Source organism: Theropithecus gelada, chromosome 3 (assembly GCF_003255815.1).
Source record: "Theropithecus gelada isolate Dixy chromosome 3, Tgel_1.0, whole genome shotgun sequence".
Classification (NCBI taxonomy): domain Eukaryota; kingdom Metazoa; phylum Chordata; class Mammalia; order Primates; family Cercopithecidae; genus Theropithecus; species Theropithecus gelada.
In genome coordinates, this window is record NC_037670.1 from 124,047,457 (window position 1) to 124,119,545 (window position 72,089).

The 72,089-nt window shown below is 36.5% G+C and overlaps 1 pseudogene; it reads left to right on the plus strand.

The window, feature by feature from the left end:
* Window positions 1–11,958: 11,958 nt before the first annotated feature.
* LOC112621118 lies at window positions 11,959–12,579 on the plus strand (annotated as a pseudogene).
* Window positions 12,580–72,089: the final 59,510 nt, after the last annotated feature.

Genomic DNA, 72,089 nt, shown 5'->3' on the forward strand with positions numbered 1-72,089 from the left:
GGTGGGGCCTGAGAGTCTGTATTTCTGACAAGCTCCCAGGAGTTGTAGATACTGCTGATTCAGGGAATGCATTTGAATAAGAAGACTCTAGAAGACAAACCAAAATGCTAATAATTTGGAATGTTTTATGAATGTACCAAAAACATACAGATTTTGATAAGTACCCTTGGTAATATATATTGATGTGCTCTTAGGGGTAAGCAGTGGGCCCAGCATTGCCCAGGAATGTAGGACCATCAAAATGAGGCTTTCTGCTTTAAAAACTGAGAGTATACCCAAATTATTACAAACCAGTAAGTTAATCATTTTATGTGCATTATCATCAGGTATTTAGGTATGTACAACTGTGTTAACATAAGCGATACATTTATGGATTATCTAGGTTTCTTGACTGTGAACACTAAACTCAGTTTGCATACCATGTTTGTGAAAATATTTTTAAACATGGAAAGTAGTCAAGAATTCAAGAACAATAACATTAATGTCCAATGTGTATGTACTCTTGTATGGTTGCAAATTATTTATTACTATAAATATTTGTTACTTTCCACTTGGTTTAATTATTGGATACTTAACAGAAATTTTCTATTATGTAACAGTTTAAAAATAACTTGTTATATTTTTCTCTTTTTAAAGAAAAACAATGTAGTATGAAATGAAAAATTATAAAATATCATGAATGTAATGTTTTATTATCAATTAATATGTTGAATGAAGTATATAAGGTCTGTCAGCCCACATACTGCTTCTTCCAGCTCCCAACAAACATCAAAATGCCTTGATAGTACCCTGCTATTTTAAGAAAATGGGCACTTAGAAAACTCAGTTCTTCTATTTCTATGGTAATCAGAATGCTCAATTTCTATTTGATTTTTAAGTTAAAGCAGTCTCATTTGCATACATACAATAAAAGTTTTTAAGTGTGGCTAGAATCATTCCCATGATTCTATATATTTCATCTTAATATTCTTGAAACTGACATTGTGCTATAATTTGCAAAACTAAAATCCATTAAGAAATAATCATTGGTAGAAAAAGTAAAAACCAAGAAGACAGATACCACATTTAATGCAACTTTATTTTTTCACAGTAACCCAATGGTCAGGAAGAAAAGCATCACAAAGTAGTTTAGCATAATGGTAGGATTGATTAACTTGCTAGAAATAGAGTTTTTATCCAAGTTTGGATTGGCTCATACCAATTACTGTATGATTTCACTTGGAAATGGAACCAGCTACAAGCAGCTATGTGCCTAAGCTGAATACATAAATTGTACCTGTGCCATTACTCTCTCTTTTTGTCTAGAATACACTTATATACATAGTAAAAGCAAGGATAAATAGAAACAGCAATACTTATAAAAATACTTTTTCAATTCTTCCTGGAATGTTTGTGTTTTACAAATGTCTCTATACATTTTTTTTCTTTTATTGTAAACAAGAGTCTTATTCTGTGTGTCTCTTAGTATTCTAGCAAACATTTGTGCCATGTTCAATTATGAATGCATTCCTTTAATTGAGAGGATTGAATAAATTATATGCTTAGCTGATGAAAGCACTTTCTTTTCTAAATAAGCAGTTTGATATAAAATACTTCAGTAAGTAAGTGATCTGTATTTTACTGAATTTAGAAATTTATATCAGGAACTTTTATCTACAGGAGCTACTCACTTCTTGTACTAATTTTTTTCTGGAATAAGACAGTGTGACCAGATGAAGTCAAATATAATTTCCATGCAGCTTTTTCTTACACTCTGAAGAGCAAGCACTTAGGCAAATAAAAGCAAAATTGTGCCTCAAAAAGCCACATCCTCAATGGATGTCTTTTAGAGGAAGCACTATTTTTTTTTCCAACCAAAACAGGATACTTACAGCCTTCAGAGATAAAATAGCAGAACCTACCAGTCTCTCAGCATCTGAAACCACAGTCTGTACCTGTCATTTATTGTTTTGTAAATGAACTAAAAATAAAAGATGGATGGGCTGTGTGAAATCCATAAATTCTGTTAATGGCCTACTAAGAAGCCATGTTTTAGGACACTTGATGTTACTCAATGATTCTATTTCCACGTTGTTTTAAAGAGAGCTCTCAAAGCACTTCCTTATTTTGTCATTTTATTCCTACTTTGACTTCAAGGTAAAATAATGATTTTAGCTTATGTAGTTGCTTTCTATAAATGCACTCAGCACATGATTTTGCCTTCTAATTCCACAGAAAGTCAAGAGTTCTCAATTTACTGTCCCTCCTCACTTAATTCCATGAAAACAAAGCTGCATCCACATCAGTTATTTCTTTCTAGTCTCAGGGGCTGTGCTTATGTCCAAAGCTAATGCTAACCGATATTGTTCTCTGGATATTTGTACACCCTCCTACTCAAGAAAATCCCTCTACCAATTCTCTCTCTCCCCTCTTCCTTTTCTGTCTATCAGCTCTCTCTTTATTGCTATCGCTCCACCTCCTTATCTCATCTCTATCTTTCCTTTTGTCCTATATTTTCAACTTCCTCAGCTCCACTGGCTCTTTCAGACCCTTTCTTTTCTGAGTGTAAGCACTCTTAGTCACTTTTGTTCTGAAAGTATTATAACTGCCCCTGTTTCCTTCCTTTTGAAACAAAACTTCTTGAAAGAGTAGAGCACTCTACATTTCCTCACTTCCAATGCAATCGTGAGTCTGCTGCTATTTGGCCTCTCACAGTATTTAAGACACCGAAGATGACATTAACTCCCTCCACATAAAACAGTCTCTAGGTAATATTTAACTTGGATTATGTGGCATTTACTAGACAGTTGAGTATTTCCTTCTTAAACTTTCTTTTTTTGGCTTTCTTTTTTGTTTCCTACATTTCTTTCTTTCACTAGTCTTGAAACAAAAATATTTAAGTAAAATTAGTAGCAGAGCTGAACAAATTCTTAGACATAAAAGAAAAATGAATGCCAATCTGATTTAGAAAAAAAAACCATCGAACTGCCCAGATCCTAAAATTATATATGAAAAGCAGTCATTAGCTACACTTCCAATTAGTTAAATACATAAAACTATAATTTTATTTTCAATTATCACCATAGGAAGAACTGTTTTATTCTACTCACATGTCATTGGGTGGAAAATATTGCTAGTACTGCTTGAGCTGAACAGGCCAAGAGAAACCACTGAACAGGGAGAGGCAGCCAAACTTTTACAACATTGGTAATGATTATAGGGAAGAGGTGCTAGACTCTGAATTGTCTCAGTTTTCTGTTTCTCAAAAAAGAAAGGTTTAAAAGGAACTAATCTGAGACATTTTTTTAAAAAAGCAAGTTAGTATTTCTGCTCCTGCTAAATTCTACCTCCAAGTTTAATGAGGAAGAGTGCATTTGTTGCCCAAGACTGCCTTAACAAAGTACAAAAACCAGGTAACTTATAATGATGGGAAGTTATTTTCTCACAGTTCTTGGGGACAGGAGCCTGAAATCAAGACGGCAGCAGGGCCATGTTTCCTCTGAGGCTCTAGGGCAGGATGCTTCCTTATCTCTTCCAGCTTCTGGTGATTGCCGGCAATCTTCGGTGTTCCTAGGCTTGTAGACATATCACTCCAACATCTGCCTCTGTCTTCACATTTCTTCCATTTCTCCTGTGTGTGTATCTATCTATGTGTTCCAGTACCCCTCCTCTTTGCCACCTTCCTCTTCCTCTTCCTTTTCGTCTCGCTCTGCCACATAGGCTCTGGAGTGCAGTGGCCTGATACAACTTACTGCAGCCTCAATCTCCTGGGCTGAAGCAGTCCTCCTGTCTTAGCCTCCTGAGTAGCTGAGACTACAGATGCATGCCACCATGCCCAGGCCTGGCTGATTTTTTTTTTTTTCTAGTAGAGACAAGGTCTCCCTATGTTGCTCAGGCTAGTCTCAAACTCCTGGGCTCAAGTGGCCTACCTGCCTTGGCCTCCCAAAGGGATGACAGGCATGAGCCACTGTGCCTGGCCTACCCTCTTTTTATAAAGGCACCAGTCCTATTAGATTTAGAGATCACTGTACTCCAGTATGACCTCATTTTAAGTTGATTACCTCTGCAATTTCCAAATAAGGCCATATTCATGGGTTCTGAGGAGACATTTATTATATGGGGATACTATTTAACCCAGTAAGTACATTTTTTTTAAATGACTGATCACACATTATTTTTCTTCCTCTGCAAACCTCACTAAAACAATATTAAAACCATAAAGTAATAAAAAAGAGCTACCATAACAAATAAAAAACCAAAGATACCCATTGGAAACTGACAATACAGGAAATAGTTTTTAACATTTGAAAATAATCTAATATTCTCAATGAGATATTACAAGAGTAGGATGCTATGGAAAGGAAAAGAAGAGAATAAAACTATGATAGAAATAAATAACATTATAAAAGGACTGAAAGATAAAGCCAGGGACCAAAAGTTAACACACACACACACACACACACACACAGATGCAGACACACAAAAATGTGAAAATAGTAAACATAGAAAAGAAAGAGGAAAAATTCATGAGGTTCAGCAACTATTTTATACAAAATATATAGAGAAAAGAAAAAAACAAAATAGGTTAACTATCAAGAACTATATAAAACAGTTTTTAGAAAGACATAAATCTCCAAATTGAAGGTGTCCAGCACAAGTGGCCCATAAAAAAATAAAGGAAGACCTCACAAATCACATAAAATGTGACATTTCAAAATAGTATCAAGAAGAAAAAGCTTCTAGAGAAAATAACAAAGGTCACCTACAAGAGACAGAAAATCAGAATTGTATTAGCCTTCTCAAAAGCTATAATGAATGATAGAAGACCTTGGAGCCATGTCTTCAAAATTATTGATGAAAATGATATTTGATGAATAATTTTATAGTCAGCCAAATTATCAATCAAGGATGAGAATAAATTAAAGTCATTTTTAGAAATACACAAATATATGTCAGTTACTGATTCATGGGAAGCTATTAGAGGATATACCTGAACAAATAAGGAAGTAAATTAAGAAAGACAGAGGTAGTATTCAGCAAAAAATGATCAATCTAGAAAAATGTCAGTAAAATTTTAAGGATGACAATAAAAGGAAATACCAGGACAATTGCTGTGCGACTTTCCTGGAGAGCAACCTGTCCACAGTGGATCAGGAGAATGGAGAGCTCCAGTCAAGTATTCTTGATAGAGACAATTTTCTAAACCTGATAAAGGGCATCTACAAATATCCCACAGTCAACATCATGCAAAATAACAAGAAAGGATGTCTGCTCTCACCACTTTTAGGCAGTATTGCACTAGAGATTCAAGCCATGGCAAGTCGACAAGAAAAAGAAAAGCATCCACACTGGAAAGGAAGAAGTAAAACTAGTTCTTTTTGAAGATGACGTGATGTTGTGTATGTATAGTAAATCGTAAGAAACACACTAAAAACTATTACACATTTATGAGAGCAAATAATAAACAAGGTTGTAGTATACAATATTAATATAAAAATATCTATTTTATTTCTATATACTAGCAATTAACCACCTGCAAATGAAGTTGAGAAAATAATTCCACTTATTCTAGTATCAAAAAAATACAATTCTTAGAAATAAATAATAGAAGTACTAAATGTATACTTTGAAAACTATGAAATATAGTTGAAAGAAATTTTTAAAAGCCTAAACTTATAGGTTGCAAGGTTTACTTATTGTTTGGATTATTGGATTATGTCTTGTTTGGATATATAATAAAGATGACAATGAACGTTTGTTATTCATTATTATTTATTAAGATAGCAATTATTTATTAAGATAGCAGTATTGTTAAGATAGCAGTACTTTCCAAACTTATCTACAGAATCAATGCAATTCTTAACAGAATAACAACAAACGTTTTGCAGAAATTGACAAGCTTATTCTAAATTACATATGAAATTGCAAGAAACCCAGAATAGCCAAAATAATTTTAAAAATGAAGAGCAGAGTAAGCGGATCCACATTTTCCAATTTCGAAACCCGCTGCAAAGCAATGGTAATTAAACAGTGTGCTGGCACAAGAATAGACATATACACTAATGGAATATAATTGAGAGACCAGAAATAAACCTATATATCCATGGTCAATAAGTTTTGACAAGAGTGCCAAGACCATTCAATGGGGAAAAATATTCTTTTCAACAAATGGCGCTGGGACAACTAGATGGTCATAGGCAAAAGAATGAAGTTGGATATTCACTTCATACCATATGCAAAAATAAATTCAAGATATTATATATCAAAGGCTAAAATGTAAAAGTCTAAACTCTTAGAAGAAAACAAAACAGTAAGTCTCGTGACCTTGGATTTTTCAATATGACACCAAAAGTATGAGCAACAAAAGAAAAAATTGCAAACTGGACTTCAGTAAGCTTTGTGCTTCAAGGGATACTATCAAGAATTTAAAAAAACAAACCACAGAATGGGAGAAAATATATGCAAATTATATACATGATAAGGGACTTTTATCTAGAATATTTAAAACACTCTTACAACTTAATAATAAAAAACAAATAAACCAACTAAGAAATGGCCAAAGTACCTGAATATACACTTCTCCAAGGAAGACATACAAACAGCCAATAAACAAATGAAAAGATGCTCAACCGCATTAGCCATCAGAAAAATGCAAATCAAAACCACAGGAAGATGCCATTTCACACCCACTAGGATGACTACGTTTCAAAAGTCAGATAATAACAAGTGTTGGTAAGAGTGTACAGGAATTGGAACCCTCATACATTGCTGATGGGCATGTAAAATTGTCCAGTCACATTAGAAAACTGTCTGGCATTTCCTCTAATAATTAAACAGAAATACCAGTAATTCCATTTCTAGGTATATATGCAAGAGAAGTGAAAACATGTCTACATAAAAAGTTATACATAAATTTTTATTTGTTTGTTTCAGACAAGGACTCACTCTGTCATGCAGGCTGGAGTGCAGTGGTACGATTTTGACTCACTGAAGCCTGGGTGACAGAATGAGTTCCTGTCTCAAAAAGGTGGGCTCAAGCAGTCTTCCCACCTTAGCTTCTAGAGTAGCTGGGACTACAGGTGCACACCACCACACCCCATGATTTCTTTTAATTTTTGGTAGAGTTGTGTTTTTAATATGTTATCCGGGCTGGTCTAGGACTCCTGGGCTCAAGCGATCTTCCTGCCTCAGCCTCCCAAAGTGCTGGGGTTTCAGGCATAAGCCACCATGCCCACCCTTGTACATGAATGTTTATAGCAGCATTATTCACAGTAGCCAAAATGTCTGTCAGTGGATGAAAGGATACATAAAATGTGGTATGCTTATAAAATGAAATATCGTTTGGCTATAAAAATAAATGAAGTATGACACATGCTACAACTTGGATTAACCTTGAAAACATTGTGCTAAGTGAAAGAAGCTAGTCCAAAAGTCCACATAAAAACAAATTCTATTTATATGAAAGTCCCAAATAGGAAAAGCTATGGAGACAGAAAATAGTATAGTGTTTACTTAGGGTTGGGTGCCAGATGATAGGGGTTTACAGTGGTGACAGCTAAAGGATATGGGGTTTCTTTTTGAGGTGACGAAAATGCTCTAAAATTGACTGTGGTGATGGTTGTGCAGATATGTGAATATACTAAACACCATTAAAGTGTACATTTAAAATGGATCAGCTCTATGGCATGTGAATTATATTTTTTAAAAACTTTTTCTAAATGATGGTTTATGAATTCTGAGCCTAGATCATGGAAGATACCATGCTTCTGCCTTACTATTTCTTAGAATGCTCCCTCGAGGGAAGCCAGGCACCATATTGTGAACATGCTTAAGCAACGCATGGAGAGGCTCCTGTGGGAAGGAACTGAGGCCACTCGCCAACAACGTGCCCCGAATGAGTGAGACAATTTGGGAAAATATCCTCAAGCCCCTGTCAAGACTTCAGATAACTTGCAACCTTAGCCAACATCTCGACTGGCACCTCATGAGAGATTCCAAGCGAGAACCACCAAACCAAGCTGCCTCTGAATTCTCAACCCCCAGAGTTCATTGTTATTCTAAGTAACTAAGCTTTGGAGTCATTCGTTCAGCAGCAATAGACAATGAATACAGTGCATTAGAAAGAAAGAATAATCAAAGTGTAGTACTTTGGAGGGAAGGAAGATTATTTGTGTGAACATATTTAATCTTTATCCCTACTCTGCAGAGCCTCTGGGGTACCATTTACATAACATGTAATGTAAGAAAGCACTAACACTTGGTTTAACTAAAATTTATGGGCCAGGTGCGGTAGCTCACACCAGTAATTCCAGCACTTTGGGAGGCCAAGGCGGGCAGATCACTTGAGGTCAGGAGTTTGAGCCCTAGCCTGGCCAACATGGTGAAACCCTGTCTCTACTAAAAATACAAAAATTAGCTGGGCATAGTGGTGCACGTCTGTAATCCCAGCTTCTCGGGAGACTGAGGCAGGAAAATCACTCGATCCCTAGGAGGTGGAGACTGCAGTGAGGCGAGACTGCACCACTGCACTCCATCCTGGGCGAGAGAGTCTCTGTCAAAAACAAATAAATAAATAAAATTCACAGTACATCTATGTTAATTATGGGGGCAGGAGAAATAGACAGTTATGAAAGAGCTAAATTCTAATTTTCCATGATGTGAAATCGATAGGTAATATCTAAAATTGGTAGCTTATAAAATAGCTGTGTAAGTATATTCTTTATAAATACAAAGCTATAAATTTCATAGTTCATAATTTGTGGAGTCAGGGCCTGCAAGATGGAGAATATTGTAGTGAACTACTGATGTACATTGTAAGTCTTGGCGCTATCTTTATAATATGTCCATAAATTATTTTTATGAAGAATAAATATAATTTCAAAAATTCAGAATATAATAATAGCACACAAAAGTTTAAAAAATTAAAATTGGAAATATAATTTATTTTCTGGAATTTCTAATATATACCATACACTGTGCTCAGCATTATCATACATTTGTTAAAAGATAATTTTCTGCAAAACACAAAATCATGACTCATATAGATATAAAAATGAACCCATGCTAAATAATTTATTTGCCTTATATGATATGAAGTTAACAGGTAGATGTTATAACTAGTTCAGGAAAAAAGAGCGAAATAGCAAAAATTATTATGGAATAAAGGAACGTGGAGATGAATTGCAAATGGAGACAAAACTAATTTTCCACAGAGGGGAGGAACTCAATTAAATCACTACCAGATAGTGCAGAATTTACTTATTTGTCAGCTACCTATAACTAAAAAGAGTTGCAAAATACCTGAAAGATAATGAACAGGGCTAGAATCTAATATCCCAGGAAGGTCTCCTGTAAAAGATGCTTAGTTTTCCACTGTAGCGTAAAACAATTATTTAGTACAACATGTAAACAAACTTTGTGAAGTAGGTGTTCCTTCTTTGTAGAAGAAAATGAAGCTTAAAAATTGATTGCATAACTTGTTTATATTCCCACAGTTAGCAAAGGCCTAATAAGGAACATAAATTGTGTGTATATGTGTGATACTGATAACTGTGATTTCTTTTCAATTTCAAAGGATGATTTTATCAGGTTCGTCTGTGCCTTTCTTTTTTTTTTTTTTTCTTTTTCAAAGCTGATACTGTCAGTTTACTTCCTGGGATCCAGTCAAAGTAAAACAATTTTGTTTCTCAGGGTTTTTACCTGCAGTGAACATGGCCATATCTCTCTAGTTATTTCTTAGAAGGAGAGATAATTTCAAAACAGCTAGGGAAGGAATGTGGACATCTGTCAGGCCTTGAAGTGACTATGAAAGGGCATAACAAAGATTCCTCCTTCCTCCTAAAGCAATAGCCTCCCTCTTTATATATATTTTCTTCTCTTGTATAATTACCACAGCCTCATTCACATTTTTCCTCTTTTATATTTTATCTCCCGCTCCCCCCACCATTTCTGTAAATTTTGTCTCATCCCTGGTGTTTTTCCTCATTAGTCTGATTCTGCCATCCTAGCTCTGGTCTGAACCTGGCTGGACTTTGCTAACTTTGGGTGCACATTTGCTGTAATTAGCTTAGACAAGGGAGGCAAGGAGCAGAGGAACGGTGCTGAATCTCCTCGCTTTTGCTCAATTTAGTTACTATAATATTTTAAACTATGAGGCAATACCTGTGACATCCAGCAGGGTCAAACTGCATCCCTTCCAGCCCATACCCTTCCCAGGAGGCCACAAACACTCCACCATCTTCGCGTGCTGCAGGGGCTGTTCGGATAACCCCAATACTTCCAGTAAGATAGACTCTAAAACAAAAGTAACTATCAAACAAACAAGCATAGAGGATGCTTTTAAAAGGACACCAATGAATCTTTAAAAGAAAGGGAAGGGAAGGGTACAGGTGGTCAAACTGCTCTTGAGGTTTGCATGTTCAGTCATTCTACAGAATTATTGTGTATCAATTATATGCCAAAGTCATAATTTTATGAGGTTACTGAGAGATTATTAAAATCTTGAGAAATTATTTCACATGAATCACCAGAGACTAATATAATAAAATATGAAGGTTTTAATTGGCACTTTCTGGAAATATCATCTCCTTCAATCCAGGTCACAGCTGGAGGAGGTAGACACTTGGCATAGCCAAGGAGCAAACTAGTCTGATGGGAGGAATTAATCATGGGACAACACATAACACAGCCAGATCACCTTCACATTCTAGTTTGCACTAAGAAAACTGTTGAACACTCACATTTTAAGAGGGCTCATCAGGAATTTTTATATTATTCAGATAAAAGACAAATATTTAGACAGGTTTGGAATAGACCCTCACTTTGTCAAGATTATATTGTTTGTATGTAATATATAGAATCAATCACGGTAAGGAGGAGAGTGATTTCAGGAAATAATGTAATCAAACTATTATATCCTAATTCAGGGGGTTATTTCTGTTAGGGAAACTGCCTGAGTAGTATAAAGAAACAATGAAAGGATCTATTCACTGTTTCTTTTTATAGACTCTGTGAAATCAGTACCTTTGTGCTATGACAATATTACCTTGAATACTTAAAAATATCAAATTAGTTGTTTAATAATCAGATGAAAGCTTATTAGTCAATGTTAGCTTTAGAAAGCCTTTAGTTACTTCAAGAGATACTGAAAGGACATCTTTGACTGCAGTGTTGGTGTGGTAAGCAGCTTCTAAGATGACTGTCAATGATCCACACCTCCTGATATTTATGCTATTTTGCAATCACTTTGAGTGTGGGAACTTAGTGGCGAACTTCTAATGAATAAAAGATGGTATGTCACTTAAATGAGATTATAAAAGACTGTGACTTCTACCTTGGGTGTCCACTCTCTCTCTTTCATATCGCTCACTCTCAGGCCAGCAACCTAACATATTATAAGCCATCTTACAGAGAATCCTACATGGTGAGTAATTGAAGTCTCTAAACAACAGCCAGAGAGAAATGCAAACTTGCAAACAACATGTGAATGAACCTTAAAATGGATCTGATTCCAGTTGAGTGTTGAGATGACTACAGCCCCGGCTGACAGTTTAGCCACAACCCTCTAAGAAAACTAGAACCAAAATTATCCAGCTAGGCCACTCTGGATTCCAGGTTCTCAGAAACTGTGAGATAATTATAAATGTTTGTTATTTCTATGCTGCGAGATTTTGAGATATGTTATACAGCAATATAAAACTAATAGAATATCCTGTGTTACAACAGTATATTATCTTGAGTATCTAAAAAATTAATCAGACGATAGCTTATTAGACATCATTTGTCTAATAAAATGATGATAACTTGTTAGTCAACATTAGTTGCTTTAATCATGGTGGTTGGATTTGGAAAGCCATTAGTCTATTCAAAGGAATACTTTATAAATATTTAGATAGTAGCGTTAGTTGAAAAGTATAGGAGTACACTTTCTCTTCCATGCACTGGCAAAGTTCCTGTGTTGCCAGGGGCCACCATCCTGCTCCTTGTTATTGGTACTGTAAGAAACAGCCATACCCAATGTCTCGTTTCCACCGAGGTGTTCCTGATGCCAAGATCCATATCTTTGGGTCGAAAGAAGGCAAAAGTGGATGAGTTCCCACTCTGTGGCCACATGGTGTCTGATGAATATGAGCTGCTGTCTTCGGAAGCCCTGGAGACTGTCCGTATTTGTGCCAATAAGTACATGGTGAAAAGCTGTGGCAGAGATGGCTTTCACATCTGAGTGCAGCTCCATCCCGTCCATGTCATCTGCATCAACAAGATGTAGCCCTGTGCTGGGGCTGAAAGACTCCAGACGGGTATGTGAGGGGCCTTTGGAAAACCCCAGGGTACTGTGGCCAGGGTCCACATTGGTCAAGTCATCAGTTCATCCGCACCAAGCTTCAGAACAAGGACCACGTAATTGAAGCCTTAGGCAGGGCCGAGTTCAAGTTCCCTAGATGGCAGAAGATCCATATCTCCAAGAAGTGGGGCTTCACCAAGTTTAATGCTGACAAATTTGAAGACAAAGTGGCTGAGAAGCACTTCATCCCTGATGGTTGTGGGGCCAAGTAAGTTCCCAATCACAGCCCCTTGGACAACTGGCAGGTTCTGCACTCATGAAGGCTTTTGGCAGCACTGTCTCCTTGGGCCATGCCAATCTGACTTACGCTTACTAATAAATTCTGTTTACTGGCCAAAAAAGAAAAAAAAAGAAAGAAAGAAAAATAAAGAAAAGAATAAATACTCATCTATTACAACTTGCCACCAAACTTCCATAAGTGCTGAAAAAAATGTTGTATCTCTGCCTGACACTAAAGGATTGTGTTAATGAGTTTGCTTACGTTCATTTTGGAAAATAAGTAAAATCATCCTTTAAAATGGAGCGTATTTAAAAGAAAAGGGTCTTCTGTATGTATTTTAATATCAGTGGGTTGGTTACTTCTTTGTAGTTTTGATGTGGACTCGTTTAAATTTAATTTGAGATCAATGCCAGTTGATGGATTAAAGACAGCTGCTTTCAAGAAATTTTCTCATGCTACCTTATGGGTGGTGCCATTCCTAAATTTCTGTAAGCAATCATGTTTCTTTTTCTAAGAAAGTATTTTGGGCCCAAGTAATATGCCACAGTTTAAATATGCTTATACAGCCCTCTTATTATATACAGTCAAACCACTTAAGCTTTCAGTTCAAAATCACTGTCTCCAGATCAATGATGGCTCAAGTTTAACAGCCAAAAATTTACATTGATGATGATAAATTTTGGGCTTTATAACTTATTTCAAATACCGTATTACTTTCATTTGGCTGTGAGTTTAATCCCAGAGACAAATAAATTTGCTCATTTTAGAACTATGATATAGCAACATCCCAATTCAAGATGTGATTTTTTGAAAAAGGAATATAAGTTAGAGTTCCATTATATCATTTAATAAATTTTTCACAAAACAGTGGCACCTAGTGGTCTATACAAATCCTTCTCCCAACTGTTTGTAATTTGTCTTTACTCTTTAGTTTGAATCTGGCATTAATTGGCTACAGCTGGTTCAATTGCTCGTTAGATTCACTAGGATCTCTTGCTTTACAGATTCAAATTTTTGCCATATTAAGTTAATCTTTTATTTTTTATTTGTGTACTTAGCCTAATGCCAACAGCACTATTCTTACTATTTTGATGTCATTCTACCAGAAATCTTTGTATGTAGTTAGGGCTAATGAGTTACTGCCACTAAAATAGATGAATTACTTTAAAACATCAAACAAGAGACTACCTTAAAACAACAGTCTATAAAAAGAGATTCACTTGGCCGGGTAAGGTGGCTCACGCCTGTAATCCCAGCACCTTTTTTAGGCTGAGGCAGGTGGATCACCTGAGGTCTGGAGTTCGAGACCAGCTGACCAACACGGTGAAACCCCATCTCTACTAAAAATACAAAAAATTAACCAGGCATGGTGGCAGCTCCCAGCTACTTGGGAGGCTAAGGTAGGAGAATCTCTTGAACCGGGGAGGCGGAGGTTGCAGTGAGCTGAGATCACGCCATTGCACTCCAGCCTGGGCAAAAAGAGCAAAATTCCATTTCAAAAAAAAAGAGATTCACTTTTGGAAGTAATAAAATTTGCCTTTTTTGTTTCTATAACAGAACTGAATAGTGTAAGCTATTTTAGCACTGCTTATCACCACTTGGTACTATTAGTATATGAATATTCTTTAAACCCACAGCCTAATAAACCTGTCTATAAACCTGACCACAATGTATTCATGTTGAGAACTTCCTGAATTCTGCTCACTAGAAGAAAGATGTTGATATTATCTTTACTTTTATTTACTATGACCAAGTACGGCATGCACCAGTTTGGTTTAGGAAAAGCAAATAAAATATTGTCTTTCATATATTAAGAAGTTATTAGTAATAATTAAATATATTTTCCTATCAAATTGATACCCTTATAAAAATTTATCTGCATGATCTAGCCAATACAAGACACTGTAAGACTGCTTTCAAAATTTGTTTGAGAATATTTCGTTCCCTCATGAACATTATATGTGAAACTCAGCTCTATTACTGTACTCTAAAAATTATTTTAAATAAATCTGATGGAAACGAACTCAGAAGGCTATTGAATGGCAATTATTAATTTAAACAAATTTATATTCACACCTAGTTCCACAATTGCTGTGTAAAACAAGGAGGAGTTCTGTAATATTCTCTTTCTTAATATGAAGGCTGGTTATACTTTATACAAATTTATTGAGCTATATAACTTATTTGTATATGTATATTGTACATAATATGTATATTATATGTAAATAAAATTTACATTAAATGACTGATGGAGGTGAAAATGGAGAATTTTCTAAAGAAAGTTCTTCATATTATAAGCACTATATCAAACCTTTGGGCCTAATGGATGATATTTATTGAACTAATGGTATTACAATCACTTAAAAAACATATCAAAATTTTTCCTGTCGGTATAATTTAAATAGATATTAATATTTATTTTTGTACTTTTCTTAAAAGAGCTCAATTATTTGTACGTAAAATAAATTGTACACTTTTTAATATTGATCATCTATTTCAGAATTTAGAATTACTCATTTAGTTAATACCAGATTGTGTCCAAAGTTGGGGTTTTAAATATCTTAGGTAGACTCATTTATTCTTGAGGTAGCTTTAAAACAAGTAACATTACCATTCAGTAGTAGCCTGCCATAAAATTTAGTGCCAAAGTAAGTTTTCCTTTTTTTTTTTTTTTGAGACGCGGGCTTGCTCCGTCGCCCAGGCTGGAGTGCAGTGGTGCGATCTTGGCTCACTGCAAGCTCCGCCTCCTGAGTTCACGCCCTTCTCCCGCCTCAGCCTCCCAAGTAGCTGAGACTACAGGCGCCCGCCACCGTGCCCGGCTAATTTTTTGTATTTTTAGTAGAGACGGGGTTTCACCGTGTTAGCCAGGATGGTCTCGATCTGCTGACCTCGTGATCCGCCGACCTCGTGATCCGCCCTTCTCGGCCTCCTAAAGTGCTGGGGTTACAGGCATGAGCCACCGCGCCCGGCCAAGTTTTCTAACAACAATATTTTATTTGTAAATCTGTGTAGACTTCACAGCTAATTCACATACAAATATTATTCTAGTCAGCTGGGTCCAAAAATAATAAAAATGAAAATGGTAAAAAATCCTTGCTGCAGGAGTTCAAACTGAAACTTTATGAGGAAAAATATTATTTTATGATTAGATATTAAAAAGTCATGAAATTTGCCTTAGTCATCAACATTCTAAACATCAAAGAGATTGAAAAGTAAGGTTAGAATAAAATGTAATATCAGGTTATTTCTAATTTGAGAAATAATTTAGGAAATGAGTGAGAAACACTAACTGTGAATATTCATAAAACAATGAACTGATAGTCCCAAATGCCTATGTATTTTCAAGCTATTCCACAATTGTAAGCAACATATAAGTTGATATTCATTTTTAAAAATAACAGTTATCAGATAGTATTGATTTTCTTTTCTTTTCTTTTTTTTTGAGATAGGGTCTCAGTCTGTCACCTGCGCTGGAGTGTAGTGAGGTTATCACGGCTCACTGCAGTCTTGACCTCCTGGACTCAAGTAACCCTTCCATCTTGTCTGGAGTACACAGTGTACTCTAGAGTACTGGGGCTACAGATGTGCACCTCCATGCCCAGATAATTTTTAAACAACTTTTTGTAGAGGTGTGGTCTCCCTATGTTGTCCAGATTGATCTCGAACTCCTGGCCTCAAACAAACCTCCTGCCTGGGCCTCCCAGACTGCTGGGTTATGGGTGTGAGTCACTGAGCCTGGCCAGACAGTACTTCTAAATTACTGTTTTCTTCTTCTAATTAAAAAGTTACTTGAAAGTATTGAAACATAGATGTGAGTTCTTGCTGAGAGGAGAAATAAATTCCATTGGTGTTGAGGAGGCATTAACTATTAAATCTGCTGATGGAGTTATATGGGGGTTTGTCAAACACCATCCACATGTCTCCTCAGAGCTTCCTGGACTTGCCTACCTTTCAGACCCTCTATTACTGTCCCCACCACAGCTACCACTGCAGAATTTGGGATCTCACTTCACCAGAGGCTGCCATAGGGACCAGGACACAACAAAGAGGTGCAGGCCAGGGCAAATTTTGACCAATAGGTGGTAAGAGACACAAAAGAGACAGCAGATAAATTTTCTATTTTTCCTGCCAATGGACTGTTTCATTACGCAAGTTTTCCAGACATGTCATTTTAAGGCTTGTCAGATAGTGATAGATAATATATCCCCTTGCATTTTTTTTCAATCTTCTTTGCCTCACTTTCTTTATCTCTCACTTTTAGTGCCCTAGGATTATACTTTCAATTAATTAGCATATTAATATATAGGCTTCCCTCCACCTAAAGAACCAAAATTAAGACAGGGATTCAAGCTAATAAGGAAAATTAAATACTACTAATCTAATCCATAGATGTAAAAAATCTTTAATAATGAAATGACAGGGTTTTGCCGTGTTGCCCAGGCTGATCTCAAACTCCTGGGCTCAGGTGATCCTCCCACCTCGGCCTCCCAAAGTGCTGGGATTACAAGTGTGAGCCACCACACCTGGCAGGTCACTGGTTTTAACTAGGGTTATAATTAGTTAGCACAGGTTAATTTTTAACTACATCTACATTGTAACCTCCACTTTCTGCTAATACACCTTCCTAGAGTTGCCATTTATTGAGATAGGAAGACTGTGGACAATAGTTTTGTGTTGGTAATGGTGGTGGAGAGTTATTAGTAGTTCAGCTTTGGATACTTAAACTTGAGGTGACTATTGGTATTGGGCATCCAAGTAGAGATATAAATAAGGCAGTTGTTTATATGAGTCTGAATTTTGGAGAGAGGATCAGCATGAATGTATTAATGCAGGGACCCTCAGCATATAGATGGGATGTTATACTATACTATGAGATTAGATGAAATCCCATAAAGACTGAATATTGACATGGGGAGAATATCTTGAAGGACAAAGTCCTAGAAGGTTTCCATATTTAGAGATCAGGTAATGAAGATAAAACATCAAGGAGACTGAGAAAGTGTCCAGAGGGAGAGAAAAACCCAGAGAATGGTATATTTTAAATGTCAAGAGAAAAAAATAATATTTCAAGGGGGAGAAAGTCAGTTAATGGGTTCAATAATGTTGACAGGTCAGTGAAAATAAAATGGACTAAGAATACAGGCTGGATAGTGCAGTGTAAAGTATGATGGTGAATTTAATAGAAGCGTATTTTGTGAAAAATCGATTAGAAGATTTAAGAGCATATGGGAGTAGGGGAAGTGGGTACAGACACAATACATTCAAGGAATTTTGGTACACAGGGAAAGAAAGAAAGGAGATACAAGTAGGATTTCAAAATTTTCAAAAGCCATTCTAAAGGTAAAGGATAATTTGGGGGATGTTTACACTGGAAGTTGGGAGACTAGTTGAAGGTGTTGCTGATTCAACCGAGCAACAGTGAAGGGCCGCTCTAAGGTAGGGGCAATAGTAATGGAAAAGAAAAAATGGGGTTGAAGACCATGTAGAAAGAAGACAGAGAAAGTGATAATTTGGATGTGTGGTTAATGAAGACAGGCAGGGCAAATTAGTATTTTTTGAAAATCTACTATGGATTTCATGTTATGTGCTTTTATATATTATATAGACAAAATGGATGAAGTGAGAGCCTGCATATTTGCCACAGGGAGGAGCCCAAGCCAGAGCAGAGGTGCAATTACTTCTGTAATTGAGGGATGGGAGCATTCATGTGGTGGCAGATTACCATTCAATCTCCCCCCACAAATCTGTGAATTTAATACTGCTGCCCCACTGTATTTTTTTTTTTTTTTTTTTTTTGAGATGGAGTTTCATTCTTGTTGCCCAGACTGAAGGTGTAATGGCACAATCTCAGCTCACTGCAACCTCTGCCTCTGGGGTTCAAGAGATTCTCCTGACTCAGCCTCCCGCATAGCTGGGATTACAGGCATGCGTCACCACGCCCGGCTAATTTTCTATTTTTAGTAGAGATGGGGTTTCACCATGCTGGTCAGGCAGGTTTTGAACTGCTGACCTCAGATGATCTACCCACGTCGGCCTCCCAAAGTGCTGGGATTGCAGGCATGAGCCACCACACCCAGCTGCTGCCCTATTTTTATAGAAGAGGAACTTGAAGATCAAATAATGTGTTTTACATGCCAAAGAACACCAGTTAAGTAGTCCAAGAGCTGTGTTTAAGCCAGATTGTTTTGGCTTCAAAATACACAGTTTTCTCATTCTAGATAGAATTCCTTCAATAGAACTAAAGGAGCAATAGGACTACAGGATTTCTGGCTTGACCAGTTAGGTAGCTAGTGGGATCATTAACGAAAGTATGCAATATTGGGTGGAGGTAAAAGATGATGTGTGCAGTTTTGGGTATGACGGTTGTGAAAGACCTGTGATGTAAGCAATTAGATATGCACAGAAGCATTTGCACATGCCACTCCAGAGATCGAAAGATATCTCCTCTGATGTAGATACAGAGTCAGAGGCATTCATCTAATCTTCCAGTGAGAGGGAATAGAATTATAAGAGAGGAGGACTTACACAGAACTTTGGAGATTAACCATCTTTTAACAGAGGCAAAAGGGCTCACAGAGGAGACCAAGACTAATCGGATAGTTCAGTACACCATCAAAAGAAATGATTTTCACAGATGGTAATAGAGAAGAGAATTTCAAAAGGATCTAGTACTTAACAGGAAAACGCAGCAGTTTATTTAAAAATGTGCATTGAAACATTTTCCTTGATGTTGGAAATTAGGTCATCAGGGATCCTTGAGAGAAAAGCAGTTTGTTGGAAGGATGGAGGTAAAAAGGAGCATTGGAATTTATTAGGACTACTCTTTCAAAGAACTTGTCTGAGAAGGGAAGGGCATATAAAGAGGAATATAGAGTCATACACCATTTGGATTTTTAAAGATAGGTTAGCCTTAAATGTAATTTTATTTTTATGGTTATTTTTAAAAAATCAAGTGCTAATTATGTGTTAGTGTTCTTGCACTTTATACGAAGTGTTGTGTTTCCTTCTCACAAAACAATTTTTGAGGCATCCATGAGATAACTCTCCTTATTTTGAAGACAAGCCTAGTAAAGCACAGAAAGGTTAAAAACTTGCCCAAGATTAACTAGCTAGAGTTAGAGCCAGGATCAGACCCGGGAAGTCTGACTCAAGAGCCGTTGTATGTAACCATTGCCTCTTGAGTAAGAGTTAGGAGGGGTAGAGACGGAAAATCCTGGAGAAAGAAGACAAAATGAGTGGAGTGAGAGCCTGAGTGTCTGGAACAGGGAGGAGCTCGAGCCAGAGCAGAGGCGCAGTTACTTCTGCAGTTCAAAGAGGAGAGCATCAGCGTGGTGGCAGATGTTTCCAATGTAACTAGAAAACTATTTTTTTCTGCACACAAAATAGCTAATGTAAATATATAATTTTTCCTAACAGTTTAATTTTTTTCAAGTTTATTTACTTTGTAAGCCATTTTTTTTCTTTTGTAGAAAATTTACTAAATACTAAATACCTATACTAAATACTGGTAACTATCAGAGAGACTTTGCATTTTCTGTTCAATAGACCAGTCTGTTCATGCATATTAGTTATTGTAGCTTTATTTTACATTTGATTTATTTATAAAACAAATACTGAGCATCTACGCTGTGCTCGATGTGTTGTTTTGATATACATGATGAGTAAGATCAATAGACACATACATGCTCAGACCCCCACTTACAGTGTATTCCAGGGATCAGCAAACTTTTCTTTACAGGACTGTAGAGTAAACCCTTTAGGCTTTATGGAGCCATTCTGCTCTGCTGCAATCACTCAACTCTGCCACTGTAGCTAAAAGCAGTCAGACAATATGTAAATGAAGACTGTGGCTGTATTCTGACAAAAATTTATTTATAAAAACAGGCATGGCCTGCAGGCTGTAGCTTGCTGACCCCTGTTCTAGGCTGGCAATACAGTTATCTGGATGATGAACTGTCAAATAATAGTGAAAAAATATTTTGGAAGTGACAATGGAGATTTAAGAAACTTTACTTCTTTTTTTCTGACTGAACTCTAATTCCATGATGTTTGTGGTTAAGGTAGAGTAACAGACATCTTGGTTTGTCCCAGGCAGTTCAGGTTTATGCCTATGATCTCAGCCTTATGATAAACAGAACCACCCCACCACGCTTTTCACTCTTTGAAATTTTCCAGTTAGTATGATAAACTGTACAGTTGCCCTAAATTTAGGAGCTAAAAAAAAATCTTTCTCAATAGGAAAAAGAAGCAGATCTCAATTAAGGCAAAGCTATGGCAGGAAAATATAAAGGACATATAGGATTTTCTTTACTGAAGCAGGTTTTCCAGAGGCCATATTAGGAAAGGGTGGGAAGGGAGGAAAATTGGAATTTTTATTTATTTGGGTGCATTAAAAATGAAGGGGAAATAAAAGGGAGAATGGGAAGTAAAGAGAGTCTGGGAGAGGAATTAAAGCGATACACTGTTTTATTTGATCAATATTACATATGGAATATTAGTGATAGCTTGTTATGTCTCCTTTAAGAGAAGCCTAGCCGAGATTCTTGTTTTATACCTACTAGGAAGCAAGGCAAGTTTGTTCTTCAGGCAAAAGTTCACAGAGGAAATAATCTAATGAAAGAAGCTATTCTCAGAATATTTACATTCCTATTTTCTAAATGTAGTTGGTTTTCAGAAAACATCTAGAGATTGAGATAAGCATTCAAATTTAGAATGTTTATCCAAACCAGGTCTTTAAAGCTACACTCATTATATGTATTTCTTGTTGATTTGTAAGTCCAGTGTTTTCTCTCTACCTGCTGCCTCCTCTTTTCCTAGCAAGAGCAAATATCATCTCCTTGGTAAAGTTTTCCTGGTATTAGTCACTCTATCTTCTGTACTCCCCTATGACACTGAACTCACACATATACTTAGAAATAGATTTGCTATGAAGAAAATGATGCTTCAGTTTCAGGGTAAGCTCCTTTGGAGCCCTTGCCATGTGTTCATATGAGTATATGCTTTTGTGACTTTAGCAAATGTAAGAGTTTTTTAAAAACTGCCATTGGATAAGTCACATTGCTTCTCCTATTTAACACTCCCTAGTGCCTGTGGTCTGGGGGAGGCTACAAGCATTTCTGGGATCTAAGGCGATACACTGAGCATGGAATTAGGAGGTTGTGTTTACGTGCTTTAAGTCATTTCCAAGTGCAGTTGTGTTACTGCTGGCCTAGCAGTTCATGTAGAAATAGTTTCCAGGAGGACTCCTGCTAACTCCTCTGCTGGTTCACTCAGCTTTTTGAAACACCCAAGAAGTGCAAGTCAAAGGTTACGTGATGGTTTGCAGGTATCCTTTACGCAAATTTATACATATGAAAGAGAAAGAAGGAGGATGCAGGATTTGTCTTAGGGGTAGGGAGCTTCCTTAGCTGAGGTCACAGCCTTCTCTGGGAAGCCCGCATCGTGTGACTAAGGCAGGAGAGGTAGACGGCCAGCATGGGACTCTTCCATGGGCTACCACTGGCCTGGCAAAGGCAATGTTAGGACTGCTTGGCAATTCCACTCGTTCTGCAGCCCAGTTCTGCTTCCTCTCTTTCCCTTTCACAGTTATTACTCTCTAAGAAACATCTTATACTCCAGTCTCCTCCTCAGCATCTGCTTCTGGGTAATCTAATTTATGACAATGATCTTGGTTTGGCAAATTCTGTTAAAAATAATTTTCAGATAAAAGGTAAAATTATGATTCTCATGCAGATGTAATCATGAACAATATGTTAAATAAAGTGTTTATTTTACTCATGGTATTGGGAAACCAAGCAGATGTTAAAATTGATTTAAAATGAAAGTTAAAACAGCCAAAAGTAATATAGCTATTTAGACAAATTGCAACAACCTTTAGTGGCTATAAATGACTTCCCACAATTAAAAATTAAACATAATATTTACTCTAATATTTGCTTTATTATTCAAACATATGCTTTCTAATAGAAATATAAACCTAATCAGACTTATTTAAACAATTACATAGAAAAATATGATCAAATTTAGTATCCTTGAAATATAAGTACTGAATTACATATTGACTAAACTAAAAGCATGTGGAATATAGATAAATGCATGATAATTTAGAATAATATTGTCAACATGTTAAAAATGTATATAATTGTGTCTGACCAGATATTTCTTCGGGACACAATTCAATTTTCTCTTGCTATAGGATTACAAATTCACAAATGGGATAAGGTGTCTATTGAGTCATTTTCAAGTCCAATTAAAAAGGTATAAATTCTGTCATAATTAAAACTTTTAGAAAAACATGTCTCAAGTCTTCTGGAAATTTGTGGACTTTAATATTTTATAATATTATTGCTTGACTTTTCCAATTCAAATGTTTGAAGTGTGACAACAGATCTAAAATGATTGATGCAAGTAAGTTTAAATGATGTGTTTGATATTTTAAGGGAGCTATTTATTCCTCACAGTCGAGTGATGTGTATGGGTAGTTATTTGTACAAATTTTTCACATTGAATGGAAGAATAGAGTCCTTTGTATTCAAGAAGATATTTGGGAGCCTAGTCTAAAGATACAGAATTGCTCTAGGAAAACACAATAGAAAACAGGCTGTATTGTTCTTCCTTAAAGAGTACAAAAGACAATCAAACAAGTGAACTAAAGTATGGTAATTATTGAGAATGTTGATGATACCCTTAAGATTAAGCCACAGAAAATAAATGTTCCTCTGTGGGTAAGTTTTCTGAAAAATCTATTAAGGGAGGTGGCAAATTCCTGCTTTCCACCTTGCACAAAGCAATCCATTTGTGTAATCTACCAAATCATATTTCTTGATTTAGCTTATAGAGCATGGAAGGCACAATTGATTACTGAATAGATAACAAATAGATGTGACAAAAAGAAAAAAAAAGAAAGAGGAAACAGCTAAAATGAAGACAATAAAGATGCCATTTGCAGAAGAGCTCTGACTCGTCCAGATTTGAAGAAGCAGACACCTATGCATTCAATTTAGTTTACAAGGCAGCCTCCAACAACGAAGATGAATTAAAGACTCAGGGAACAAATGCCCTTGATGTTAATTCCTTTACAGTTATCATTCTCTGTAAAACTGCTTAGAGATTGGACAGATGAGACCTAATCTTTTTATTCATGTTTTTGTAATTTTAAAATCAATTGCTCTCTGCTGCTGCTCAGATACTGACAGCTAGATCCATATTTTAAATGATGAGAGTCTAGATTTTGGAAGAAATATAAGAAACAAAGCAAAAACCATTATTCTAGATTAATACTTTTTAAATCAGGAACTTTAATGGCCAAACAATCACATTAGAATTTATCATTATAGTTTTAGAATAGGGAATGACTTGCTAGCATGTGAAGTACCCTTGCGTTGACCTCAGATGATAAATCTTTTTTTTTTTTTTTTGAGACGAGTCTCACTCTATTGCCCTGACTGGGGTGCAGTGGCGCAATCTCGGCTCACTGTAGCCTCCACCTCCTGGTTTCAAGCGATCCTCTTCTCCTGAGTAGCTGGGACTACAGGCATGTGCCACCACGTCTGGCTGATTTTTAGATTTTTAAATTAGAGACAGGGTTTTGCCATGTTGGCCAGGCTGGTCTTGAACTCCTGACCTCAGGTGATCTGCCTGCCTTGGCCTCCCAAAGTGCTGGGATTATAGGCATGAGCCACCGCGCCTAGTCGCAGATGATAAGTTTTTGATGACTGACTCTATTATTGATGAAAATATTAAAAGGGTTTTGTACTGGGTTGTAAAATGTCATAATCCCACTCTTTAGATCAATAGAATAATGAATTTTAGTAATTATTTCACACAGGTACTGGAAACTCTCTTAAGTTCCTTCCTTAAAGAAAAAAAGCACATTATCTAAACCAGCTAGTTCATGCTGTCTACTAATTATGATTATTAACATGGTCCTTGCCTTAAGGATAAGTATATAATATGAGGACTAAGAAATTTATTAGGCTCATGCATATGCGTATTTACCACAAACACAGTGACGTGACCCATTTCAGGCAATGAATTCATAAAGGCATCTTATTTTTGGGATTCCCACCAGCCCTTTAAATTTATTGAGTGGCAATATGTCATCCCTTACTCATCCCTTACTCATGGATGCACACTTACACTGAACTATGACTTGATTTTTCTGGTTGTTTTTGGTAATCAAAATCCCTATGCACATTTACCCATCTCAATTCCAAAATTAAGCAAACTTCATTTTTAGTTTCTTCTCTTCCTTCCAGTGATTTCTTGTCTTGTCATCTTGCGGCTGCCTTTGCTCTCAATAACTCTGTCTTATTTAAGGAATAGATTTTTTAGCATTTCTTTTGTACTCGTGACTGTGCTAGGCCATGGGTGTTCAACAGTAAACCAGACACATGGTTCTTTCCTTCAAGGAGTTTGCAGTCTGCTCAGGGGAAAAACATAATAAACATTTCAAAACAAACTTACATAAATAATTGTCATGAAATAAGCAAATGAAAGAAACCTAAATAAATTATTGTCATGAAATATGCAAATGAAAGAAACATGTACAAATCTATGATTATTTTCCCTCAGGAACACCCAAAATCTGATGGTACCTCTGCAGATATTCCCATTCTAACCTTGTGGAAGAAGCAATGCTCCTTATTCCCCATGGTACAACTAAAATTAAGTTCGAAAGTTTAACCAAGTTTTACTGAAGGTCTGGGAATACTTGAATGTATGGGATAGAATGAGAAGCCCCTCCTGAAGTTTTAGAGCCCGCGGGACAAACCCTATTTGCAAAGTCCATACCTGTTGCTGGCACGCTTCAAGAGATGTAGGGTTCGTTTTCACCCATGTGAATCTGCAGTCATTTCTACACCTTACCATCTAGGCCCAACTGCTCTTGGACCAAGAGAGGAATAAACATTTTCCAGTCAGAGGCCAATGCCTTGGATGACTGAGTGTAAGTCTATCCTTTTTGTTCCAGGAAGTGTGCTCTCAACATTAAGAACTAATCAAGACACAATAGCTCACATCAAGCATCCAAAACCCAGATTATTCAGCCTTTAATAATACTATTCTTAGGACAAAAACCACTTACTCTGAGTAGCTTTTCTCCAAATCTAGTCCAATTCCTTGTTGGAAACTTCATTGTGTTATGAGCAGAAGAGGTCAGTTTTGTGTGTCCAACCTGTTATTGATTTAGACAAATACAGCCTTTCGGGAACTTCTTGGGCAAAAACACATAGATATCTCAAGAACAAATCATGATCTTCAGTTACAGATTGACCTAAATTCAAATTTTAGTACAAAAGATTTTCTCAATATTGGGAGCACATGCAATTTGAATTTATACGTGGATTCAAAGCATCTGATTTTAAACCAGCTTATCAACGATCAGGACTTGTAAGAACAATTTATAGGGAGTTGCTTTATCAGTTCTTGTCTACAGGGTATCATCAAAAGTTCACTTTTAAGGCCGGGCGCGGTGGCTCAAGCCTGTAATCCCAGCACTTTGGGAGGCCGAGACGGGCGGATCACGAGGTCAGGAGATCGAGACCATCCTGGCTAACATGGTGAAACCCCGTCTCTATTAAGAAATACAAAAAACTAGCCGGGCGAGGTGGCGGGCGTCTGTAGTCCCAGCTACTCAGGAGGCTGAGGCCGGAGAATGGCGTGAACCCGGGAGGCGGAGCTTGCAGTGAGCTGAGATCCGGCCACTGCACTCCAGCCTGGGTGACAGAGCGAGACTCCGTCTCAAAAAAAAAAAAAAAAAAAAAGTTCACTTTTAAGAAAAAAGTAAATAATTTCCTTAAAGATATTTAATTATCCTCCTAAAAGGGTAAAAACTGCTTATAAGTTCCTCAAATCATAATTTTTCCAGTTCAGATCCATCAAGTACCTGATTAACCGTATTTGACTCTAAGCACAACTGTGCCATGTAAGGCCTGAGTTCTTATCTTTTTACCTCTGTGCTCTAGCATCTAGTCAGTGACTGCCTGCCAACATTTAATAAAAGCCTGAATGAATTACCTATCAATTAAAGTTCAACCACTTAATAGTTTTATGACTGGGCCACTTATTTAACCAATCAAAGGCTCAGTCATGTCATCTCTAAGTTTGCAATGGGGTTATCGGGAGAATTAAAGGTCTAGCATGTCATTAGAGCTTGCTATTGTTATTATTGTTGTTTTTAATGAATTCTATGACTCTGATTAAAGGTAGATTCAGGAGCAGTGGGCTCCAATCAGGAAACAGAGAATCAAGCTGAGAAAAGGTCCAATGAATCAGTAAAATGATTTATTCATGTTGAAAAACCATAGACAGGAAACCACAGGCATAATGACAGGTTCTAAATGTGACTGGACTGAGGTAATCAGGAAACACTATTACAGCTAAAGACCTTCACACATATTCTCTTTGTTATGGAGTCTTAGATTTAAAAAAATTATTTATTACTATTGTCTAGCAATGGGTCCACCCTTTTATATTAGTAGGAAAAAGACATATTGGAGATGCTTTGAAAGGTGGCCTTATACAAATAGATTTTTACACTTGCAAACAAGCCCCAGATCCCGGGTCTGTTATTGTTTTTCACAATTTCAAACCAATTTTTCAGGCAAATTTTAATGAACATATGAAATGTCACCTATAGCAATATATTAGTGATAGACTGCTGTTTTGAAAAATACCTGCAGACAAGGAGAAGCTTTCTTTATGTCAAATGTATTACAGTTTTCTTCCTCTTACTACTTCATTTCAGTTTCCCCTGGAAAATGTCCTGGAAATGTATGGAATAAAAAATGGATGATTGGGTAATGGTTACCCAACAATGTTAATACACTTAATTCTACTAAATTGTATGCTTAACAAGAGTAGAAACGGTAAATATTATGTTACGTATAATTTAAAATACCACAATTTTTAAAAATGGATTACTGGGTATAACAGTAATAGATTCATGTATAAATATGATTGTGCTAAATAACAAAGCCCACATTTATTTTTATTTTTTAGAGACAGGATTAGGTAATGATGGGCAGAGAAGTGATAGAGGGCATCAACATCTCCCTTTTTTCTCTGTCTTTCCAACATCTCTCTTCTTTCTGTCTCCAGCCAGCTTCCATCAGCTACCCCTGTCTGCTCCACGGACTCCAACATCATAAACTTTGAACAGTTGGGGTCTTTTAAAAGAATTAATCTGAATCTTTTAACAGCTATATTTCTCTGGCTGGGATGAAGGAGTGAGGCTTTAAGTTATCCCTGTGAAGCTCGATGAAATTTTTGGTTAGTACATGGCCAAAAAATGAAAATATATTTAAATGCCAATATTTTTGCTCCTCGACAGCTGTAGAGACAGGGTTAGGGTTTGCTTTCTTTTATCTTTTAAGAGATTGGGTCTCATTATGTTGCCCAGGCTGGTCTCAAACTCCTGAGCTCAAGCCATCTTCCCGTCTCAGCATACAGAGTAGCTGGGACTGCAGGCACACACCCCCATACCCAGACTCGGTTTACAGTTCTGAATGTAAAGAAAAATTTGTGCTTCAGTGGAAAACTACAGATTATTAGGCCCTAGAGAATACCTCTTCATGTTATCTGATTCTGATTCTTTGGAAGCTATTTTACCACTGTGTTAAATGTAGATAACTGATAATAATGCAAAAAAATTATTGTCTACAGATATAAGAAATTTTTCCTTTCTGGAGAGACGTTTACTGCAATTTTCCCTCCCCTCCTTCTGGAAAAACAGTTTTGCACCCATCTGCACATTTACTTCAATATTCCTGATCTATAAATGCATCTGTTCATGATTTCTTGTTTGAACCAGTTATAATATCTGCCTGTTTTTAAAAATTGATTGAGTTAAATAACAATGAACAACTGTTTATTTTTATATCTGTGTGAGCATCATGATTTTACCATTGTGTGAAAATTATCTGTTAACAAGGACAAGAAAAGATGTTTATTTTCCTTTAAACATAAGGGAGAGAAAAAGAGTATGTTTATAAATTTGTCTTTTATCATATTTGAAATTATATTTTGTAATAAAGATTGTATTATTAACTGAAACATATATAAAAATGTTGAGTAGTTTTCTCAAATCCATATTGTTTTTGGAGCCCTATTTTAGTACAAAATTTATACTGTGGCTCATCTGTTAACTAAAATTCCAAAAGATTGTGCAAAAATGAACCATAGGTAGCATCTTACATTTTTTTCTACAGAAAAAATTTTCCACAGTAACTAAGGAAAAAAAAGTGTGGCACAGATTTTGACAAAAGCTCATTAAGTAAAATTTAAAGTATTTTCAATAAAATATGATTAGTAGATTTTAGTTCCAAATAAAATATGCTCCTTTTCTCATTTAAACATTTTATGGATGGTGCAAGTGTGTGTGTGCCCATGTGTGCAGACAGAGTGCGTGGGGAGACATTTTAAAAATCACTGCATTTCAAAAACACATGCTTTAGCTTCTACAGTGTCTTTAATGAGGACTTTTGAGATGGATTAAACATTTCCTTTTGACTGTAATGCTGCAAATATGAAAAAGAAATCATGTTATAACTGGATATGTCAGAGAGGGAAAAAAGTAGCAATAGGTGTTGCTATCAGAAATTTGTTTACCTGTGTACCTTGGAAAACATTCACTGGCTGGCTAAGATTTCTAAATATTGCTAAATATTTCTAGCAAATGTATGCTTTTAGCATGCTACATCAATGAAGAGATCTGGAGGCACTGGTTGAGACAGTAAATATTGACAATAATCTACAGTGAGTTTTATCATTAACTATGTCACTGGAAGGACCCTCATCAAACTCTTTCATTCTCCCAAGATATGTATATTAGTCAGTTCTCCAGAGAAAGACAGCCTATATATATATGTGTTATATATGTAACTCCTATATATATGTTTATGATTATATATCTCCTATATTCCATATATGTCCTATATATTCCACATATATATACTATATATTCCATATATATATATGGAATTGACTCTTGCTATTATGAAGGCTGAGAAGTCCCAAGATTTGCCGTTGGCAAGCTAGAGACCCAGTAGAGTTGATGGTGTAGTTCTTATTTGAAGGCTGGCAGGCTCAAGGCTCCAGAAGAGCCGATGTTTCAGTTTGAGTCCAGAGGCAGAAAAGAACTGATGTTCCAACTCATCACAGGCAGACAAAAGAATCAAGCCTTTATGTTCTCTGTGGTCCATCAATTGACTGGATGAAGCCCGCCCGCATAGTAAAGGGGAGGTCAATCCCCTTTACTCAGTTTACTGATCCAAATGTTAATCTCATCCAGAAATACCCTCACAGACACATCCAGAAATAATGTTAGAACAAATGTATGGGCACTGCATGGCCTAGTCAAGTTGATACATGAAATTAACCATCAGAGTAGGTTAGCAAGGCTCAGGGCCTGAGAGATTTTGTGTTAACACATCTTTAACATGTTCCTAGAAATCTATTTCTCTAGATAGAAGGGATCTAGAATGTTCACTTGCACACAGTGTTCCTAGTCCACATTAGCTTCTACACATTCTAATGTGTATGCTTTGGTGATCTGGGCTTGGAGTTCTGGTAGGGTCAGTTGGTCATGTATTTACATTTGATTTTGAACGAAGATAATATTTGCTTTCCTGTTAGTCCAGAGTTTCTGAAATCTGTTACTTCAATTCCAGAAACTGTTGATAAATAAAATAATACTTTAGCTGGGAAATAATGTAAAGAGGGTAGGAAGTAAAGATTTTCTCATCTAAGTGGAGAATTAGGACCACAAAAAACTATATAATATGATATACGGATATTAACAAAAGTGAAAGAATGAGATTCAATATTTATCTTTTATTCATATTATATAGTGCCCTCGGAACTTCTTATAAATTGAATCAGTTAATTCTCATAATAATCCTATTTGGTGGGCTTTGTGATTCCTAGTTTATGGAAAAAAAAATTGCCTAAGAACCATAGTTGAAATTGGTACCCTGGTTTGTTTCATTTCAGATGCACTATGTTCTTCCCACTTTATCATGACTCTCACAGGATCTATGGATTCTGCATTCTCTATCATTGCCTTTTCCTTTTTCAAAACGTCAAATATGAAAATCATGAAAAAGCTAAATATTTTAATGTGTATATTATTGTTTCCACATTTCATAAACATTCAAAATATTCTTTAATTTGGAATATTTAACATATGAAAGTATGCCATCTTCAGATTTGTGTGTGGGGGGGAGTGTATGTGTGTGTGTGTGTGTGTACCTGTGTATACATATATCTATATATATATGTTTATTTTTGTAAACTTAGTTGTTGTGAATACTTTCTAGAATATGGATACCACTAGATTAACTGGTGAAATTAAGATTTTTGACTTACAAAATTGAGGAACAGAACTTGTATCCATGGTGACTTCACGAATGTGCCGACACCTGGCAAAGCTCACTGGGAAACATCTTGTCAGCCTCTTTCAGAAATGCACATGAAAAGAGAAACAGGATAATGAGAAATTCATTGAAAAGCAACTCATGAGTAATAGAAAATTTAAAAAGTACAACTGAACTCATATTTATATCCCATGTGCCAGTCACTGTGGAAGCAATGATGAAAGAAATATGATCCTGGCCCTCAAAGAGCTAATATTTCCTATAGGGAGAGATAACACATACATAAAAATCACAACGAACATTAAAAGTGATGGGCACTGTAAATAGAAACACAAGGCAAAAATGTTCTTGAGGGGAGAAATTTGAATCGAGGCTTGAGTAAAGGTAATATTTCTGAGGGAACATGGGTAGGTGGGGCAGTGAGAAATAATGTGAATAAGTGCCCTGTGGTGGAGGTGAGTCAATCAGGAATGTCGCATGAGAGGGCTGCATCCCCCACTACCAGCCCTCCCACTGACTGGTATGTTTAAGAGTTTGAAGTAATTTGACCTTCATGTGGTTAATTCCAATAGATGAATTTTAGTTATTCTCTCTGATGTGTCAGCAGACATTGAGACTTAATCACTTCCTGCATTTAGAAAGGCTTCCTTCCTTTAGCTTCTTTGTCTCTTCTGTCTCTGAAAATTCTTATCTTCAATAGCTGCCCTCAAATTTACACGTCTGTCACATGTCTTCTCCAAGCTCCATTTGTCTCCTCTAAGTGGTTCCATAGGCAGATAAAAGTTTTTATACCTGAAATTGAAAATAAACATGTTCTTTCTCCTCCTCCTCCATTGCAAGCCTGGAATCACTCCAGTTCTTTTTCAAAGCAAATAGCATAATCATCTAACTAGTTGCTAAAATCAGCAATTCAAGAGTCATCCTTGATACCTCTCTCTCCCAGATAACACCGGATCCAGTGCATCCAAACTCGTGTCAATTTTACCTCCCAGCTATCTCTCAAATCCACCTCTTCTCTCTCCCTCCCTCATTGTTCTTTAACTAGGCTGGCTTATTTTGGTTTCTAGAATGTACCTTGCTTCTTTTTGCTTCGAGGATTTTGCACATGCAGTGTATATTATTTGGAATTTTCTATCCCAACCATCCCACCATTAAAAACCATTATTGTTTTCAGACCACAGCTAAAATACAACTTTCTTTCTTTTTTCTTTTGTTTTTTCTTTTTTTGAGACGGAGTTTTGCTCTTGTTGCCCAGGCTGGAGTGCAATGGCTCTATCTGTGCTCACTGCAAACTCCGCCTCCTGGGTTCAAGTGATTCTCCTGCCTCAGCCTCTCGAGTAGCTGGGATTATAGGCATGCACCACCAAGCCCAGCTAATTTTGTATTTTTGGTAGAGATAGTGTTTCTCCACGTTGGTCAGGCTGGTCTCCAACTCCCGACCTCAGGTGATCTGCTTGCCTCAGCCTCCCAAAGTGCTGGGATTACAGGAGTGAGCCACTGTGCCCAAATACAACTTTCTTGATGATGATTTTTTTCATCCTCCAGATTAGAATTTTTTTCTTGGTTATATCTTCTCATAACTCCTGTAGTTCTCCTTTGCATCAGTGTCACAATTATACTTACAAGGTTAATTTTATAATTACTTATCAAATTAGTTCATTAGTCACCAGTAGGCTATAAATTACATGAGGGAGAGAACTGGCTGTCTTGTCCTAATGCATAATAGAAGTTAAATATAAACTTGATGAATGGATGGCAGAATGAATAAACCAGAGGCAGGGAGGCTGGAAAGGAGGCAGTAATTTAGGCTTGTATTATTGCAGAAGTAGGTAGGCTGGAATAGATGGAAAAGTTTTGAGGTAAAAAATGCATAACACAAACTTAGCAACTAAAATATAGTTTTGAGGAATGGTTTAAGAACATAAGATGTGTTTACTTTTTGGATGCAGGGATTTAGGCGAAGGGAGAATCAAGGAGAACTCCTAAGTTTCAAGGTTGGTTGTTCATTGACTCTTTAGTGTGAGAAGTGCTCAGGGCTGAGACCAGAGGCCAGGGAATATCAACAGGAAGGGGTTGAGGGCAGCAGCAGAACCGAGAAAGGATAAACCCAAGGGAAGAGAAAGTCTTCATTGTGAATGATATAAGTATACTGTTCCTTATAAAGATTCTGCTCTATATAATTATTTAATTAATTATTATGGACTCATAGATTCCTATTCTATTCAATAGATTATAATAAATTTATATGATAATTTATTTTAAGGATGAAATTATCCCAGAAATGGCCACTGGGAGCCCTTTCAATCTGGCTTCTATATCCTTTGGAGATGTTCTCTTTTGTTGAGCATTTCTTGACTTTCTCACACAAATATATTTCAGGCTCATCTTGTATTGTTTTTCTCTCCAGCCTTGAAGTCAGCAATTTTTTTTTTACTAGGAGTTCTGGTTCTTTTTAGTAGAAAATAGTATTAGAAGTCAAGATCTGGGTGCTGGTTGTACATTTGCACACATGTACAAAATGTATATATATATGTTATAAACTGAATTGTGTCACTCCCCCCATTCATACGTTGAAGCCCTAACTCCCAATGTGCTTACATTTGGAAACAGGCCTTTTTAAAGAGGTCATTAATTAACTGATGTCATAATTGTGGGATCCTAATCTGATAGGACTGGGGGCCTTACATGAAGAGGGAGAGAGAAAATCTCTCTCCCCATGTCAATATACCATTGAAAGGCCCTGTGATGACATGACAAGAAGGAAGCTGTCTGCAAATAAGGAAGAGAGCCCTCACCGGGAACTTAATTGTCAGGCAACTTAATCTTGGACCAGCCTGTAGATGCGTGGGAAATACGTTTTTCTTGTTTAAGCCATCCAGTCTATAGTATTTTGTTATAGCAGCCCAAGCTAAGATAATATGTATACATACACACACACACACGTACACATATACATCTATTTTTTAATCTACTTACCTATCTGTAGATCTACAGCATGAGATAACACTGATATCTCCAATTCCTATCTAACACTACTGAATTAATTCTAGCTTTCTCTCTTTTCCTATTGGTACCTCTTTTCATTGACAGTGAGAAACCTAGCTCTCATTATACTTAATGTATTTACTAATTTTATCAATATCCTTGTATGTAACTAATGTCCCGCTATTGTCACCATTTTTTCTTACACAGATAACTTTCTTTTTCTACAAGAGATATGATACTTTTTACCAGGCAGATATCTGCACAGACACCTGCCTGGTCCCTCTCAGGCTCTGACACCCTGAACCAGACAAAATTTCTGTGCAAAAGCCCTCCTCACTCTGCTTGGGTTTCCACATCCAATATCAGGCCACCTCCCAGCATAGATGTCCTCCTCACTCTGTAAGGGTTATGACACTCCATGCGAGTCTATTCACCTTCTGAACATATGCCATATAAACCCCACTGGGGTGTATGCACTAGGAGGGTGCAACCCCTCCCCTTTCCAAAATCTACATAGCTCAGACTCACCAACAGCTCTTGGGCAGGATCATAAGGGAAAAGCAAACTACATACTCTTTGTAAATCCTCTTTTTATAATATATCATTAACATTTTCTGTATCACTAACTGACCTTCCTCTGCATGACATTTTGAGATTCCATTTTATTAATGCTCCTTTTATAGGATGTTCCTTTTTCTTCTATCATGGGAATTATTGAAGATATTTAAGTAGGTAAATTTGATTTTATGTAGATCACATAATCCATACACACTACATCTCATTTTTAGGAAATTTCATTTCATTCCTTTAGGAAGAGAAATGTACTTTATTTTATTTATTTATTTGTTTATTTATCTGTTTATTTTTTGAGATGGAGTCTCACTGTCACTCTGTCGCCCAGGCTGGAAGGCAGTGGCATGATCTTGGCTCACTGCAACCTCCGCCTCCCGGGTTCAAGCGATTCTCCTGCCTCAGCCTTCTAGTGACTGGGATTACAGGCACGCACCACCATGCCTGGCTAATTTTTTTTTTTTTTTGTATTTTCAGTAGAGACGGGGTTTCACCATACTGGTCAGGCTGATCTCGAACTTCTGACCTCATGATCCAACCCCCTCGGCAGCCTGAGCCACCGCGCCTGGCTGAGAAATGTACTTTAAGTGAAAATATTGAGGTTGGAGCTCCAGCTTTGCTGTATAATCTTCCTTACCCAGGACCGTGGTTTTTCCTCTTAAAATAAGGGCCTTGAATTCATTTTCTCATCAGGGACTTTGTGCTAGTTGTTACTTCTGCCTGTATCACCCTGCCCCAGGATGTAAAATTGGTTTCCTTTGTTTCTTCAGGCCTAAATTATCTGAAGAATTAGCATGACATAGGTATCTTTCTTTACTTCTTTCCTGTTTGGTGGGCGGAAGTCTCAAATTATCTAGGAAAGGGTCACCCAGGCTGGAGTACAATGGCGTGATCATGGCTCACTGCAGCCTCCACCTCACAGGCTCAAGCGATCCTCCCACCAGCCTCTGGAGTGGACGGGACTACAGTTGTGCACCACCAGATCTAGCTAATTTTTTTTTTTTTTTTTTTTTTTTTTTTTGAGACAGGGTCTAACTCTGTCACCCAGGCTGGAGTGCAGTGGCACCATCTCAGCTCACTGCAACGCTTGCCTCCTGGGCTCAAAGAATCCTTCCACCTCAGCCCCTCTAGTAGCTGGGACTACAGGCAGACACCACCAAACCCAGCAAACTTTTGTATTTTTGGTAGAGATGGGGTTTTACCATGTTGCCCAGGCTGGTCTCAAACTCCTGGGCTCAAGCAATCCGTCCTCTCTAGCCTTCCAAATTGTTGTGATTGTAGGTGTGAGTCACTGCACCAGGTTTTTTTGTTTTTTTTTTTAATTTTGTTTTCAGTTGAGACATAATTGTACATTTTTATGGGGTACAGTGCAATGTTTTAATACATATATACATCATATAAAAATCAAATCAGAGTACTTAGCATATTCATCACCTCATGCATTTATCATTTCTTCGCTATGAGAACATTCAAAATCCTCTCTTCTAGCTATTTTGAAATATACAATACAGTATTGCTAACCAGTGACTCTCTGTTGTGAACACCAACATTTATTTCTCCTATTTTACTGTAAACTTTGTATCCATTGACCAATCTCTCCTCATCTCCTCCCCAACCCCCTTCCCCTTAGCCTCTGTGGTAACCACTATTCTACTCTGTATGACAATGAGATCAACTCCTTTAGTTTATACATGTAAGTGAGATCATGAGGAATTTATCTTTCTGTTCCTGGCTTACTTCACTTAATGATATGGTTTGGATTTGTGTCCCCATGCAAATCTCATGTGGAATTGTAATCCCCAGTGTTGGGAGAGGGGCATAGGGGCAGATATTCCCCTGGCTGTTCTCATTATACTGAGTGAGTTCTCAGGAGTCTGTGTTTAAAAATGTGTAGCACCTCCCCCTTTGCTCTCTCTCTCCTGCCACCATCTAACACGTACCTACCTCTCCTTCCCCTTCCACCATGATTGAAAGTGTCTTTAGGCCTCCCCAGCTATTTCTTCTACAGCTTGCAGAACCGTGAGCCAATTAAGCCTCTTTTCTTTATAAATTATCTAGTTTCAGGTATTTCTTTAGCAATGTGATAACAGACTGATACACATAATATCCTTCAGATTCATCCATGCTGTTGCAAATGACAGGATGGCTGAATAGTATTCCATTGTGTATATATAGCACTTAAAAAAAAAATCCATCCATTGATAGGCACTTAGGTTGATTCCATAGCTGGGCTATTTGTGAATAGTGTTGCAATAAACATGGGGGTGCAGACATCATTTTGACATATTGATTTCATTTTCTTTGGATAAATACTTATTAGTGGGATTGCTGGATTTTGTGTGTGTGAAAACTCCATACTGGTTTCCATAATGGCTGTACTAATTTACATTCCCATCAACAGTGTATAAGAGTTCCTTCCTCTTTCTTTATATCTGTGCCAGCAATTGTTATTATTATTATTTTTTTTGTCTTTTTGATAATAGCCATTCTAATTAGAGTGGGGTGATATCTCATTGTTGTTGTGTTGAGCATTTTTTTTTTTCCATATGCCTGTTGGCCATTTGTATATCTTCTTTTGAGAAATACCTACTCAGGTTTTTTGCTCATTGAAAATTGCATTTTTTTTTTTTAACCATTGAGTTGTTTGAGCTTCTTATATATTCTTGATATTAACCTTTGTCTGATGTATAGTCTGCAAATATTGTCTCCCATTCTGTAGATTGTCTTTTCACTCTGTTGATTGTTTCCTTTACCGTACAGAAGATTTTTAGTTTGATATAATTCTATGTGTCTATGTTTGGTTTTGTTGCTGGTGCTTTTGGGATCTTATCCAAAAAATTTTCACCCAGACCAACGTCACAAAGCACTTCCCATATGCTTTCTTCTAGCACTTTTATTGTTTCAGGTCTTACATTAAGGTATTTAATCCATTTTGAGTTGATTTCTGATTATGGTGAGAGATAATGGTCTAGTTTTGTTTTTCTGTATGTGGATATCCAATTTTCCCAGCACCCTTAATTGAAGGGACTGTCCTTTCTCCATTGTGTGTTTTTGACATCTTTGTCAAAAATCACTTGTCTGTAAGTGTCTGAATTTATTTTTGTGTTCTCTAGTCTGTTTCATTGCTTTATGTCTCTGCTTTTATGCCAATGCCATGCTGTTTTGGTTACTACAGCTTTTTAGTTAAAGTCAGATAGAGAGTGTGACACTTCCAGTTTTTTCTTTTTTCTTAAGACTTCTCTGGCTATTGAAGTCTTTTGTGGTTCCACACATTTTAATATTTTTTTCTATTTCTGTGAAGAATGCCACTGGTATTTTGATAGGTATTGCACTGAATCTGTAGATCGCTTTGGGTAGTAGGAAAAGTCTAACAATATTAATTATTCCAATTCATGGGCATGTAATATCTTTCTATTTATTTGTGTCTTCAATTTATTTCATCAATGTTTGTAGTTTTCAGTGTAGAGATCTTTCATCTGCTTGGTTAAATTTATTCCTCAGTATTTTTTTTTTTTTGTAGCTATTGTAAATGGAATTGTTTTCTTGATTTCTTTTTCAGATAGTTTGCTATTAGTGTATAGAAATGCTACTGATTTTTGTATGTTGATTTTGTATCCTGCAAATGTACTGGATTAGATTATTAGTTCTAACAGGCTTTTTTTGGGTGGAGTTTCAGGGGTTTTAAAAAATATGTCAGATGATGTCATATGCAAACGGGGCAATTTAACTTCTTCATTTCCAATTTTTATGCCATTTACAGTCTTCTCTTGTCGAATTGCTCTGGCTAGGATTTCCAGTACTATGTTGAATAGAAGTGATGAAAGGGGGCATCCTTGTCTTGTTCCAGATCTTAGAGGAAAAGATTTCAACTTTTCGCTGTTAAGTATGATTCATTCGTTGTTTGACAAGTTTTCTGTAATTTAGTGTCCTCCTGTGGATCCCTTCAGTTTTTACCTCAGATGATCACAGATAACAATGTGTTGGCATACAATAAGAGCTTAATAAATATTTGTTTAATGAATTAATGAGTGCAGTGATGGAGGTTGCAAATGACATTTATAAAATAGCAATCATATTTAAAAATGCTGTCTTATCTTAATAAACGTAATATACTACCTAAACATGCAATCATGTTAGGGGAAATAGTTGAAAATGGTCATGATGATTGAACTGATGCCAAATATCCAAAGCACCTTGGGAAAATGTTTATGGCCTATAGGCCATCTAGAAGTATCTGATGTATAAGTCTCCTCACAATTCCTTCTTATAGGAATTTATGGCTGAACATTAAAGATTTTCATAAATCTAAAGTATGCTGTCTTACAGGAATGCTAAAATACAGCCCTTCTCTATTGTTCTACCTTGCAGCTCTTGTTTATTCATATTCTCAATTTCCTATTGTGCTTAAGAGTTTCTTTCTCCTTATAAACTCAATTTAGCATGACCCTCATGACCCTGAATCGTTCTCGTGGCTTTATTTCGTCTTTAGTTTTCACTAATAATGACCTTATTTTTTTCTGTATGTTTCCAATTCAAATTTCTGTGAATTCTCTTTCACAGAATATTCCCTACAAATGCCCCAGCTATCTGAGAAAATGCCATAGGATTCTGTCACAGCTATCTGTGGCCTGGGAGAAGTGTCACTTGGTCTACATTGGTCAGAGCTGTAGATGACACAGTTTTGTTTGGAAAGGACAATGGTAAAGACAGTTATTAAAATTGCTATGTCTACCCTAGTATCAGAACAGCAACAATAACAACATGAAAAGACAACAACAAAACAAGAATTGAAAACTGGAAGTATGTTGATATCACAGTTGCATATGGAAAATTCAGAATATCCAACTGCTTTTTCATAAGTATATAAAGTCAATTGTCAGTATCATGATGAGGATGCTTCTTCAATGATGGAATGTATAATATTTGTTTTAAGTTCTTTCAGAAATAGAACACAGTTTGCAGTCACTACAGGCTTTTCCATTTCTGGGACAAGATTATCTGATTTATATGTCCAAGTTCTGCTTTTCAAGTTTTTATTATAATAATTTCTGCAATTTTTGACTTATAATAACATGCAGACTTACTGAATTTGCCCTTAGAAAATATCTCTTATCCATCTTCAGATAATGTTTTACCTGTAGAATTAATGAATATTATTCATATTATCATATTAAGTATCATAAGTTTTAGAAGATGAGAGGTAGAATCCTGATAATTGGTTTAATTTTCAAAATATATATACATAAATAGTATTTTATAATTCTGTGACAAGTACACCACTCAGGTATTTTTCCAAACCAGAGGCTACAGGAGGAGAGAAAAGGAAAGAGAGAGAGAAGGAGAGATGTGGGTAAGAGGTAAGGGGAGAGAAAAAGAGAATCAAGTGCTGGACTGAATGGAGAACAGATGTTTATCAAAATGTGGCTCAATAACAAATATTTCTTAAGGCTTTAAAATATGCCTTGAATTTCATTAAGCACAACTTTAGGCATATCTCATCAACTTGGTACATATATTTAAAATCTTTAAATAGAATTCTAGTAAAAATCAGGAAATCAAATACACACATACATGAAGACTAGGTGGCATACTTATTTCCTAATTGTATATTTACTGTTTTATTTTCCTACAGAATTCAATGTCTTAGACTTAGAAGATGTCTCCTTGACCAGGTCAGTGTTTGAAAATGATCTCTGGATTATGAAATTAGAGGCTGTGGATCACTGGCTCTGAGACAAAACATCTAGTGCTAAAGTAAACAACAAAGGCTCTCTTCCAGCAGACTGATGGGAAGCACATGAAATCCATATACATGTCCTGCTTTATGTATGCTCTAATTCAATCCTGGTTCAGATTAGAGAGGGCATTAAGCTGCCAGTGTAGCCACTAGCTTTTGGTTGGGCTCCCACATCTCTTTAACCTGATTTTGCTCTAGTATTTACACATAGATTCAACCTATGCCTTTATGAAACAAAATGAAAGAGCCTAAGTCTCCCAATGTAAGAGAAAATTCATCCTATGTTTCTTTTTATTTATTTATTTATTTATTTATTTATTTATTTATTTATTTATTTTAGACGGACTCTTGCTCTGTCACCCAGGCTGAAGTGCAGTGGTATGATCTTGGCTCATTGCAACCCTTGCCTCCCGGGTTCAAGCGATTCTTCTGCCTCAGCCAGATCCAGGACCCCACTACGCTTAGCAGCCTCAGGACACTGCTTCCTGTATCCTGGCCACTCTGGCTCCAGCCTTGGTTCAAAGGGTCCATGTGCAGATTGAGCCTCAGCACCAGAGAGTACGAGCTGTAAGCCTTGGTGGCTTCCACTTGGTGTTAAGCCTGCAGGTGCACAGAGTTGAGGCTTAGGAGCCTCCACCTGGATTTCAGAGGATGTATGGAAAAGTTTGGGTGCACAAGCAGAAACCTGCTGCAGGGGCAAAGCCCTCATACAGAATCTCTACTAGGGCAGTATCAAGGAGAAATGTGGTGTTGGATTCCCGACACAGAGTCCCCCATGGATCACTGCCTAGTGGAGCTATGAAAAGGGGTCCTCCGTCCTCCAGATCCCGAAATGGTAGATTCACCGGCAGCTTGTACCCTGCACCTGGAAAAGCTACAGGCATTCAACTCCAACTTCTGAAAGCAGCCCTGGGGGCTGAATCCTGCAAAGCCACAGGGGCTGAGCTCCCCAAGTTCTTGGAAGCCTACCCCTTGCAGCAGTGTGCCCTAAATATGGGAAATGAAATCAAATGATATTAAGAGTTTGAAGCTGTAAGAGTTAATGACTGCCTTGCTGGGTTCCAGACTTGCGTAGGACCTGTAGCCCTTTTCTTTTGACTAATGTCTCCCATTTGGAATGGCAGTGTTTACCCAATGCCTATCCTCCCATTGTATCTTGGAAGTAACTAATGTTTTTGATTTTACAGGCTCATAGGTGGAAGGGACTCTCTTTGTCTCAGATAAGACTTTGAACTTTGGACTTTTGAGTTAATGCTAGAGTGAGTTAAGCCTTTGAGGAATTTTTGGGAAGGCTTATGCCATCCCCTTGATGAAAAGTGAGCTCTTGCTCTGAGTTCACATGAGATCTTGTCATTTAAAAGTGTGTGGCATCTCTTCCTCCACTTTCTCTCTTGCTTATATTCTCACTATGTGATGTGCCTGGTCCTCCTTTGCCTTCCACATGATTGTAAGCTTCCTGCGGCCTTCCCAGAAGCAGATACAGAACCGTAAGCCAAATAAGCCTCTTTAATTACCCAGTCTCAGGTATTTCTATGGCAGTGCAAGAATGGTCTAAAACATCTCACTTTATATTTTTGCTTACTTTTGCTGTCTTGACCTGTTAATGTCTACTAAGTTCAAGATCTTCCACTTTCATAGTATGTACGTGGGGGTGTCCATTACCTGTAGTTATTTTTATTTATAATTATGTTGAGGTATAGTTTATGGACAATAAAATTCAGCCATTTAAATTTTTTTTATTGAGTTTTGGTAAACGAATACAATATTGTAACTATGTGCAAAATCAAAGTATGGAATATCATAATTACTCCCAAATTTCTCTCCTATTTTTTTGTAGTCAATCCTTTCCTCCATCCCAATTTGCAGTCAATCACTGATTTGCTTTTTGGGTTGTTTTCCTTTTCTAGAATATTTTGTAAAGGTGATGACTCAGTATATAATCATCTGTGTGTACTTTGTTTTAGTTAGTGTAGTATTCTTGAGATTTCATCCAAGTTATGGTGCCAGTAATGTATTACCCCCCCCCTTTTTTTTTAAGACAGAGTTTTGCTCTTATTGCCCAGGCAGGAGTACAGTAGCATGATCTTGGCTCACCACGACCTCCTTCTCCCGGGTTCAAGCGATTCTCTGCCTCAGCCTCCCGAGTAGCTGGAATTACAGGCATGCGCCACCACACCTGACTAATTTTTGTATTTTTAGTAGAGACGGGGTTTCACCATGTTAGTCAGGCTGGTCTCGAACTCCTGACCTCAAGTGATCTGCCTGCCTTGGCCTCCCAAACTGCTGGGATTACAGGCATGAGTCACTGCACCCAGCAATTTATTCCTTTTTGGTTTTTGAATGATGTTCTACTATATAAGTATGTCATTATTTATCCAGTCACAGATGATGAGCATGTAGATTGCTTCTAGTTTTTTGCTATGATAAATAATGTTGTTAAAAACACTTGTTATTTTTAGAATTTTCTCTTTAGCTTTGGCTTTCATCTGTGTGTTTAGGTGTGGATTTCTTTAAATTTATACTAATTTTGGTTTGTTGAGGTTTTTGGAACTACATGCTTTCCACAGAATTTAAGATATTTAAATTATTTTGTATTCAAAAAGTTGTTTTACATTTTACTCTTTCTCCTCTGTTTCTAGGATTCAAATTCCATAAATGTTGGACTGTTTGATATCACCCCACAGATCTTTGATACTTTGTTTACTTTGATTCAGTCTTTTTTCTCTTAGTTCTTCAGAATGGATATTTCAATGAGTTATCTTCAAATTTACAGATTCTTTCTTCTGCTATGTCAGATCTGTTATTGTTCACATCTAATTTCTCGTTTCAGTTACATATATCTTCTATTTCTCTGTTAAAATTCCTTATTAGTTTATTCATTAAAGTGACATTTTCATTTAATTATTTGAACATATTTATAATAGATTCTTTGAAGTCTTTGTCAAATTCAACATCTGGAACCTTTCAGAAACTGCTATTTTTTTTTTTCTAAAAATGAGTTATATTTTCCTGTGTGTTTGCATGTCTCATCATTTTTGCTTTAATAAATTGACCTTTAAGATAAGACTTTGCAGTGATTCTGGAATCTCTTGTTATTGTGAGAACTTTGGCTTTTTTTTTGTAAACAGCAAAATCTATCTCTCTCCCCCTTTAACAACTAGTTGCTCTGCCAGTTCCAATTTCTGCGCTTTCACACCTCAAACTTGAAAGGTTTCTGCTTTCTGCTTCCTAAGCTGTGTGCAGGTTGGGGAAGACTGTGGGTCAGAGGTGTAGCAAGCCCTCAAATCCCACTAGGAGCAGTTATGTCTTTCAGGAGTACACCCGCCTCTAGTTTCTGCCTACATTTTCATCAGGCTTATGGGATCTTCCCTCTGCACACATAGTTTAGTGGTCAGCTGGAGACTTGGGTAGAGTTTATAGACATATTTTGTCTCACTTTCAGAATTTCTCTGTTAAATTTCTAGTTGCTCTCTTCCTCTGAATTCCATCACCTGCCATCTTGAGCTGTTCAGGCTGCTGATTTCTACTTCCTGACTTGAAGGAAAGGGTGGGTTTGAGGAATGTTCCAGAAAGAAAATTACAAACTCAGAGCTCTTACCCAAGGAAATAGTATCCTTCCACGAGTACATTCTTCTCAAGATTTTGCCTATCTCTGGTCATTTTCAGTGCCTCCAAAGAGTTGCTTTTAATATTTTTGTCTGGTGCTTATCATTGTTCTCTGTGGAAGAGACCACCTGACCTCTTCATGCTGTCATTACCAGAAGTTCTGTCTTTCTTTGTTAGAAATATTTTGATCTAAAATTTTAACCATGGAAAGGTTTATGAGTGTGATTTCTTTTTTGAAAATTACACTATTTATTTATAACTGCAATGTAGCCTACTTTGTCTTTTAGCATGTTAATATGTACATTAAGAATTGTATTTTTATTTTTATGTATTTATTTTTTGAGACAAGAGTCTCACTCTGTTGCCCAGGCTGGAGTGCAATGGTGCGAGCTCAGTGCACTGCAACATCCGCCTCCCAGGTTCAAGTGATTCTCCTGCCACCACCTCCTGAGTAACTGGAATTACAGGCACTTGCCACCATGCCCAGTTAATTTTTTGTATTTTTAGTAGAGACAGAGTTTCATCACGTTGACCAGGCTGGTCTCAAACTCCTGACCTCAGGTGATCCACCTGCCTCAGCCTCCCAAAGTGCTGGGTTTACAAGCGTGAGCCACCACACCCAGCCTGTATTTTTATTTTTATATTGTCTTTTTGTTCCATCTTTTTCTGAAATAACTTTCCTATTCACCTACATTCCTGTGTCACTTTATTAAAGATAAAATAAAATAGAAAGCCTGTAGTTGGATTAGAAAAATCACCCAACCCATGAATTTGGTCTTTAGGGAGTTAAATTCATTTACACTTAGTGTTATTATTCTTATATTTGGTTTTATTTATATTGCCTTGTTCTTTGCTTTCTTGTAGGTTAGTGATGGGATCTTCACACATCTTCCAGAACTGAAATAAAATAAACAATTTTTTTTAAAAGGAAAACCCTAAGGTATAATGTTAAAGAAAGAATAATAGATATGCCTTGTGAGAGAGCATATTTTCTCTAAATGAAAATATTTAATAGGAGCACAAATAATTAATGATCAGGAAAATCTTAAAGGTCATTTCAGCCTAAAGGTGAACTTTTAGTCCAGGGGATATGTAAGGTCCATTAATACTTGAAGATTTTGTTACATCAGATATAAAACTGTTAAATTCAAGTTTAGCTTTGATTTCAGAATAGACGCTTCAATCCAACACAACTTTTTGTGTTCTTTTTAAAAATGTATTATGAAGATAGGTTTTCCTTGAGAAATCTAGCCACATAGTTTCATTTGAATAAGAGCATATTTAGAAAATGTTACTGAATCAGAATCCAGTGAACGTCATATTTCAATGACAAATAACATTGAAGGAAGGTTTCAAGTCTTTTTAAAAATTTGACAAAACAAATGTTACTTTGCCACCTAGCGGTTCAGACTGATATTTAGTCTCAAAAATGTTTTTGAGTCCTTGTAAGTAATATGTGACTATACACTATACCAGGAGATCTTTGCTACGTTTATATTTAGGATGAAATGATTCTGGGAAAAATTTAGTTTATAATTTTTGCATTGTACATGGATAGGCACATAATATGTAAAATATTATTTTTTATTAAACACTATCAAACTGGTACAATTAAAAATTCCCTTGAAATTTTTGTTCCTTTGAGCTCAAAAGATTCTTTGAAAAAATGTCTATGGCCAGTCCTTTATTATTTGCAGTATTAAAAAAATAAAAAATCTAAATGAGTTAAAATAATTTTAGAAAAGGTGGAAAACAGCTCTGAATGCACAAAAGGAGGCAAAGCAAGCCTCTTTTGTAATGGAGAAGGAAAGTCAATAGAACTTGTTCCAGACAGACAGAATTTGCATGTCTACAGACAATCATTTTGCCTTGCTATCAGCTGTCTACAATTTACAGTTGCAAAATACCTTCCATAGAATCAGATCAGATAATACTCAGAAAGCAAGTTACAGACTCGTGTGGTGTTTTGCTGAAAGCCAAAAAATTTTTTGACATATTTTACAAGTTCTGTCTCCATTTTGCAGATGTCCCAATATATGAGACTACTGCATACTGTGTTATTTCATTACACATTGGGGACTAGAATCAGAAGCTATAAGGCATAAAACAAGTAGCACCCAGTTTCTATTTCTGTTGGTTGGTAGAGGAGAAGGAAAGTCAATAGAACTTGTTCCAGACAGACAGAATTTGCGTCTACAATCATTTTGCATTGCTATCAGTTGTCTACAATTTACAGTTGCAAAATACCTTCCATAGAATCAGATCAGATAATACTCAGAAAGCAAGTTACAGACTCGTGTGGTGTTTTGCTGGAAACCAAAAAATTTTTCGACATATTTTACAAGTTCTGTCTCCATTTTGCAGATGTCCCAATATATGAGACTACTGCATACTGTATTGTTTCATTACATATTGGGGACTAGAATCAGAAACTATAAGGCATACAACGAGTAGCATCCAGTTTCTATTTCTGTTGCTTGGTAGACATGAAGTCTACAACCAGCTATCTTCTCCTGCAGTGCCTTCAGTTTTAATGAGCTCTCCTTGTGTTTCTCATGGGGACTATGAGAATCACTGGTTTAGAGCAGCAACTGTCCACCCTGGCTGCACATTCAAATCACCTCCAGAGCTTAAATCAGGATCTTTAAGAGTGGGATTCAAGAAGTATAGTTAAAGGTATCTAAAGTAATTCTAATGTGTAGCCAGGGTAATGAACTATGGACTCTAGAATAGGAGTTTGCAACCCTAGTGACGCATTAGAATCATCTGGAGAAATTTTAACAAATGCTGACGTCAACCTGCCTTGAAAGTGTTTCTTGTCAAAAGTTTCCTATGGGTTTTTACTTTTTAAAATTACACTGAAAAGGAAACATAATTGAGTTTAAAAGGGAACCTTTAAAATATACTTAATATATTTAAAGTGAGGAAAGCTATATAACAACCTCCTCTGTCTTTTGATTAATCAATAGATGTAGGTATTCATAATCAGTTCACTGCTCTATAGGTGAAAGGTGGGAAATAAAATAAGGATGTTGGAAGCCAAGTGAGTGGGAGAAAAGCAGATGGAAAGGCTCAGAGTGAAGGGCATTGCCTGTGAAATCCAAGTCTGGGCATAGTGCTACAGGGTGGGTCCTGGAGAATTTATAATACTGAATTAAAAGCACTTGAACTGGGGAGAAGATCTACAATGAAAGTTACTTTTTGCAGAAAGGAAATGATGAAAATAGTAACTATCACCATTTATGAAGCATAAATTAAAAGAAAACTGCATGACTTAAAAACATTTTGTTTCTTAATAATCATGAAATACCACATGGTAGGTGTAGAGAACAAAATATTAAACATATAGGATCATATAGGAATGCTATCACTAGAGAATTAAGGCCTTTTAGCCCCATCTCTGGCCACATTTATATTAACTAAGTTCCTGTGATGGATAAAAAAACAAATTCAAAAGCCAATTTATTAATCTGAAGTGAACTTTTTTTTTTTTGAAAAGGACCAGATTTGCTTCCATGTAATATGATCAAAGTGTTTTTTAAGCTCTAGACGTGGTACATTAAAAAATCAAATGATAATCAGTAGTTTCCTTAAGGAATATGGACTCTGATTAACACTTAAAACATCCAGCCAGCCGGGAGCGGCGGCTCGCGCCTGTAATTCCAACACTTTGAGAGGCCGAGGCCGGCAGATCACCTGAGGTCGGGAGTTGGAGACCAGCCTGGCCCACATGGAGAAACCCCGTCTTTACTAAAAATACAAAATTAGCCAGGCGCGGTGGCGCATGCCTGTAATCCCAGCTACTCGGGAGACTGAGGCAGAAGATTCACTTGAATCCGGGAGGCAGAGTTTGCGGTCAGCCGAGATCGCGCCATTGCACTCCTGCCTGGGCAACGAGTGTGAAACTCCGTATCAAAAAAACAAAAACAAAAACATCCAGCCACATCCATAGTAACGGTAATTTTGGTGATGGAGTTAAGCTATACATATCACTCGTTTACACTGCATCACTCTACACATCTAAGGCATGCCCAGATGCCTTAAAGATTAGAGTTTTTAAGGACCTTAACTAAACCATCTTATGGTCATTAGAGCAATGTTTCTTGACTCTAGCTGCATGTTAAAATCACCTGGGGAGCTGTTTATTTAATTGACGTATAATTGAAGTACAAAAAATCTGCACATATTTATTGTACACAATTTGATGAGTTTGGACATGTGCATACTCCTGTGAAACCAGCATCACAAAAACAGTCAATGCAGTAAACAAATCTTGCCTCCCCCACCCCCTTTTGGTGGTGAGAATACTCAACATGAGATCTACCCTCTTAAATTTTTTTAAGTGCATAATACAGTATTAACTATAGGTACAATATTGTATAGCAGATCTCTAGAGCTTATTCATCTTGCCTAACTGAAACTTTGTAACTATTGAACAACTCTCTATTTACCCAACCCCAAGCCCCTGGCAACCACCATTCCGCTGTCTCTTCTGAGTCTATTTTTAGAAGCACACAGTATTTGTTTTCTTGTGACTGGGTTATTTAACTTAGCATAATGTCCCCCAGGTTCAAGTATGTTTGCATCCTTGTCATATATGGCAGAATTTTTTTTTTTTTTTTTTTTTTTTTTTTTTTGAGAGAGAGTCTCTGTCGCCCAGGCTGGAGTGCAGTGGCCCGATCTCGGCTCACTGCAAGCTCCGCCTCCCAGGTTCACACCATTCTCCTGCCTCAGCCTCCCGAGTAGCTGGGACTACAGGCGCCCACCTCCACGCCCGGCTAACTTTTTTGTATTTTTAGTAGAGACAGGGTTTCACTGTGTTAGCCAGGATGGTCTCCATCTCCTGACCTAGTGATCCGCCCGCCTCGGCCTCCCAAAGTGCTGGGATTACAGGCGTGAGCCACTGCGACCAGCCCAGAATATCTATTTTTTTTTTTTCTTCTTTTTTAAAGCTTGAATAGTATACCTGTGTGTGTGTGTAAATTTTTAAAGTCTATTCATCTGTCAACACTTGGGTTGCTTCCACGCTTTAGCGATTGTGGATAATGTTGCAATGAAAATAGAAGTGCAGATAATCACTTCAAGAGCCTGATTCAATTCTTTTTTATAAATACTGAAAAGTGAAATTGCTGAATAATATGTTAGCTCTATTTTTTATTTGTTTTGAGGACCTCAGACTGTTTTTCATAGCAGCTGCACCTCCAGAGATTGTAATTAAGTTAATTTGGGATGGGCCCCAGATAGCAGCATGTCTTATAATTTCTCCAGGTGATTCTAATATGTCTTAGGGCTGCAAATCCCTGCCCTAAAGTTGATAGCTCTCAGTCCTGAATATAAAATAGATCAGTGATTCTCACAGCTAGTACCAGAAACACTTAAAGGGTTCATTGAAACATAAATTGCTAAACTGGCATTTTTAACAGTTTCCCAGGTGATAATGATGTTGTTGCTGATACTGCTGGTCCAGAAACTGCCCTTTGAGAACTGCCCTTTTAACAACGCTAGAATCAACTTTGTCTGACTTTTTTTTTGTGATCTATTTCTTTAAGCTCCCACAACTGACTAAAACCACTTTTGAAAATTGTGGTAAAATAAGCATAACGAAAATTTACCAACTCTTGTGATTCTTTGCACAAAAAGTCCACATATGCATGTTATCATATGTATGTTGATTTATTGTTTTTTGAAAATATGAAGGGATTATATTCCTTTATGAATTTTTGGTACTATTTTCTAATATTGAAAATTACTTACACATCTTGACAAAACAAGACAGTAGGGTGCAACTTTTCAAGAATGTTCTGTGACTAGGAAAAGTAAACCTGGGAATGGGGACTTGTAGCAAATGAGCCACAAGTAGATAAATCTTATTGCAAATTATTGTAGCTATATTTTTAAGGACATTTAATAAGAATGTTAATTGATATAAAACTTGTTATGGTTAGCAGAATATGGCCAATTACATTATTGCTATTTTAAGCCATTTTTCCTGGTGATAAAATTATACCATTTTGTAGATGGCCTTTAAAAAGTCTCTCTCTGTTGCCCAGGCTGGAGTGCAGTGGCATGATCTCAGCTCACTGCAACCTCCCTCTCCTGGGTTCAAGCGATTCACCTACCTCAGCCTCCCGAGTAGCTGGGATTACAGGCACGCACCACCACACCTAGCTAATTTTTATATTTTTAGTAGAGATGAGTTTCATCGTGTTGGCCAGGCTGGTCTCGAACTCCTGACCTCAGGTGATCCACCCACCTTGGCCTCTCAAAGTCCTGGGATTACAGGCATGAACCACCATGGCTGGTCAAAAGTTTTATACATACTTATTAAATAAAACTTAGTTTAATTCTGGACTTTGTTAACAAGCTATTTGACCTTGAGTTGGTCATTCAACTATTTAGGTTTCATATTATTTTTACAATGATCTATGGGCTTCCTTCTATGTATATTTATTTTTAATTTTTAAAATCAGATGTTGTAAAATATCAAATATTTAAAATGTATAATAATAATAATATGAATACCTACATTCTACTGTTCAGTTTATAAAAATTCTTTTATCATATCCTTTAAAATCCCTATGTATCTTTGTGTAACCTATTCTCTTTCTGCTCAGAGGAAACATTATCAGAATTTAGTGTTTATCATTCTTTTGCCTGCTATCATAGTTTTCATAGTTTTACCACGTTTGTATAATAAAAAATATGTTTTATTTTAGTATGCTTTGAATGTTCTATAGATACGTTTGTAGTATGTGTTTTCCCTTGCCGTTGCCCTGGGGAAGCAGGTGTATATATAGTTTACTGGACCAACCTTGAGTACCTTGTCAGATTTCCTACCTTTCACAGTATTCTGTTTCACTCCTATAGGTCAGTGAAAACTAAAGCTCGATTCTCCTTGCTTTGTTTGCTTGCTATTGTCAAGGTGAAAATGGCCTGTTGCTTACCTGTTTCTAGTTTTCTAATTTAACTTTGTTTTCACTCTATGATTATTCCCAATTTTCTTGTTAGTTCCTCAGTGCATTTAAAAACATGGTTTTAATTGTTTATCGATATTTTTAGCGGTGCTTTGTGGCAAAGATAATAGGAATTGAGAAAAAGGTGAATAAGTCAGAATTCCTGATTTCCAAAACCTCGAATCCAGACTATGAGAAGACAGTCATGTAAATGCACAATCAAAATATTTATATGTTCAAAACTATGTATTGACTTACCATCTTCAAACATCCCTTGACCTGAAACAAGCAGAAAGAGGGAAAAAATGAGGTTAGAAAAGAAATAGAGAACAGAAAAATAAAAGAAAAAAATAAAACCAGAAGTTGGTTCTTTAAATAAAAATTAACAAAATTGACAAACCTTTATCTATACTGACCAAGAAAAAAGAGGTGAAGACTCATGCAACTAGAATCAGGAATGAAAATGGGTCGCAGTTTTGAAAAACACTTTGGCAGTTTCTCAAAAGGTTAAACCTAGAGTTACCATATGATCCAGGAATTTCACTTTTGGGTATACGCCCAAGAGAGTGGAAGCATATGTCCATGTAAAAACATATATACGAATGTCCATAGGTGCATGATTCATAATAGTCAAAAAGTGGAAATAATCAAAATGCCCAACAGACGAATGGATAAATAAAATGTTGTATAGTCATACAATACAATATTATTTGGCAATAAGAAAGAATGAAACACTTATTCATGCCGCAGCATGGATGAGCCTCGAAAATATGATGCTAAGTGAATGAAGCCAGCCACAGAAGACCACATATTGTTTGATTCTATTTATTGGAAGTGTCTTAGCATTGGCAAATGCAGGGAGAGAGAAAGTAGATCGGTGGTTGTCTATGGCTGGTTTGGGAGGTTGTGGGAAATGGTAGGATGACTGTAAAAGGGTATGAGGTTTCCTGTTGAGTGGGAAAATTTTCTAACATTGATTATGGTAGAGGTTGAACAATTCTGTGACTTTATTAAACACTATTAAATTGTATTATTTAAATGGGAGAATTGTATAGTATGCAAAATATATTTCCATAAAGTTACTAAATGTGAAATCATCAAAGCTCAATTTCAAACCAAGTGTCATATTTATAGATACTTAGACCCTTGTCTCAGCAAATGAAACAACTTGGTTTATAGCTATCAAAGGTTAGATAACAAATTTTGAGTAGTGATAATGTGATGTTATGTGAATGACAGATGCTTCAGGGCATAATATCAGATAGATCTTAGGTGAAAACTCTATTTTTATTAGTTTTGCATATTCAGATAAGTTTACTTAACATCTTTACATCTTTATTTCCTAATTTGTAAAATAAAAAAATGATTTTTGTTAATATTTAGTAAGTTAAATCATAGAAAGAACCCAGCCTACTCTCAAGAAGGTAATTTAATAGTGAGAAGAATAATTACCTTGCTTCATTTGTTAAATTGTTATAGACTGTGTTATAGTGGCAATAAGAAAAAATAAACACCTTGTGTACATTTTTACACACACCCATACATACAATATATCTTGTTGGAAATTTACCTCTAAGTCATAGACATAGAAACTCTTAAGAGAACGTTTTTGAATACAATGGAAAAGAGTTATCTAAATATTTATTTTCTAATGATTGGTCCATTCCCTGTGTGTGCATTTTTCTTTTTGAACCTTGCTCTTAAACAGAATCAGAAAATATTAGGGCAGCAGCCACCTGCTTTTCCATCCTAGCAATCACCCTCTGGAGCTCTTATTTGTGCTTTGAATCCATCACTCTGCTGCTGTGATGTGCCTGTTTCACTGGAAGCACTCGAGGGGCCTTTTCCTGGCAGGTTAGGCAGCATCCAAGCAGAGAGAACAAGGCGGCCTTAATGGTTGGCTTAATGGTGTGTTAAGTGTTCATTTCTGCTGAATTGAACACAGGCCTTGGCGTAAGTGTCTAGCTTTATTGGGTTGCTGTCAACCAACATGCATAGAGTACTACATTTTGAAGAAATTTGTGCTTTGAGTGGAGCAGAGTAAGAGGAAAATATCCAGAAGGATGTTGTGAGGTGATCCTGGGTGAGAAGACTAGAATGTATATTCTCTTTGTTTCCAAGCATTTTGTTAAAAATGTACGCATGTGTAAGGTACTTTGCTTTGAAATCATTTTTATCTTCCCCTGGATTAAGATATCTAGAAATACTGGATATTTGGATATCTGGATATCTGATTTTTTTAATTGACATCTCCATAATAAAAGATATCAAATAATTGTAAGTATTTACTTTTGGTTATTTTAAAATGCTTAATTGGAGAGAAAAACTATAATAATTATTTTGCATTTATAAAATGCTTTTAAAAATATAAAGTTCAAAACAGAAGTTAGACTATTTTTAGTTTGTGAAATATATTTTAAATAAGTCCATTGCTTATCATATTAGAAATATGGCAATATTAGAAAATATATTTCCTGAAAGTTGAATAAGCAAGTCATAACTCTATTAGATAAGTACTCCCAACTTTGAAAATAAACTGCTAACATATTATTAAAATTATAATACTAAGACTTATTTATAATTTTTGAGCAATGAGAAAAAGAATTAAAATGTAAGCTTGCTGAAGAATATTAATCACTTTGGTGTTGTTATATTATGATTGACAAAGTACTAATAGACAAAGGAGGATGATATATGACAAAAGCCAAACTTACCAAATTTTTGCTCACGTGCTCACCATAGACCTCAAGAGCTGGAAGTCAATGCTGTCTCCCACAATTTTCAAGTGAGATATAAATAAAAAAATACACAGTTGTAGGCATAACTGATATACTGTTTTCCTTCTTCACTTGAAAAACTAATAAACCTTTATAATCTTTACACGGATTTTGTATTAATTTTAAGAGCAGTAGAATGACAAACTGTTACAACATTAGCATGAGGTGAAGAGGTTGAGTCTAATGTGAATATATAAACATTTATTAACTGTACCTCAAACATTTTAAAAGCAAAGGTATGAATGGTAAATATTCTCTTTCATGATCTGATTCCAGTAATGGCGATTTATGCAGAGATCAGCGTGAGTTATCACTTCCTCTTCTGATGAGGAAGGTGGGATCCTCCTCACCTGGTTTCAGAGACTGACGTCTCATTTTCAAAATGCTGAGATGGCAAATATGAAAGAACATACATTTTAGTAATAACCACATTTTCTCATTCTCATGTGTGATTTTTCTTTTTTACTTTATATTTCAGATATCAATAGAAACTATTTATACTTCCATTATTCATACAATCCATTGAAGCTCAGTGGGTGGAAACTCTTACAGGGAGATAAGAGCAGAAATCAACTTCACAACCAACATCAGATCTCATGTAGATTGTAACTTCAACTCTTAGTAGAAGGGCCACTGGATGACAGCTTTGCTTTGTAATAAACTGTGTTAAAGTAATAGTGATTGCTTTACTAAAACATATATATGAGATATATATTTCATGCATATATATGATATATATGTATATATAATTGTTCTTTAGTCTCTGAGGGCTCTAAAGTTGCCACTGAGTATAATTTAGTTCTTTCTTTTTATCTTGAATGTTTCGTCACTTAAAAATATTTGAGTATTTGAAATGAATGAATAGGTAACCTCAAACTTACTCGCAGGCTTTGGAAATTCTTTCATATAACTATATGTATAACTATATATATATAATTCTCTCTATATAGAAATATATATATAGTTGCTTTGTTGTTTTGCTTTTTTTTACTCTGCACCCCAACAGAAAAAAGTTCATTTGTTTGTTTAGAGACAGAGTCTTTTTCTGTTGTCCAGGCTGCAGTACAGTGATATGATCATAGTTCACAGCAGCCTCCAACTCCTGGGCTCCAGGAATCCTCCTGCCTTAGTCTCCTGAGTAGCTAGGCCTAGTGGTATGTGCCACCATACCTGGCTGTTTTTTACTTTTGTGTTGTAGAGATGGGGTCTTTCTGTATTGCCTAGGTTGCTCTTGAACTCTTGTCCTAAAGCGACCCTCCTGCTTCGGCCTCCCAAAGTGCTGGGATTGATTACAGGCATGAGCCATTGCACCAGGCTAAAGTGTTTATTTTTAATAGAAAAATGATAACTGTCAATATGAGGTTCAATGTGACATTTTGATATATGTACACATTGTGGAACAATTATATCAAGCTATGGAAATTCTTATATATAAAGAAGGTAAGATGATTGTTACTAGATGGCACTTATTATTTGGAGTACCTCTCCTCTCTCTTTCTCTCTCCCTCTAGTGTGTGTGTATATAATATATGTATGATATATATATACACTATATATTATATATATATATTGCATTCACTTTAAAGGTAACGTTAAGTCATATTATTATAGTATTAATATAAAAATAATATACATATAATGGAAGTTGTTCTAAACCTCCTCAGAACTTGTCATGTCGTGCACTGTTGCTCATGATTACTCTCCATATTTGTAAGAGGTTCACAAAAGACATAGCTGAGTCAGTAGATTTTTAATTGAAGTAATCACATGCTGGCATTTCTATTAGCACACAATCTGTCAAATGCATTCACTGGTCCAACAGATACTTTCCACGAGGTTTCACTAAACAATTTAAGTTAGCCTTTACCTCAGAATTTAATGATTTTGGAATATTCTTATATCATTATGTTTGAGAAGTAGTTGGTGACACTTGACTCAGGATGTATTCCAGTATCTTCAGAGCAATTGAATTATTAGTAGCATCATGAAGCTCTTCATTACACAGGCATGATTTCAGTCCTATTGAAAATTTATAAATTATCCTTTGTTGTACTGTGCAATTGCCTTATTTTTGAAAAAGGTTGATGAATAATTTGTAAGTAAAAACTTACAGAAACCCTAAATGATCTTCATTTAAATCCTTTGATTGAATTTAAGGAGTCCATAAGACATCCAAAATAATAACCATGATAAGTATAACAAATTTTAACATTTAGGTGTAAATATTATGATTAAAATATGTACTAACATTTTTATAGAGCATTATGTGAATTGTATTGCATTTAACATGTTTATAAATATCAAAGGGCTATTTCCAGAAAATGTCAAATTGCTAAGATTTATTTAATTTTCAGGGTAATTAGGGTAAAACTGCCCTAGGAGAAAAACTAAATGTCTTTAGCTACCTTGTAGCCTAGGTAACAATCTGAACTCTGTGATCATGCACATACTCATCTGTGGGCACACATATATGTTCAATCCATATCTGTGAGTAGGGGATGTATTTGGGTAGCAAAGACAATTTTCAGGTATTAAAGAGGAGAACTAGCCTTCCTCCTATGAACAATAATATTTAAACATTTGTCTGGCCCCTCTTTGTGGAGACAGTCCTGTCAAATTGATATGGACAGGAGGCAGGGAAATACTGGGTAGAAGAGGGTGGTCCCTAGGTAAAGACCCCAACCTCAAGCCTGGAAACCTGTGGCCCTAAATGGAACAAACATTCCTGTTTTTGTGCCCAAATGTTGCCTTTTGGCCTGCCACACCCCTCTATCCTGTACCCATATAAACCCCAAACCCCAGGCTCCACAAGCAGATGAGCAGACAAGCAGCAGAGCAGAGAAGCAAAAGAGTGGCAGAACAGTGCAGCAGAGAAGGAGAAAGGAGAAGGAGCATCTGAACGTGAGGGGAGTTTGACTGGGGATGGTCGGAGAGGGGATCGGCCAAGGGACGGCCAAACTCCAGGAGATCATCTTCCCACTCTAACCCCTTTCCAGCTCCCCATCAATCCTGCTGAGAGCAATCTCCAACTGACAAAAAAAATTCCCCACATTTATCATCCTTTAACTCTTCCGTGTGTCCCTGAGTGCATGGTGGCTGAACAGACAAGCCACACTCCTGCTGCACGTCCTGTGAGAGGGGTCAGGGAATGCTCCCATTTCAAAATCTCAACATTTGGGGAATATATTATTTTCCTTATTAATCATCCTTTTCAAGTGATCTTTTCAATAATGTAAATGTGGTACAGCCATTTAAAAAGCTATGCCAACTAATGACTACATTTTGCCTGTTTGATCCTCACATTGGTTATCACATCTTAACATGGCAACTTTCCCTCTTTTTCTTCACTGTGAATAATTTAGGTTTTAAGAACTCTCAATTATCCTTTAAAAAGTGAATTCCCAATATACAAATAATAAACTGAAAAGGTTACCTTAGAATTTATTTGAACTTTATGTGCCCTGTAAATAGCTTTGCTTAAAATGTAACCCAGTTTGTACCATCACTAGATAATCCGCAGGTAAACATGTAAAAATCTGGCAATTTTTAAAAGTCAAGGATAAGGTCTTATATATTGAGAAGAAGCTATGTTTTTATTATCAGAAAGAGTGATTCATTATTTAGGGGTTGTTCTAGTGTTTATCTGATTTTCTTTTTTTTTTTTTTTTTTTGTTCAGTGTTTCCATCCTTAAACATTATTTTATTCATCATTAAACAATACATTTATTCATAAAGTATACTACATTCACAATGAAAGAACTTTTACCTTGTCCTCCGTAAGCAAGTCAAGTGCAATTTTTAGAGCTTATGTTCTTAGAAGATTAACAGTAAGCCAATCTTATTTTCAAAAATATAATGGCAATGGTGTAGTGTTATGCATTTTGAGCAGGATTACCTAGTTAATAATTTTATATTACTCAATGTAGCCACTAGATAGCAGTATAAGTCTTTGGAGTCTGATATGAAATACACATAGATAATTTTACAGTTATATGTTTGATAATAGCTTGCACTTAATCTCACCAAAAGAAGAAATCTAAGGTGAAAAATTAATGCTTAAAGTCTAGAGTATTTCTGAGATGTGTTCAACTTTGATTTGGTATTTTTCTTCTTGAAATTAAATGATAACCTGGGAGCTAATTTTAACTTGATAATTACCTCAATTTATTTTATTTTTCATTAAATACAAAAACATTATATAATTATTACTCAGTATGATACACATCAGAAAAATTTGAGATTATTGTTTAATATACATTTATTTTCAATAGTATCATTAAGTTATGTTAATGAAAATATATTGCTCTTTCGAAAATGTGAGTATGCTTGTTTCAAATAAATTTTTAACTTGCACATATATCAAAATAAAATGTGGAGGTTTAGACTTTTGATCCTGTTGAGAATGAAGCTCACATTCTTCAAATCTCATAGAAAAAATAAACGAAACAAACATGAGAAGAATCCATAGCATTGTTGGAAATCATAAAAGGATGTTATTAATGAGACGGAAGCATTGGTGAATTTTTGGAAGGTATAAAGTAGAGGGACTTCAGTGGAAATAATTTTAAAATAAAATGAAATAAAATGCACATATGTGTTCTGAAAAATCCAAGATAGGCAAAGAAACAGAGAAGGAGATGAACCAATTTTCCTAACGACGAAGTTTAGTATGGGAATAGGAATGGGAGGCATGCTAACTAATGAGATTTAGAGACCTGAAACTGTGTTGTGATACACAGCCTCATGCAATAAGAACAGCTGTCTGCAGTGTTTACTTACAGATTAAAGCTAGCAAAAACGCACTCTACGTTAAGTGCATGATGCTTTTTGGAAGATCCTACTTTTGGGTATTGGGGCTTGAAAGAGACTCTGGCTGTATTTAAAGTATTTTGAGACTACCACAAAGTATTTACAAAATGAAATTATTTTTGTAACAGGAAGGAAAAGTCCCAGAGCTTAATATAGGGAACATGTATTAAGACTGGAAAAACTGTGCTCTGGGTTAACGAACATTGCAGTTTATACATATGTGAGTGACAATACCAAAGGGACATAGGTTTCCTTAGGAGGCCATTGTAATTAGGCAAAGGGGACAAGTCCTTTACAGAATATTCTCTATTAGAACTGCAATTTTCAAATTAGCTTTTATTTCTTGAACTGTACAATTATTATTTTTTTATTTTTCAAAGTCTTTAAGACCTTGAGTTTACAGCTTAACCATCATCACTATCATATATGACATAAATAAAAAACTTTTGGCAGGGTGTGGTGGTTCATGTCAGTAATCCTGGCATTTTGGGAGGCTGAGGTGGGAGGATTGCTTGATACCAGAAGTCTGAGACCATCCTGGGCAACACAGGGAGACCATGTCTCTAAAATAAAACTAACTAAATAAATAAATAGTTGGGCATAGTGGCACATACCTGTAGTCCCAGATACTCAGGAGGCTGCAGTGGGAGGATCACTTGAGCCCAGGAGGTCAAGGCTGCACTGAGCTGTAATCACATCACTGCATTCCAGCCTCGGCTAAAAAGTCAGACCCAGTCTTAAAAAAAAAAAAGAAAGAAAGAAAGAAAGAAAAAAGAATGAAAAGAAGAAAGCTTTTGCTCAATAACTTTGTCAAACAATTTAAGTACTGTCAAGTGATTACCAAAATTTTAATAATAACTAACATTTATTAAAATCATACTATATGTCAGTCACAGTCCTAAAAACCCTCTTTAGATTCATTTTTAAAAATTGTTTTTTGTATAACCCAATGATGGAGGTCCTACTTTCCCCACAAGAGCACTACAGCAGAAAAGCTAGATAATTCGTGGTGACGTGTAACCCAGGTATGTCAGTTTTGTAACCCATACCTGTACTATTTGTGGTAGACAGAATAATGGCCCTCCCAAAGGCTATGTCCTAATCCTTGGAAACTGAATATGTCATATTTCCACAAAAAAAGGGTGGAATAATATGATTTGGCTGTGTCTCCAACTGAATGTCATCTTGAATTGTAGCTCCCATAATCTCCACATGTCGTGGGAGGGACATGGTAGGACGTAATTGAAACATGGGGGCAGGTCTTTTCCATGCTGTTCTTGTGATAGTGAATAAGTCTCATGAGATCTGATGGTTTTAAAAGCGGGGGAGTTCCCTTGCACATGCTCTCTTGCCTGTTGCCATGTAAGACGTGACTTTTCTCCTCATTTGCCTTCTGCCATGATTGTGAGGGCTCCTGAGCCATGTGGAACAGTGAGTCAATTAAACCTCTGTCCTTTATAAATTACCCAGTCTCTGGTATGTCTTTATTAGCAGTGTGAGAACAGAGTAATACAGTAAATTGGTACTGGTAGAGTGGGGTACTGCTGTAAGCATAACCAAAAATGTGGAAGCTACTTCGGAATTGGGTAACAGGCAGAGGTTGGAATAGTTCAGAGGGTTCAGAAGGGGACAGGAAGATGTGAGAAAATTTAGAATTTCCTGGAGACTTGTTGAATGGCTTTGACCAAAATGCTGATAGTGATATGGACAATGAAATCCAGGTTTAGATGTTTTCAGATGGAGATGGGGTGCTTGTTGGGAACTGGAATAAAGGTGACTCTTGCTATGTTTTAGCAAAGAGACTGGTGCCATTTCACCCCTGCCTTAGAGATTTGTGGTACTTTGAACTTGAGAGAAATGGTTTAGGGTATATGGCGGGAGAAATTTCTAAGCAGCAAAGCATTCAAGAGGTAATTTGGGTGTGTTAAAAGTTTAATGCATTCATGAATATATTGTTTGGATTTGGAACTTATGTTTAAAAGCAAAGCAGAGCATTAAAGTATGGAAAATTTGCACCAACAGAGAAGAAAACCTCATTTTCTGGGAAGAAATTCAAGCCTACTGCAGAAATTTGCATAAGTAACAAGGAGCTGAATGTTAACAGCCAAGACAATGGGGAAAATGTCTCCAGGGCATGTCAGAGACCTTTGTGGCAGCCCCTTCCACCATAGGCCTGGAGGCCTAGGAGGAAAAAATGGTTTTGTGGGCCAGACTTAGGGCCCGCGTTTTGTGTGCAGCCTAGGGACTTGGTGCTCTGCATCTCAGCTGCTTCAGCTGTGGCTATAAGGTGCCAAGGTACAGCTCAAGCAATGACTTCAGAGGACACAAGCCCCAAGTCTTGGTAACTTTCACATAGTTTTGAGACTGCAGGTGGATGGAAATCAAGAATTGAGGTTTGAGAACCTCTGCCTAAATTTTGGAAGACGAATGGAAATGCCTGGATGTCTAGGCAGAGGTGTGCTGCAGAGGCAGAGCCATCATGGGGAATCTCTGTTAGGGCAGTGCAGAAGGGAAATGTGGGGTCCAAGTCCCCACACAGAACCCACACTGGGGCACTGCCTAGTGGAGCTGTGAGAAGAGGGCTACCATCCTCCAGATGCCAGAATGGTAGATCTACCAGCAGTTTGCACTGGGCACCTGGAAAAGCTGCAGGCACTCAATGCCAGCCCATGAAACCATCCAGGAAGGGGGCTGTACCCTGCAAAGTCACAGGATTGGAGCTGCTGAAGGCTATGGGAGCCCACATCTTACATCCACATGACCTGGATGTGAGACATGAAGTCAAAGAGTTCAATTTGGAACTTTAAGATTTGACTTTCCCACTGGATTTCAGACTTGCATGGGGCCTGTGGTCCCTTAATTTTGGCCAAATATTCTTCTGTTTGGAACAGGAATATTTACCCAATGCCTGTACCCTCCTTGTATCTAGGAAGTAACTAACTTGCTTTTGATTTTACAGGCTCATAGGCAGAAGGAACTTGCCTTGTCTCAGATGAGACTTTGGACTGTGGGCTTCTGAGTTAATGCTGAAATGAGTTAAGACTTTGGAGGACTGTTGGGAAGGCATGATTTGTTGTGAAATGTGAGGACATGAGATTTGGGAGGGGACAGTGGTGGTTTGGCTATGTCCCCACACAAATCTCATCTTGAATTGTAGCTCCCATAATTCCAACATATTATGGCAGGGAGCTGGTGGGATGTAACTGAATCATGGGGGTAGGTCTTTCTCATGCTGTTCTTGTGATAATAAATAAGTCTCGTGAGATCTGATGGTTTTAAAAAGGGGGAGTTCCCCTACACATGCTCTCTTGCCTGCCACCATGTAAGATGTAACTTTGCTTCTCCTTTGCCTTCAACCATGATTGTGAGGCCTCCCCAGCCATGTGGAACTGTGAGTCAATTAAACCTCTTTCCTTTATAAATTAGCCAGTCTCAGGTATGTCTTTATTAGCAGCATGAGAACAGAATAATACAACATGGCAAAGAAGAATTAAGGTTGCAAATAGAATTGATGTTTCTATTTAACTGACTTTAAAATATGGAGATTATCCTGGATGATCTAGATGGGTCCAGTGTAATCACAGAGGTCTTTTAAAGTGAAGAAAGGGAAGGCAGAAGAGAAATAGACAGATAGCAGCATGAGAAGGACACAGTCCATTATCTCTGATTTTGAAGACAGAAGAAAAGGCCACAAGCCATAGAAAGTGGGCAGCCTTTAGAAGTTGGAAAAGGCACAGAAACAGATTGTCCTCTAGAGCCTCCAGAAAGAATACAGCCCTGCCAACACTTTTACCAAGTGATTCAGAAGAATCTTATGTGGATAACAGCTTTGAGACTTAACATCATTAATAGAATAAATGCATATGTTTGGAATCCAATGCTATTTGGATAATTAAGTTCTAGTGAAAGTTAGTCTTACTCATATTAGACAACAAACATGAACAGATTAAATAGCTGGTTACATATAATAAAAGCTAGCTAAATTTTCAAGAAAGAGATAGAAGACTTCTAGGAGAGAATGGGGAGCAGATCTTGGAAGAATATATCAAGACTTAGGATAATATAACAAATGAAGTTAGACAAAATAAGTGTGGATGAAATGATATAAAGTTATAATTTCTCTTTTTTCCCAGCCCAAAATACTGAAAGACCCCTGAACATTCAGAAGTTGTCTTAACCACAGTCAAGATCTTTTTGACATCTTCAGTAAATATAATAAAGATGATTCAGTATTTTAAGGCACTGAATCTGTATTTGAGTATAGAATAACCCAGGTTAAAACAGCTATGTATCCTACACTTTATTTTGAATCAAGTTTACATTATGTCAGAGATTCTGAGACAAGTATCATCATTAAGATAATTTAGTAAGCAGCTGTATATATATTTGACTATGTGTATGAAATAACATTAATGAATAGAGTGGTAAATCTTTCCCATCCTGGAAAAATCAGCAATGGAAGATTTAATGATTTAATTCCTTGAACATTACATAAAGAGATGGATGAAGATTGTGTTATGTTTATTACATATTTTCTATTACTTTAGAATAAAAGAATCATGATTTCTGAATAGAAATTGCACTTCATTGGATTATTTAGTTGACGCTACACGGGAAAGAAAAGTAAAATATCTTAGACCAGGAAGCATGAGTCTGTTTTATATGAAGCTCTAGCCTGTAGCAGCATTTTGAACTATTTTTTCTTGGGTACAACATGCTGTCAAAATCATTCTTTTGTGTGAACAACAAAATATATAAATGGAGAGGAAGATTTTGCCATTGGTATTGTACTTTCTGTTCATATTTCTGCATTTTAAACACTTGCCAGTGTCTTTGTGTAAGAATACAACTAAAGCAAGGCTAACAGGTCAGAAACCTGACCTACTTTCTTCATTTTTCTGCTTAATAGTGCATGGAAAAGCTTTAGAAAAGTAAACCTCAGTAGTTTCAAAAATTTTTAAATTGTAGACAGAGACAAGGAAGATGTATTCTAGTCTCAGCCATACCTAGAAAACAACAAGACATATGATACCTAGAAGATTTGTGAATAATATTTTCAGAAAATATTCAAATATGCCTGCCAAAATGAAGAAGGATTTTCATAGAGAAACTCTAGTTACTGGTTGTTTTCTCTTTGTTATAAAATCCTAGTACATAGAACTTAATTTATTCATTCATTTAACAAAATTTATTGAAAGACAATTGCAGGATATTAGCTGTTGTTCATTCATAGCATGGTTTTTGCCCTCAATAATTTTTCTATAGCATCATCACCCTCATAGTTATGCATCCTATAGTAAATGCTGAGATACGTATATTCACAGGATCCTAGGAACATTGGAAACCATTTCAACAGTAACATTTGAGTTTAGTTTTGAAGGACGCCTCGCAGTCTTTCAAGCATTTTAAGGCAAGGAGAGTGAACATGCAGAGTATGGTAATAGTGCAGAGCACAGGGCTATGCAGGATGATTTGGGACTAAGCCAGAATGTGTATGGCTAGGAAGGATGATTAAGCTTTAGACCAGTTAAAGTAATAATAGCAGCTGTAATAGATACTTCCTAAGATATTAGTGGTTTAAGAATAAAGAAGTGATTTCTCATTCACCTATAGTCCAAAATGCACATTCCTAATTGTGCTGGGTGGGGGCTCTGGCCAACTTGATCTTTCAGGGATCCTGACTGGTGGAAGCACCCTCATCTTTAACTTACAGTTTCTGATGTAGTGCTAGGCATCAATAAAGAGCTGGCAGCCTGGCCCAGAAATGGGTTAGATCACTTCTGCCTCTATTGTATTGACTAGGACTCAGTCATTTGGCCATGTCTAATTGCAAGGAAGCCTTGGCAATTAGACAAATAGCTGGCCAGTCTCTGCCATGGGCTTGACATGCTATTCTAAGGGAGACTGGTGATTTTCTCATGTGGGGGAGTCTCACCATCAGATTTTCTACTTATAAGTTCACTGGGGTAAAATACAAAGGTTATACTAGAGTTGGATACAACTAGTGAGGGGGAAGCTAGGTCATGGAAGCTGGTGATTAGAACACAAAGGCAGTGGCAGCATCTTAGGAGAGTAGAGGTAAAATACAGAACACATTTGTGGGATAGAGTCAGCTGAATTTGGATGCTGAGCTAAGGTACAGGGAAGAGTAGAGGATGACCGAGCATATTATTGAGAGAATGTATTGATGGTCATATGATTAACTGAAGTCAAGAACATGTCAAGTAAGGCAGGAGTACATACGAAAAAGACAAGCGCAGTTTTGGAAATGATAAGTTGGTAGTTTTCACATGACATCTGAGTGGAAATGTCCAGTGAGCGAATGAAGCCACAGACATGAATCTCAGGACAGTGCATGAGATATGCTTCCATGGGGAAGAGCAGTCAGCAAATAGTCTATAGCTAAATGATCAGAAGCAAGTACCCAAAAGTGTAGGTGGAGTGAAATAAGAATTCTGTAGGTCCTACTTCTCTTACCTCTGTAAAAAATGGAAATAAGGACTCTCCACATTGGCAATAAGAAACTATCTGTCTCACTTGAGTTGTTGTAGAGATTACATCATCCACATGAGGCATTGCAAAATCATCATTGACTTTGAGTGCCTTTGGCTATTGTGGGGGAAGGTCTCCATTACCCTTCACACCCATCTCTGCTTTTAACAATTCTCTGTTCTACAAGAAATGCTTTTCTTTACATACTACATAGTTGTTCTGCTATAATTTCTCTGAAACTAAAGGAAACTGTTCCTTGCACTGATTGCAAATTCTACACAGTCACGCTTTACAGTGCAGTGCCTACTGCCTGATATTGTAATCGCCTCTCAGAGAATTCTAATGATAATATTCTTTACCAAGTGATTGCTTTGTTCATGGTTGCCACATTTAAAAATTAAAATAAAAAAACAAAGCCAAAATCTAAGACAAATGTATCACGTTTTTTTACGATGAAAAGAACAATATATCTAAAAGAGCTTTCATGCTGATTTATAGTGTACTCTTTCCTTAAATTGTTCTCCCTCAGCTCCCCTCAGTTTGAAAAAATAGTGCTATTTTATCATATGAGACAATATATTGAATAGAACTAATTTAACTTTAAAGTGCAGTTGAAATTTATTATTTATCACTTTCCAGACAGATTCATTTAAGATAGTGATTCTGATTTTACCAGCCTATTCAGTAAGTCTCTGCTGGGTGTAAGGGATACTTCTCCTGGAACTTGACAACAGAGGATGGAACCGCTCCTGGCTCTCCAATTATAGAAGGAGCCTGATTTGAGTTAGAAAAAGTCATGAAACTCACGTAGAAGCACAGACTGACTCTCTGAACACAGCAAGACTAGACTAAAGCTAATGAATGACTGGGTCAGTCAGAAGAGCCGTAGTTGGCAAAGCACCAAAGAGACAGGCTTATTTCTCTGGAAGACGGGGCCCTGACAAAGACTGAATCCCTCTCAGTGACAGATATCAAGTGAGCTGTGGAGACTGCCATCTCCCATTATGGTTTAGTGCCACTGAATATACAAATCTTACAAATAACTTTTCTTGTTCTGATTACATAATCATCAAGCAACCTTTTGATTATAATTTGGTTTCTAATGCCTTTTTCAACAGCGAGAGAATGTTCTGGCCAGAGAATGCATATCTTCATCTTCTCTCCCCTTGGCAGATGTATTCCTCCATGTAAGCTAATAAATTAGGCAATTTAGTTCTAGTTCATTTCATGTGAGTGAATTGGTATGAATGTTTTAGAATAATCTGTTTTGTGATGATAAAAATCAAACTTCTGAGACTTGCAAAGTGGAGAACCGAAGCAAATACCAAAAAATATATGATCCTTTCAGTTCTCTTGGAAGAAAGCCAACAAAGAGACATTACTCTTTCAACATCCTTACAACCAATGTCATTTAAGTATCGAGATTAACAGATATAGTAACTTCAGCATAGGAATATTGACAACTTGTGAGCATGATTGCTATTTAAGCATTAGAATAGCTAATAGTTACACAGCCTGTGCAAAATTAAACTGTTTAGTTCAAACAATGAATAGAAGGTGCAAATTTTATGAACCTGAACACTTTCAAAAGCACAGATATTTATTATTTTGCCAACCAGAGTGTTGTGATTGACTCTCAGACATCTCCCTTCCCCATTCCCACTGTGGGTGAAGTGTGAGTTAATTTCTTCTCATAGGATAGCTAATTAACGTGGTCTCAAAACAACAACAATGGCAACAAAAACCCAGAAAACAAGCAAACAAAAAAACTCTACAAAGAACCAAAATTCATCAAATATAAATTCCCCCAAATATAACTGAATAACTCTCTTATTCACACCCCACATAATTTAAATTTTAGTATTTAAAACCATATTTTAAGTGGAGTGAAAAACACACATTTTAACTTCTTTCATTTATTGTCCTTTTTATCACGCTTTGAAAAACAAGAGTACAATAGTCTAGTAGAGACTCAAGTATTTCATAGAACTGCTCTGACCAGTAATCATTATTTTTGTACCTAAAAATGCACTATATATGAAGGAAATTAATTGAAATACATAAATTTTAAGTAAAAACATGTTAGAAGTAAAATTAAGCTATTCTGATCATAAGTGAAAATGGAAGAATAAACACTATTGGTCTGGTCTCTTATTCTCCAGATATTAATTATTTCCAGGAGAATTGTATATTACCATTAATCATTGCTACTCATGAGTCCATTTCATGCAGCAGCCACAACTCAGATATTCCAACAAGCACAAACAATTATATTTTTAATTCATAGTTTTCAGTAATTACCACATGGGAAAGCCAAGTCCTCATGATATTTTTTTCAGGTAGTGAGAATTAATGTTGAATGCTTATACTATTTTTGGATGGCCAGAGGAATATGCAGATAGCAACTGGATAATTTGTTATATATTTTAGAATCACTACATTTGTAATCAATCTTATTTTACTTTAAGCTCAGGAGGAACATAAAGTTGTATTATGTGAAGTTTAAAAAACTTCCTAGTGATTCACACAGTTCTACTTTCTCAACGTAATTGTGCAGTTTTAAAACGTTTACTTTTGCCATCATGGTATATTGATTTTAAAAAAGAATATTAGCATGAAAGTACTGAGGAACAAATGGATACACATTTCAGAAATGGATACTAGATAATGAAAATGGAGGAAATTACGGTTAGCTATCTCTCACACATTGTTATCTGTGACAAGTGGAATTGCACCTATTGTGAAGGTTTGGTAACTGCTTATTTTCTAGTAGGCACGTACATAGATGTATGTTTGGAGTCACATCTGCAGCAACGCCCTTTCTTATGAACAATTATAAAATTTTCGCTTTTTAGTCTTTTAACCCACTGGCCTTTATTTTGATTTTAAAAATAATATACTGTTGCATTCTTACTTAAACACAGTTTTGCAAAAATTGTGAAAGCCAAGTATTCTACTTATTCTTTTATTTTCTGGAATAAAAGTTGCATACACAAAAACACAGTAAAACTTGTTGTTAGCTGTTTTTATATTTCCATTGTAGTATTCAACTAAAACATGAAGCAGTATGGCGTGGTTCACAGAGCCTTAATATTATTCCTGTGGGTGGGTTTGTTGCTTCCAAAAAGAACTTTGTTTTGGTCACCAGTGAGTCATTGTTTGAATTCAATGACCAATAAGCACCTATAGGTACACGCTGAGTTGTTTTGAATATAAGAATATATTTTTGTGTTTAAATATATCTAAACAAATAATATCAATAACTACATTTTATTGAGTGTTTATTTTGACAGGCAGGCACTGCATTAAGTTTTACAGATACATACGTATTTTTAATTTAATCCTGATACAAGTATCGTAAGGGAGATGTAATCCCCACAGTACAGAGGGAAATGAAGTGTTTAGACATCAATTTGCTCAAAGTCAGAGTGGTAAGAGGTGATTAGAACTCTTTCTCATTTCCGTATGACTCTGAAACATAAGCTCTATCTGCCACCAGTGCAGTGGATACTAATACATTGGTTATGACTTATGCATAAGCACAGATAGGGCGTATTGAAATAAAGAGTTATTTTTATATGTTGTGGAATCATTCCCAATATTTTATGTGATTCTTCACATACTAGCAATAGATATGTACTGAATATCCAAATTTCTTTCCATTATTGGGAATATTTTCAAAGAGCTTAGAGAGTTATTATAATAGCAAGATAACATGTGATATGGGGCAAAATTTAGATATCTGAGGACTGAAAAATTATTCAAACCTTCCCCAAGTTATGCAATCTCTTTTCCTAAACAACAATTTACAGTATAGTAAAATTGTAAAAACAAATGCTTGCAGTTTTTAAAGTGGATAGATATCAAAAGAAACAAAACATATATTTAGAATGCCATCCATTCTAAAAGATATTTAAATTCTGTTTCTAGCTTGTCTCTACTACTCCTTTTGGGAAAAAGGAAAATAGAATCTAAAAAGGATCATAAGGAAGGGAGAAGGAGGAGTGAGTGAAACCTTATGGGTGAGCAGGGGAAAGTGGAAAAATGCACTCTATATTCCAACTCTTCTGTTTTCATTAAATGCTCGCACCTCAAACAGAACCTGTTACTGGATGCAGGTGGGGATTCTCAGCACATTTATTGTTACCTGCTCTCTAAATTGCGACAATGATCAAAATGTCTGTGTATAGTTCTTGATAAATGGAAAAAGGATTCTGTCATGGAGCTTCTAAACGATTTTTAGAAACACGTCTGAGTTGTATTGTCAGACTGGCTTAGATTCTAAGCCTTAGGGGAGAAAGATTGATGTCTCTTCGGGTGAAGTTGACAGAAAAAAACTGCAACACTTAATAAAAATGCAGTAGAAACATAGTAGGGAAAAAGAACTCCTCAAATCCCAGACTGCAAAGTGAACAAAGTCCAGTGCCTGTTATAGAACTCCATTACCAGTGTTGGTATGAGTTTCAAGGGGAGCCTGCATTTAAAATATATTCTCTGGATTGCACATTCTTTGATAGATGTTCACTTGAAGCAAATAAGATTATTCACAGTAGAATTCTTAGTGACTAATAAAATTAACCACTCTCTTCAGCGATATTAATCAGTGGTTGTTCCAATATGCCTGAACAAACAGAGCACCTGACTGTAGATTAACTGCATCTAACGATGGCTTGTGAATATTAGCGTATCAGCAAACCATATGGTAAATTAGACTTCTCTCTGATAATTTACCGGAAGGAAGCCAAAATAATTAGAAATCATTCTCAATAACGGCAGTTGCATACAGCCACACAGTTACTGAAATGAAACGGTTTTCAGAAATGTCTGTTTTGCAGGTATATACCAAATGACAGGCTACAAACTAGCTGCTTGTATTACACATCATCATGCAAAATGGGCTTACAGACTAAATTTTAAACTGTGAGGCTGTTTGCCATCTGCTTTTTCTATCAAATTGACTTGGAAGGCTTTTGTTTGTTTCTTTGCTTTGTGGTCAGATAAACTTGCCCTGATCATGAGGGTAGCTGAACATGACCTGTGAATTTCCTTATAAGTAACATTCATTAGACAGTGATGGAAATCAACTATCAGTTGTCCAGTTTATTTTTTCCACTGATATGTTCTATTATATCGATTATATTGAAAAACATAAATAATTTAAAATTTTTAATAGTATAAATATGAATATACTGTGGATCAGTGCTTCTCAGTTTTTTAATGTGCTTCTGAAACATCTGGGGGTCTTGGTAAAATACAGATTATGATTCAGTAGGTCTTGGGTGGGCTCAAAACTCTGCATTTCTAACAACCTTCCAGGTGATGCTGATGCTGCTGGTCTATGGATCACACTCTGAGTAATAAGATGACGGATGATCTATAATTCACTAAGAAAATTCGTGCTCACAAAAATGACATTAATTTGCACTGTCTTTTTTGCCAGAAGCAGTGAATACTATTTATTTATTTATTTATTGGCTTCCTATTCTTTGAATTTTTTGAAAACCAGAGAGAATCTCACTCCATTCAGGCCCTATATGTCATATAGGCAGAAAAGTCCTAAAGTATTACATATTGCTACATTTAATCCATAAATATATTGGCATCTACACTGGGTGAGACACAGGAAACAGAGATACAAGGCTCCAGATGTCATGAAGCTTGTAAATAATCCAGTTGGAGAGACAAACAGATGGAATCTTATAAATACATACAACAGAACATGAAAGACACAAGGGGATTGGACCTAGCAAAGCCTCTCTGAGAAACTGTTAGTTGAGCTCTGAAATGCATGAATACATGTAGGTGTTCTTGAGTAGAGTAGTAAGAGACAGCGTTGAACAACTGAAGAATAAGTCCACAGTCCTTGCAGTCACAGGTGAAATGATGGAGGGAGTGAGTGACACAGAGACAAGGCTGAGAAGGTGAGTAGAAACCGCACGCTGGAAGGCCTTGTAAGGCCTGCCAAATATTTTAGAAGGAAGCTCGGGTTAGAAGGAAAGATGCTTACCAAGTTTAAGCTACTTTAGATACACATTTTTAAAAGCTCCTTCGTGCTTCTGTATGCTAAATGAATTGGAACAATGATGGATTTGAAAGTTAAGCTGTTACTGAAGGGCTCCAGGCCAAAGTTCATGGTGGCTTAGAAAAGGTAGTGACAGTAGAGATGGAGAGTATCATTTAAGATAGCTCACTTAATCTTTTTGTTGTTGTTGTTGTTGTTGAGAAAGAGTCTCAATCTGTTACCCAGGGTGGAGTGCAGTGGCATGATCTTGCCTCACTGCAACCTCCGCCTCCTGGATTCAAGCGATTCTCTTGCCCCAGCCTCCCCAGTAACTGGGACTATAAGCAACTGCCACCATGCCCAGCTGATTTTTGTACTTTTGGTAGAGACGGGGTTTCAGCATGTTAACCAGGCTGGTCTCGAACTCCTGACCTCAAGTGATCCGCCCACCTCAGCCTCCCAGAGTGATAAAATTACAGGCGTGAGCCACCGTGCCCAGCCTCATTTAATCTTTTGACGTCTTTAATAGTTAGTAGTTTTTAGTTTATATTGACTAAAAAGCTACCTTCCTATAACTTGACTCTGTAGGGAGGGACTTCCCGTTCAAATAACTCTTATTCTTGATAGCTCCTCTAATATTTCATGATACATATCCTGTCCTCTCTGTTTTCCCCCTATACGTCTGCCGGCACCTCCATAGCGCTCTCATAGCATGGCTTCAGTTCCTTCACCAAACTCAATAACGTGATATACCATAATTTTCAGAGTCCCCTATCTGGAGCCATGAACTAGTCTCACTAGATGTTGTCCAACCAGTGTAGAATATGACTATTAGTTTTCTTACTTTGGATACTATGTAAAGATTATTGCTGTTTTTTGATAGGCACATTATGTTGTTAATGTGTTGAACTTAATAGATCAACAATGCTCATCCAAAATTTCCTAAGCTGTCTTTTGCAGACCCACTACCATGAGGTGTTATACATTTGCCTTAGATTTATTTGATTTCTGTGAAAAGATATGTACAGCTTCTGTGGACTCTGCACAGAAGGCAAGTATTCCTTCATATACATGGAATCTTTTTTTTTTTCTCCAGAAGGAGTCTTGTTCTGTTGCCCAGGCTGGAGTGTGGTGGCATGATCTCGGCTCTTTGATATGTATATTGATAAGCCCTGAGGTAGGGAAGATTTTATAATTCCCCAAATATCTCCACCTTTCCCTACCTTTATGACTAATGGCACCAGTC